We start from the raw sequence: 72,089 nt of genomic DNA, 5'->3' as shown, positions 1-72,089 counted from the left end.
AGGGAGAAATATGAGGGTTTGATTCATAGTCCACTCATTAACAAAATTATATTTCCTTCATCAGGACCAATTTCTGTGCATTCTGCCACAAAAAATCAAGGCAAAAACCAAAGCCACCTCTTTGGTTGTAGCCTCTGTAGCGAAACCATAATCTTAAAAGAACACTTATTCAGAAAGTATCACACACAAAAAAAGAAACTTATCAGAAACATTTCTATGAAGTCGATCATGCAGAAAAAATTCCTTCCTACCCACATCAGGACTGCGTTTAGTAGATTTAAAGCATTTGCAAATCTTTGATTATGTAGATATCCCATTGACTGTATTTTAACTGTGTCCCCAGCCCATGCTAAAACTCTGACCATACCAAATAAGCTTCCCAGTAGAAGCCAAAGAAAACCCCCATAGACAGGAATAAAAACCTGGCAGCCTCAGATTGCATGCATCATCACAGCATCAGCAGCTGCTTCCTCATTCAGATGCAAAACAGTAAATCTAGGAGTGCTGCTGCACACATATCATGTGGTTGGGAGGAAACCGGAAAGAACAGAAGACTTGGCATGAAAAATGAGATGCTGACCAGCAGAAAGTTCCTGCCCACCTAAGAAAGCTTCAGCAGTGTAATAACTGCTTTCCATTCTGAGGAATTTAGGAATGCTTGAGCAGCTCAGCCCACATGAGAATAGCCCATATTCTGTTTGTACTCAAAGCTGTCAACACCACAACACAGCCCCAACCATGCAGCACACTCATTCTCAGTTAGTATGTTTACAGAAACATTCTGATGCAACTCAAGACAGGTGACTGTCAGAATACCTAAAAAGTGTCCTGCAGGTGCTTTTACCTGCAGGCTTTAATTTAAGGAAAGTTGTATCCCCTTTGGGCTCAAAAATCTGGCATAAGGCCACACACCACCTGAGACGCTCAGCTGAGCAGGGGGAATTTTCATTTCTTCTCTCTCTTTGTAGCTACTTAATAAGAGATAAAACATGGTGATCCGTGACAGAGCAGGAGCAAACACACAGGCACAGTTGTGGTATTTCTTGTGTGATGTATTCATGATATTGTGTGAATTGCGAAGCTGATAAACAATTCCATATCTATTGAAATATCAAGTCAAAAAGTTCTCTGTTTTAGGAGCTGATTTTAAAAAAGCAATTCTATTATCTTTCCTGTCGGATGAAGTGTGTCTCCATCAGGCACCTTACTAGCATTCTGACTGCTGCTGAAACAGCCCCGCTCCTATGCTGTGCAAACCAGCCCTGGCGTGTTCTGCCACACCAAGACAAGCTTATAAATGGGGTGTGACTATTGCCAGTGACAGGCACAAGGGCACACTGTACTTCTGATAATATTTTGCTTATGCATTATATCTTTTTCCAGACAGCGTCATTTCTGCAAATGAGAAATGCAGAGACATGCTTTGGATCTCTGAAAGGTGGGCGATGAAGACAAAACGTAAGACCCAGATGAAGAGATAGTTTGTGGTCTACATTCATATTTCCAAAGGGCCCTGATGCTCACCTCTGTCATGGTGAAGGCATTCTTAAATTAATAATGGAAACCAAAAGTATTAGGAAACCCTAATACAATGATATGGTACAGTATCTCTGACACTCAAACAATACATTCATGTGCTTTTGGAAAATTAACTCATCGTAAAACACCGTTTTAAATAGAAATATTATAATTATCTGGTTAACCATGGTAACTTTCAACAATGCTTTAAGTGCATACTAAAGTACTTTGCTGGGTAGAAACGGGTATACTCATCTAATTCAGCAAGGTATTAAGGGCATTTATCTGACTTAGGCACACAAGAGTAGGTCTCAGAGTTAATGCAGAGCATCTGTTTTTATCGCTTAGCCTGTGACTTGTGATGGTCCTTCCTTTGAAGCTTACTACCAATGGAGTAATGGAAACCTTTTCATCCTTTAAAAGAAATCCCTAGAATTGCAGGGAAAACCTGGTAGCCTGTCAGAGCTCCTCCTCTAGAGCAAGGTTTTCCTTTGGTTCATACTTGTGACTGAGTAACATCCAACAGCCTGTGATAGCTGCAACACACAGAACTCTGCCTGGCTACTCCCAATCCAGTATCCCTGCTACCTATCTGCCTCCATAGGGCACCATCCTCCCCTAGGGGGAATCATCTCTTTCTGTGTTACCTCTGGGAAACCCAGGTTACACCAACTTTACAGCTTCATGGAAGTGCTGACAGAAAAATCCCATATATTTTATCATGATTGAAGATACTGAAGTGCTGATTTTTTCCAGTAGAGAGTCACACTGGTTTAATTTTTAACAGATAGGTGACTTTTTAGAGATCTGCACCATTCTGGATGATGGAAGAACAGCCATTTTGGAAAGGCTTTTTCAAAGCCTAAATTCTAGAACACTGTTACAACTTCCCAAAATTTACATTCAGACTTGCACACAGAGTACCAGTTCACAATCCAGACCATGTACTTCTAGTACAGACCAGGCTACAAAGGTCATGCTACAGTTAGTGTCACCAGTCCCCTTCCTGCCCATCCCTTGCAGAACACAAGTAATATAAGTGTTGCTTTGGTTGATAAAACCTCCTGCATGCTGGAAAACTCTCTTGCTTTAGTTCTGCCTGTTCCTCAGTCCCTCCAAAGCACACATTCAGAACAAAACATATTAAAAAAGCCCATGAAGTTATTTCTATAATAAATCCCACCAACAAACCTCCAAGATCTCCGAGTAATATGATGATGATGATATGGCAGGAAGCCTCTGCACAGTGCTAAACTTACAGGCTACGTTTTTTACCCAGATGTATATAAAGCTTAGCATACTACAGTCCTGATAAGATAAAGTTTTAATTCTATTGTTCTTTCATACATTCATATGCCTATTTGGTGTGTGTTATTCCAGTGACATACGTCTTTCCAGATGTTAATGTTTTATCTTGCCTCTTTTTCTAGTTTTTATCTGATCCATTTACACAAAATGTACTATAAATCTTCCCTCACTTCATATAGTATATCATATAAGACACCCTGATAAACATGCAGATACAGATATATGAAGGCTAGTAAATGTAATAGGAGATTTAGTATGCTACTTGTACAGATATGCTATTATTCTTAATCTTGTGATTAATATGGACTAGCACTACTGTACAGATTTATTTTTGACCATATGCTCTTTAATTGTCATTGCTTCCCCCAGTTTACCCCCTTGCACATCTGCAGCATGTGTGGGCTGGTGCTTTCTCCTTTCGCCTCAGCAAGATGGGAGAACAATTTCTCAGCTGGCCACCACAAGGAAGAGAGAATTCCAGCAACCTTGTCTCCAAGGAGCAATTAAAGTAAAATAAAGTTTTTTTAAAACTGAACAAACAGAGGGCGGGAGGGAGGAAACTCACTGTCATTGATGTTCTTCATCTGCCCGAGCTCATATTAGCTGGAATATTGTTTAATTGTGAGCCGCTAATGTGCTGCCTCAAACAGCCAGCTGTTGCTAGAGCAAATGGACCCGGGGAAAAGACTTTCAAGTCCAAGAGCAGATGAGCTTGCAGAGAATGTGAAAAGACTACCACAGCTCTCACAGTGACAAGTCTTACTGATTTAAGAGCCTTTTGACTGTAAAACTTGGCTAAGATATAATTCAGTGGAGACGTTGATTAATTTTGAAAAGATTTACACTACAGTTTTAAATGAAGCCCAAGTTAATTGTCTTCCTACATTACCACAGAACAGTTCCTCTAAGCTATTTTTTCCCCCTTGTGAACTTTAAAACTTTAGTTCAATAATCTTTTTCCTCAGTCCTGAATTAAATATAAGAAAACAAAATATATATTAATGAAGCAATTTTCAAACAAGTTCCAGATTCTTGCAATAGGTACATTTTAAACTTTTTTTTCATCTAAAGAAAAAAAATCTTTTGAAAGGTAAAAAAATTAAACACATTTATGTATTTTCTTCAATTTCCAATTAGTTATAGCATTTATAAAACCTTCCTTAAATGAGACTTCTCTTTGATGAGTGCCGTAATTTTCTATGCAAATCAGATTAATAAATTAAAGAAATTTGCCTGCATATAAATGAGAAAGCAGTCAATTTATGTGCCTAATAATAACTTTAAGCCTTCTCTCTGTGAACTTTGCTAGGATTGTTTTTCATATAGACAGATTTACAAAAAAACGGTCAGCTTAAAAAAAAAATAAAAGCTTTTTATATCTGCCATTAAATTATTTATAAACTTGCTTTACAAAGGATCTTTTTATATGATCCCTAATGGGCAGGGGAAGGAATTGAAGCACAAGTCCCAGCTGTGCATGTATCTACATTGCAGTATGCACAGACACAGATCCCGTGGCTTGTTCGGAAACAAGAAACACTGGGATGAGCAATGTGGCACTACATCCTTGCTGTCTCCAGGCCACATCAGTGAGCTTCAGCATGTTCACCTGGGCTTCACTTTCTCCACCTAGCAGGAGGCTGAGCAACCAAAAATTCAATAAAAAGCCAGTTGGGGTAGGAAGCCATCCTCCCACTCCCTGATATCTTTTCATTCAAATCTTGCAAAAGCAAGTCTAGCAGTCACTTCCTCCAGAAGGGCAAAGATATCTCTATTTCTTCAGAGTTGAAGTGAAACCTTTCCCTCTCACTCTGATCTAAACCAGAGGCAAGCACACAGCATGGATCAGGTTCCAACCTGACAGTCCAGGTACCCACCTGACTCTCAGTGTTGTTGCATCATTGACTTCAAGCAGCCTGAGTCTGTTGACATGACCTGAGAATCTGGTCATATTTCTTTTAAATTTATGAGAAAATCATTTATATTTTTAGTACCTGTAATGAGATGCATTTTTGCTGACTTCTGAAATAAAAACCGTTATGCCTTACAAGCATTTGCTATTAAGATGTTGATTAAATACAAAATGCCTGAAAACAAACAAACCAAACAAGTTAAAAAGCAAAGAAAATAGGAAAGAGAGATAACAACAGTGAACAAGATCCTCACAAGCTATGACTAATTGCAAAGTCCCCATTCAAGGGGATAGGAATTTTGCCTGCCTGAGAGCTCAGATCCCTGACATTCAATTTAGACAAGGGGTCAGGTTAGCTAAAATTACCCTTTTGATTCCAGCACAGACCTCTACCGTGGTCTTATCTGAGTCACTCATAGGCATCCTTAAGAGCCAACAGTGGTGCTACTATAACCATAGTGTTGCCTGTCCTGGTAGGGTGTAAACAGGAATCCAGTGTACTTGTATGCTTAACAACTGGCACAGTAAATCTGCAACCACACTGATGAATAGTTTGCTGCTTCAATAGAAATACCTATTTGCACAAGTATAACTTGCACCTGAGCATCAATTGAAGCTCATGAAGTCTGCATGGGGAAACACAGGTAATGGTTGGATTGGGTGGCACACAACAGGTCCTCCCTGTCTTTTACCCTGATCTCGCTCCCTTCTTTAACTCCTTGCACTAAGATAAATTCATGACAAGCATACATGAGGGTAGATTGTTGTTGCACTTCTTAAATGTTCATTTTACTCAGTTGTAAGTGACAACAATAAGACACAAATACCAGAAGCATCTCTGATGTTTTAGTGGTACCTGATTGTTTGGTTAGGACTCTTCACTGTTTCAAAGATGAGCTGATGGAGATATTCATAGCATGCAGACTACCCAAACCATGAAATAGAAGTATAGATACAGCCTCCCTTATACAAGAATGAATGATGGAGGGGCACAGACAGGCATCACAGGGGACAGTGACAGAAAACTTACTTGATTATTTTAATTTCCTAAACAATGTGAGATCTGAATGGGTCTTTAAACTTCATATGCTTTAGCATTTGTCTGAAGCTATTATCTCGTTCAAAGCTCTCACCTCTGTGCAAGCCAAAGAGACTCTGATACAAAAATAGTGAGATCTAATCAGAGTTTATTGCTTCTGGTATAAGCACTGCTATAGGGGTTTTTTATCTTTTTTATTAGATTTACAAACTTGAGCATCCATATTTGGGATCAAAAGGTGATTCCTGCATCCTGTGAAGAGTGGTAGGCTGGATTTCTCATACAATAAAAAACCTTTTCTTGTAATTTGTTGGAAAAATAGGTGACTTTTCATTACTGAAGCAGGGCAAGATAACTTTTCCTCAGATTATATACGAATTGATAATCTCTTTATCTAGGAGGGGGCAAGTCCCTATACCTGGACCTCTAACTACAGCTTCACTGCAATTGTACAGACTAATCCTATCACTCTCATAGGGGATAGCACTAGGATTGCCTACAGAGAAGAAATCTGAAATTTAGGGAAATGAATATGGTAGCACTAAATCACAAATGCCCCATATCGCTTAATATGCTTTGCCATATGTGACTCAGTCTCTCCTCTGAGAGAGGAGAGCTGCAAACACAGCTCAAATTACTTCAGAAGAACACGTTTTGATTTACATGTGCATAGAAGAACATCAGATTTCCTACTAGATTGGCTCAAAGTGCCAGGACTAGTCAAGGAACCGAGTGATGGGGATCAGCATTCTCACATACAGTACAACAATTTGTCCAAAAAGCCAAAACTGAAACCAAAGCTCAGGTGACTGTAAAACTAGAGTGGTAATTTAAGATATACACCAACACATTTCACTGTGTTGCAACACCAGGCACCCAAATGCCACTGAAATTCTTTAACTGAACTGCTTACACCTTGCACTTGCTCAAACCCACTCATCTATACTTAACCTCTGCTGTGGCTCCCAGGCTTGCCTCACCAACACCGGTTATGAGCCTTTCCAAATCTGCTCAAAGTAGAAGTTGTAGTTATGCAGAAGAAAGTGAGAAGACTGTGTGCCAGAATAACAGTGGTGATTTTTAATTCTGTTTTTTTGACAGAAACCGGTCCCATGGTTCATAGGCAGAAGCAGTGAACAGCAGTGAATATGATATTTATTCATATCAAGTGGAGTGGCACAGAGCCAGAACAAGTTGCTCCACAAGACTTCCTGTTGTCCGTCCTGAGCGATGTACAATGCTGGCTCAAGGCTCCCTCCACTCAGTTGTCCCTCACAGCTCACACTTGTATTTTTGAAGTTTCAGGAATGGGAGGAGAAATCCATTCCTTGGGCTAGCCTTGTTTCTTCTCAACACCTGGCCTTGTTACTAAAGATCAAGTTAATATTTGGGTTAAGCGCTACCAAGTCTGTTTCTAGCCAAGGACCTTTTCTTAGATGCCTGTCCACTGCCTCCTGGACACACTGACTGATCCCTAAGGAGAGTCTGGGGAAAAGGACAGAGACACAAGTGCATTCAGCTCTTGGATGGGTCATTGTTGGTCTTCAAGAGCACATACTCTGGCAGCCTGAAAAGATTTCCAACTGGTTGGACAGAACAGTTCTGAGAGTCACTGTGCTTTACTTAGTGCTATTTACCTGATTGTAAAAAAATATTTTTCTTATAGGGAGATTTTACCCATCATAATTAATTGCACTATTAGTTTTCTTGTCTTTACATCCTCAGACTTGAAGTCATGTTTCTAGAAGAAACAGTTAAAAATTCCTTCAAAGCAATAAAAGTATTACATAAAAAATATGGAAAGCAGATAAGACGGATGTTTAGCTCTTTAGGGTCAGACAGCCACAAAAAGAAGGGAAGAGGGTTTTCTACGAAAATTATATACGGATCAGTTATGTCTGTACATGGAAGACATACTCCTTTGACACTGCTATACTTGTAGTATGCTCAAGTTTAGTTTTCACTTGTGTTGTTTATTTTAAAGGTGTGCTTTGTACTAGGGTTAAGAAAAATACAAATTATCTTTTTTTTTTTTTTTTTTGATTGGAGAACACAAGAATATCCAAGCTTCTGGTAATAGTTAAGGAGCCCAAAACTCTTTGCTGAGATTTTCTAGATGTTACTCGAGGTCCCCAAATTTAGTTTTATTAAATTGTACACAATTACCACTAAGTCACAAGTAACGTGGCACAGGCAAATAGCAACAATATGGCCTAACTTCTGTGTGTTTAGTCTGACTTGAATCACCAAATTGCTCTTTTTCAGTCTTTTCTGCTTACCATGAATAGTCTGTGTTGCTGCCCATCTCCTCCATTTTACAGTCATGATGCATTTATCAAAAATAATTGACATATTAATGTTAACAGCAACAACAGTCATGACAATAATTCACAAGGTTCTCTGTTTGACCTGGGAGGTTTGGACCTGCAAGGCTGATATGCAAAATTTGTTTCTTAATTCCTGCACCCCCTTAAAAGTTATTCATTTAAATAAAGAACTTGACAATAACGAAGTGAAATGGAAACAGAAAATATTGGTTTGGTGGGGGGGTTTTTGTTTGTTTTTGTTCTGGGTTTTTGTTTGGGTTTTTTTTAATCTAAAAACGTAACTCTTTCAGTGAGGGTTTACAGATAACCACCAAGTACCACAAGTTGGCAGTGGCATATCAAGGTAAAATAATGGCAAAATATCTTTACATTGCCATCTGGTGACAGCAAAATGGTTTATTGAAATAGCCAGACAATATGACCTCTGCTCCTGTTGTAGATATACACATATCCATACTGCACAAACAACTATTTAAACAGGACTGTAGTCCCAGCTGAGTGTATCTGCAGGGATAATTTCATTATAGTACACTTTTCAGTCACTACACATCACTTCTCTTTGTGCTCACCCAGTGTCCTTGAAGTGCTAACACTGCCAATTCTTTGGAAGAAAAATGGTCTATTTTTTTATATACACGTATACATAACATATTACATACACCATATATACATATGTATGTATACATGACACGTGTGTATATACATACAAGCCATCCCCTTGTATCCACGAAAATGACGACCAACTGGCACCACAGATACCCCGGGATCAATCCTCCAATATTTCATATGGGAAGCAGAGGCCTGAACTTCTCAGTAGATCTGAGCTTTGCAGTCACCTTAACCCCCAATCCAAGTACAGGCGCAGTAGCCAATTTTAAGCTTAGCTGGCCATGTCAGATGGAGCCGACCACCAGCCTCACTTGTCAGCTGGAAAACTCAACTGCGATGTGTGATATGCCAGCACTCTTTACTATGTGCTCAGCACCACATCCAGGATCCATTTCCAAAAGCCAGCAGGACCAATGGGAAGACATCTTTGGGCACTGGCTCATGTCCTTCGCAAGTCCTTTGTAGTCAGCCTTCCTACCCACATAGGGCAACACCAGCATTAGACACAACAGACATCCCAGTGATTCCTGCATACTCACAGCAGGCCTTCAAGAAATTAAAACCTATCATCTCAGACCAGACAAATAAAAGAATCAAACTTCAGTGATAACACAATTAAGGTTTCTCCAAAGCGGCTGTCATCCCCTAATGCATATTTAGACAAGTAGTGAAAGCCCAGATGCATTATGGGATGATAAAACTCACCTTGGAGGGGCTTAATGCTTAATTAAGAGGACGAACACTGCAATAAATGCACTAATGAGATAAAATCACACTAATTCCTAAATCCTATGGAGCCAAAGTGTCAGTCTGAGTTTTAATTAATAGAGTTCTATATGGGTTTCTCAGAAATAATAATAAAACATTGAAGTAGTAAATCACATCTGAAATTCATCACAAACTTTTTTCAAATCCTACAAATTTTTTATTTAGGATTTCACAGTTTGCCCAGTTCCAAAAACGACTGGCCTTTTTGAGATGTAATTTCATGCTACTGCAGCACATTCCCTTTAAATTATAAAACTATTTTATTGCTAGTTTAGCACAACATTTTATATGAATGCTTACCAACACTTCTTTCTCTCCCCTTCCCGTTCTCTTTCCTAGGTCTGTGAGAGACACTGAATCAGTCCATAGCACTCGAACATTAAGCTACACACAGCCCATAGCTCGCAATATTTCTCCTAGAAATGTGCTAGTTTCATCTTCATCAACCTAACCCCTCCAACCCCATGAAATGATGTTCTCTTTCCAGCCCAAGGGACACACTGAAATCTGCCTTTCTGCTGTGGTCATGATCAAAAGCCTAGCCAAGTCAACAAATCACCTTCCCATCAGCTCCAGTGGATTTGGAATAGACCAACCAGCCATTGGTTCACAAAGGTAGTTTATGGCCACCTCTCCACAGCTCCTTGCCTTATTTGCTGGCAAAGCTGACCATGTAATGTGTAGCTTTCAGCCCTTGTGTATGGTACTCTGTGTAAGGTCAGTTGTCCTGCACTCGCTCTAATATTTTTCCCATAATTTCTCACACAAAGCTTGAATGGTTTCCTCCATTTCATGATGCTCTCAGGAGATCCATGAGGTAGTTATTACCCATGAGCTGAAGGCCCAGCTCATGTTTCTCAGGCAGGGATGATCTATGCCATTAGACATGGACATTTCAAGCTTGGCAGGTGGACCAGGGAGTGCACCGCAGGCAGGCAAGGAGGATGCCAAGGGCTCTGGACCTCCGGTGCCCAATGTCACCTCCATGTCCCTAACATTAGGCTTTGTCCCCCTCTAGTGGGCTATAGACAGAGCTTTACTGTCCCATCGGTGATGACCTGCCTCTGGACCTCTGAAGACCCCTATGGAGGCTTAACCTTGGGAGTCAAAGTTTCCGGGTTCACCACCCACAGATGACTCAAACTCTCAGCACTTGCAAGTCTTCTCTCTTCCAGCTTCTTTTTCACAAAGAAAAAAACCCAATTAACCAAATAAAAAGCCAACCAAAAAAAGAACCCAAACAAAACAAACAAACAACAAAGCCCCAAACAAATACCAATACCCCCAAAGCAAAGGCACATCCCAAAAAATGGCAACCTATAAACTGTTTATGAAGCAGCAATGAAGAAATACTGAAATTATGTCAATGTATACTGCTGGAAGGTACAAGATTATGCCCACATTAAACTTTTATGTATGTATTTATGTATTATACATGCACTACTCAGCAAATCTATATTAATTTGGAAAAGAAATAAATTAATATTAATATACACATTGCACATATTAAGCAGATTATGACACGTTTTTGGTTTATTGGCACACAAAATGTGCAGCACTGCTCATTACTTGATGCCCTGAAATGCATTAAAGGGGCTAGGACTCTATGAACAGCTTGAAGGGGAATACAAACAAGATTTTGTCTCCTAAAGTAAATGCATTGGCAGGTTTCTCCAAATAATTTTCTTATTTTAAAATTATTTTTTAATTCTGGTCTACTGGTACAATTTTCAATACAGCAACTTTGGTTTGGGGTCCAATTCTCTTTCTGAGTATCTAAGAATGCTGAGAAACCTTGCCCTTTTTGTCTTTCATGCATGTAGGTGCAAATGCCTGACTTTTTAGGGCAACTTCTTTGGATAACACCTCTAGCTATTACATAGGCAATTTTTCTGACTATCTTACGTCATTCCACAACCAGTGAGCAGTGAACACTGAGATAGAGTTTAGGGTTATCAGGTGATACAGTTCTTTGCAGCACACCAGGATTGTTCTTTCACCCCTGATTCCCGAGGCCGATATTAACATGCACTGCCAAAAAAATTGGCAGTAGAAACATTAAGCCTTTTTACCTTGGAAACGTAAATTCAAGAATAAAAAGAAGAGTTGGTAAGTGGGACCTATTAACATCATTTCAAGATTAGCAAATGAACCAGAGCCAGCAATCTTTCTACTTAAAAGCTACCTTCAGGACTCGCAAAATTAAGCCTTTTTTTCCTGGTCCTGTTTCACGTTGTTATATACTTGCAATAAAATAGCAACTGGAAACTCCATTTAGGGATTGCATCTACAAGCTGCCAACACAAAATAATCATCCATGTCTCGAAGACGAAGTATTTATGACCTAACAAAATTTGATAAGACTTCCTAACTTCCCTCTTTCATGATGGCAGAGATCCCATGAATGTATGGCATTTCAGAGTGTATCTCACATTTCCACTGCACATCTTCTAGACCTTGGCCCTCTCTCAGGCACACACCAAATCTGAGTCTGTACAGAGAGTTTTCCACCTTGAAGTCTTGGGTTACAGCTCAATGTTTACCCAGGACCACAAATGGTGTGGCCACCTACCAACTCAGCAGGTAACCAGACGAGCACCATCTAGCCAAGTCTGCCCAATCAAAGCACAGAATGGACGAGCTAGAAAGGAGCAGCACTGAGGGAAAAAAGCCCTGTCCCCTCTGGCTGTCTGTCCCTCTGTGGGACATGGCAGCCCTTGCTCCTGGCTGTCAAGGCAAGGCAGACACTTACAGTGTTTGACTTTATCACAGCACAGCCAAATCAAATGCACAGCCACTGCTTCCTCAGATGTCTATATTTCATTTAAACTGGGATAAAGCAAAGAAACTGGAATATTGTCTCATCATGCATTCTAAATCAGCCAGGGTAGAAAATAATGGGGAGTTAATCAGATCACTGAAACTCTAATTCACTTGGTATTGATCGGGCAGATTCCTAATGGGACGGCAGACCAATTTCAAATTACAGTAAGCTGACTTATCCTGGAATACCAATGACCAGCTCCTGAGAGGAGCCTGGACAGTCCATGGGCTCTCCTCCCATTATGGCACATGCTTGACTGAATGCATCAATGTATAATATGATGCGGCATTTGGCTAATTAATAGGAGATTGATGAAAGGTGCAGTTTTGAAAGCAGAAATCTCACTTGAATAAATGTGGGATGAAAGTCCCTGCAGGGATGAGGTACACAGAGCCTTAGAAACAATTACAAAAAAGAAAAAAAGGAAGATGGGAGCTAATGGAAAGTAATGCAATTAAACAAGGCTTTTCATTATAATAATCAGAGGCTTCATCACTGAAATCTAATATATGCTGCATTTAACCCTTCACTGCTTTATTTATAATTTATTTACAAAATGCTTTGAATTATGACCATAGTAAAACAGTCTATCCTGAACTGCAAGAAGAGGGAGCCAGGGAAGAGTTATCTTCATTTACATTGTGCTTCTGCGTCATTAATTCTTCCTCAACAAACTGTTCTTGATCAAATCTTTCTGTCTTTATGCAGTGACAGGACTAAAGAGCTGCAACTGTGGTATTTTTTCCTGCTTGCCAGAGGTACTGGGCTAAAATGGTACCTTAGTTACTCTTCAGAGCAAAGGATGTCTTTGTCGTGTTTGGGATCATATCACAGGAAGCAAGTTGCTTTTAGTTCCTTTCACAAAAATTTGTACACTGAAAATTGTATGCCATTTATTTAGACCTCAAATTATGGTACTTTCTGCCCATTTTTCCTATTGTATTTTAAAACTACATTCTCACTATCATTTAACAAGTATGTTTAAAGACCTCTATGTGCACTGAAGCCTGTGTAGAAGCAGAGTGATACCCAGTAAAGGACTGTCCAAAGCCTTTGGGCTCCATGCTGGCACAGCCCACTGGTTTTTGTTCCAAGACACAGGGTACACTGCTCATGTCATTCAAGTAATTCATTACAGGTAAACAGAAAAAAAATTAATTATAAAAGTAAACAAATTTAGGCATGGGCAGGGGCTCACTCTATGGCTTAAAGTCACTGTTAGATAATCCTACAGCCACAGCAGTGCAGGGACAATTTAGTCTTTATGAGAGCAACTATTTTGTCTGCAGCTTGGAAATGCAAAATATTATGATAAATGCATACAGTGTTTTCAATTACTGCCTCATGTGACTGGAAAATGAACTCTGACTTCTGAAAAATAGAATATATGAACTACTCAGATCGGTAGTTTCAGGTACTTATAAAAAAAATACATGTAAGGTGTGAGTACTTTACTAGTCATTCACTTCCAAAAGTAGCCATGATGTGGGATGATCAATTAGTTCCCTGAGGTACAGTGTGATTTCTACTTTCTGACTGGATGTTTAAAATAATTTTCCAGCCAAGTAGTGCTTTTTCAAAGACGTTCATACAAAAGTTCATTAAACTGTGTGGTGACTCCTAGCAGCCTTCCAATTTTTGCCATGTAACAACCTACCTCTTGTCATGTGCTGCACGAGGTCTGTGTCACCCCTTTGGTGCCTGGGAGTACTTCCAGGAGAAGGATTTGTCCTTCCCTCCTCACCAAAAAGAAAACAGTATCCAAGCTGGAACTGTGCCAGGCCTCTAACACAGAGGAGAATCTGGAGACAGTATGTATTTCCTTCTGGGATGGAATTTAACTCGCTCATCTGCTCTGAGTGCAAAGATGATAGCGTAGATGCAAAAAACATATATATATGTGCAGAGATATACATACAGGTACACCACTTTGAGATGTACCAGCAGAAAGTATTGTAGTTCTTTGTGATGAACGTGATGGTTACAATTATTTTTTTTTATTTTAATCCTAAATTTTCACTTGTTTACAGTCACCTCTAAACTGATAAGGGATGAAATATTTTGTGGCCTGCCCTAATACTAGTAAAATCAAAGGAAAATTCTTTGAGGCTTCTCTGGAACTGAAGTCTGCCTTTAGCTAAAGGAAACCAAAACAAACACCCTTCTGGAGGAGCTTCTGCATCTCCCTTCTTGAAGCTGTGGGGTAGCCCTGTCCTGGTTGATGGGGCACAATAATAGGCTGCCTGTTTTTTTCCTGACCCAGTCATATGATGTGTGTCCAGCTCTCATTCCAGAATGAGTCCAAAAGTACCCTTAATCACCGCCAGGCAAGGCAGCACAGTTGTAATACAAATGTGCTTATTCTCTGAGGCATAAGCACCCAGGAAGGGTAGCAAGTTGGCCACAGGGAGAGGTGCAATGACAGAGCTGAAGGAGCACTGAGATCCCCCAGAGAAAAAAATCACAACTTCTCCACAGCCTTTCAGTTCACATCTGCTGGTTTGGCCGATACCCCTCTCCAACATCCCCTAATCCCAGACCAACCTCCCCTAAGTAGGTGTTAACTAATTGCTAAAATCTGGTCCTTAAAGACCCCTTATGTCTGGGATTGTTTGGAATCCAACTGCCTGTGGTTTTTTTCTGAAAAACTATGTGAGACAGGAAGGCTGGTGCCACAGCACCAACACAAAGGGCAGAGGTCCAGCTGTGCCGCGGCAGATTTCCGGGGAGGCACAGGAAGAAGAGACTGCACAGTCACTTGGGAATATCTCCGATTGCTTTTGGCATCATGTTTGATGCCAGGTTTCCCCAAGCAGAGGAACTGTGAAGCAAAGCTAATGGGGCAGTTGTCCTTAGAGTAGTACGTCGTAATAAATCCATTTGTGGAATCACGAGGCTGGCAAGTCATTAACAAACAGCAGCTTCCACTTAACCTAACACACAACAAGATCTCATACCAAATTACCGTCAACATACTTGCTGTTTACATAAATCCCTTCCCTCGGTGCATTTCCCTTGTCCTTTCAAGCTACCCAAATTAAATCCTCCCTACAGTCCAATGCCAGCAACCAACTGGCAGCTGCTGACTCTAAGGGTACAGCCTCAAGAGAAGAGATGATGAAAATATGCACTTGATCCATCTTGACCTTATCTTCGGTTATGCTGCTATCTGACAACTACCGTGAGCATAAGGTGGAAGACAGCACTCAGAATGCTCCAGGTATGGGAAAGTAAATTGTCATAGTCCTAAAAGCTGTTTTACAGGACAAAACTATTCAGTTCTTAAAGGCAAAAAAATAGAAGGAACATCACTGCTGCACTCACATCCAGCCCTACATAGAGGATTTGTAGTTTTTCCTAAGGGTGAGATTTGACTCTGGTCAAAAAGCCTTCACTCAGAATTCAGGGTTAGAAATTGCCATTTTAAAGAGGTTGATAAAGTTGTTAGCTTTGGATTACTCTCATTTTTTAAAAAAAGCTGTTTACTCATTTCCGCTGTATTTTTAAAGATTTTTATGCAGTATTTCCTTCTCTCTTTCCATCCCCTTTATTATTTGCTGAACTTTACAAGTAATTTATGAATATACATGAAGGCATATGCATTTGGTGACAGTTTTTCAATAAAACATTAGAGAGCTGCATTCAGAACTGCTCAGCAATGGACAAAATGTTTCTACTTGCAGCCAGAGCACCAGGGTGAATGGAACTATGCCAATGCTGACTATTTTTGAAATAACTGACCATTAACGAACCAAGTTTCCAAAAGCTCTGCTCCAAAGAGGTTGAGACATGCAATACTGCTGAAGCCTCTTGCCTAACTAATGTTGGGGTAGAGAAACATCAAGCCATGTACACCAGGAATGTTTCTTTGCCTGGATTCAGACAAACAAATATGTGAGAAGCTTTAAATACATACTCAAGGAGCACAGAGAACATTAAGGGAGATATAAGACACACGTTCCCTTCACAGCTGGTTTCTAATCTCATGGAGTTCTTCACAGAAAATTGGAATCATTTTAGAAGGATTGACAGCGAAGCAAAAAATTGTTAACAATGTAATGTGGCACCTACTTTTGGAGTTCCATTTATTCTGTGCCAGCTCAGTACAGATCATGCATCATCAGTGGCTGTTTCATTATTTGGAGCAGACAATCACAAGACTCAAAATACCCCTGATTTACCAGACAGGATTCAGAAATAGAATAGCAAGATGTGCACACTATTGAGAAGGGTTGTCCTCCAGCTTTTTTGGCAAGATTTGCTCTAAAGGAAGAGCTCCTGCCAAAACAAACATCTCCACCCAGCCCCCAGCAGGAAAACTAGGAAAAAAATCGTTACTGAAGACAGACTTTTCCTACAGGAAGACTGACCTTTTAGTCTGTAATTGATGGGCTACAAGAAAGGTTGAAGAGAATGCCACTGCATTTAGAGGGTTTCACAGCATCCTCATAAACTTAACTGAGGATATTGATTGCTCTGCTCCAGGAAGCCCTGGAGGAGACATGATGTTAGACTTCAGCTGATGCTGACTCTTTTTCATAAAGCTATATACATCAGCTAGAAATTGTTATTCATGGATGTTTTAGCAAGATAGTGGTGTTTTCAAAACTGCACAACCACGGACCTAGCACTTGTCAGTGCTGAACAGAAAAAACACCAAACTATTGCTGTTGGCCATCTGCTGCTCATATTCATGACTAAAAACCAACAAGGAAAAAAAAGGGAATAAACATTTCAGCCTGGGATACAGCATGATTTCCCCCCCCCTTGTCACAAACTAATCTGTGCAGAAGTGGAAGTATTTTAATGTTTTACATTGCCTTGCAAGTACGGACTTTTCAAGTTGCCCTTGAATTAAAAAAATAGATATTTTTCTGGGTGAAGCCTAATGTTGTTTCATATGACCAACCATCCATGAAAACTTTAAAGGTCACAAGTGATATACAGATTATACTTACTGTTATTGTAATTTGAACCAAGAATATTCAAATTCCTTATTTATACTGGGGGAGGGGGAAGACATCAAGAAAGCTTTCCCTCCCATCCTGCCCACCACAGAGTGAGCAGGTGTGGGACTATTATCAGACTAGGGTTTGCCACACCTCAGTGACTGGCCCAGTCACTGGTTTTGCAGGTAGACAACACTGAAACTTTCTCTGCAGGAGGGAAGCAACAGGTCTCCCAAGGGTCTTGAAAACTATCAAAGATCATAGTTTATGCAGACTATACAAAGCCAAGTGAAGCTTTAACAAGCCCTTCTACAAATGAGACATCAGGAGTTCATCACCAAGCTTCCAAAGCACATGCTCATTTGGGTTAGGGAGTTGTTTTTGTGGAAAACTTCATGTTTTATATCCTGTGATGGCACAGCTTTGGTGAGGGGGGATCTCAGGTAATGTTGTACTCTTCCTTGGGTACTTTGGGTGGCCCTCTGAGTTGAGACATACCACATCACTGCCTTTGATCCTGCCTTCCCATGCACCAACTACCCACCTGGTTGATCCTATTCTTATTTCATCCACTGTTTACATGTTGTCTCACTAAAAGGTATTCAGGGAATAACAAACTGACTTAGCTTTCAAACCTCTATAGGGTCTAATGCAATAGCAACTTCTGCTGCAGCATGTGACCAACTTTAGGATTTTTTAAAAAATCCCACTATTTTATCTTAAGAAAAGCAGTGTTGTGCGTTTTCTCTTACCACATGACTGTAGGAACTGTAATGTTTAAGATTCTCAGCTGGAATTTGGGTAAGGGCAAAAATCAACTAAGTGCACCTATCAGGTAAAAAGACAGAGAAAGAAAAGCCATGTCCATTTTCAAGCAATTTTTTGTGACTTCACTTGAAATTTCCCAGCACTTGGCATCCCACCACATCCCCTGCCTCATTTTAAGTCAGTCTGTGCTCATGTTTTCCATCATCTGTCTTCATCTCTCATCTTGATGAAACAAATATGTACACTTGTGACTAAATACTTCAGTGGGACAGATTTCCAAGCTTGAAGTTAACTACCCAAATTTATCTATGCCTCTTGGATCATTTTATGTAAACAGATGATGGAAGAAATATGACTTTCTCCCTTCTTAGGCTGAGCACATTCTACTGAGACAACGGAGCACTGAGTATGCCAGATGTACATCAGTGCAAAAACGCACAAATACATCAATTGCCACTGCCTCCCACTACCTACATCCAGGCACACTTTGTAAGTATCTAAGTATTGATTCCCAGAATTTCTCCAAGGAACGCCAAAAATAATAAACAAAAAATAAATCAAAAGCAAAAGCCTCTTTCCATTATGTATTAAATATCCTTCCATGAAGTTAGAACAAATAGGAGATGTATATAGAGTGCAACGGAGACATAAATCTAGTGTCGTAGTAATCGATTTCTGCCTTGTACTTTTATTTCCAGTAAATAATGATCTTCAGATCTTTCATGGTGGCACTACTGTAAAGTCTGCTAAGGGAACACAGGCAGTGTTTCATCTTTGATATAACCAACAATAATGCCACTCTAAAATCATTACACTCACTTATTTCCTGTAGCACACTGGTAACAACATTTAGCAGGATCAAAGGAAATTTACAGAGGGTATCCCCTCCACTAACCTCCATCCAATCATGGATATGATCAATAACACATTTTGTATTGTTCAGCAGCGTGCAGAAGGTACAGATTTCTGCACAAAATGATGCAGCTGTACATTTCTAGTCACTCTTCAGTTTTCTAAAGATCACTACAAGCAGAAGTCATGCCTGGTTAGGTCAATTATATTTGGAGGCACTTCTTGAATGTAAATTAAAAGCAGAAGAACCTTCCCTAACCAATCTTATTTTCACAAAAATATGCATGATCGTTTGTTGCTAGTGCTGTGCAAAACCCTAGTGTTCTGTTCTGCGTTCAGTCTGAAACAGGCTTTTTGATTTGGTGCATGATCAAATGAGCCTATCAAGTTATAAACTACAAATAAATTAATTAAGCAGCAACCATGGATTACTATTTATATCCTTCAAAAAAACCAAACACCAACACAAAAAGAAGGAGTCAAAAAGAAAAATTAAATTACTTTGAAATCAGTATCATAATCACCACACTTTCCAATAGATCATTAAATACACACATTTCTTGACTTGGCACCAATTGAGAGCAAAATGTCGACCTTAGACACCAACAGGTTAATACAGCAAGTTAAAAGAAAAGTCCTGAACAATTTGCCTGTGATCTCATTGAATACAATCCAGGATAGCTGCTCATCATTCTAGCCACCATAGAGAACAGGTGAGTCCATCTCATCTAGCTCGACATGATAGGAAAAGAAACATTTCTATATAAGCCAGCCCCCTTCAATGGTCAGTAGACCAGTAGAAAACAAGACAAGGCAAGGTTTGTAGGTGGAATAATCTCTCTCATTGACTTTAATATACTCATCTCAGATTCTGATCAGACGAGGAAAAGGCACCTTCTCCCCATCACTGTTACTCTTCCCACTTAAAGCTCTCAATTGCCTAAAAATACTATTTCAAGTTACAAAACTCATTTTGTCAGATCTGAAAAAATACTTGGGGGTTTACAGTGCCAGCATCCAATTCCGGACAGTTAATCTTTAGCTGAACTTATCTCCTAAATAGAGATAATATACTAATAGAGATAATAGACACAATATACTTACTTGGCACCTAATTTGCCAATATTCTACTTCTGCCATTTTGCTTTTTTCATTTTGAGCATTAATTATCAAAACAACATGTAAACAGCTTAGTTTAAAAACTAACCAACTCACACAACAAGGATCAAACAGCTTTTTATACACAGGAGATTAGCTTCACTCAGATGCAGTAGGCTGTTCCAGAGGTACTGTTATCAGAGACATAATCCATCCTCTGGTACAACTAAGGAAATGCAGATATGCATAAAGCCAACTTTGAACACAAAGCACTGGAACAGAGCTGAGCTGTAATATCCAAGTAGCCCACCTGAAGTCCTAGCTACACGTTCTCACCTGTTTAATGTGCTACGACTTTGGTTCCAAGGCAATTTCTCAAAGCAGCCCAGTGTTTTACACTCGTGCACTTTCACAGAAGAGAGGTTTGTCCTTTTCTTCAATTTCTTTGGCCAAAGCAACAGCTGTGGCAGGACAAAATGACAACTCTGGTGACAAGTCAATTTGTTCCTCGAAGTGCTTGTGATTGTAGGAACAGCAACTGGTGACCAGGCACACCCCAAGAAGCCCTACATTAAGAGAGATCAGCTCCCCTCTATTATATTAGTATTATAGTGATGGAGTATTAGTATTGTAGTGATGGAGTTCCACGCCACCTAATAATTCCTTTGACAATAATTGCCACAAACAGAATTGTTTTGTAGACTTCGGAGTTTTCCTCTGAAACACAAGAGACCTCAAGATACGTAGCAATCCTGAGCCAAAAGAATTTAAACATTTCATCTTAAGGAGATGTTCTCAAGTTCCAGGCTAAAACAGTTTATAAAGGTCATAAAAAATTAACTTATCTTGCTGACTGAAGCTTTTTTTAATGCACTCCAAGTTACAAAGGAATCACAGCTGGACCCTTCAGGCCAATGGTATACTATATTTTTCTCACATTAGCAAGGATAGCAAATATCTACATTTGGATTTTGCCACAGCAGTTGGCTCTGATTCATTAGTCTTCATGACTGAATATAAAAGCACAGAGCTAGTTGGGTAGGTATACTTTGTACTTGTTTCACTGAATAACCTTGCAGTTGTTTTCCACAAGAATTTAATAAGAAAATTGCTGAGGCAAAAATCAGAACTTAGGTTTAGTCAAGTTCTTTCTAAGCTCTTAGAAACAGTACTCTGATTCGACATGCTCAAGACCACTTTAAAAAGCTAGAAGGACAATATTTTGTCTGCAAGAAGAGACTTGGTTACAGGGGATGCAATCTAATGAGCTGAACCAGCAGGTGCACTTGCATAGATCTGTTAGATCCCATGTGGTTAAGCTTATGGGGGTGATCTTCTAAAATTCGTTTTACTTTTTTGTGCTTTTCAAGATTCCCAACTTAGAGTAAACATATTAGAGATGACAACCCTAAACTACATCATCATTTGTATGAGAAAATTTGAAAGCAAGTCAGGCCTTCCAAGGATGTCATTAAGGTTGTTCTTTGAAGTAAATTGAATTCTCCCCATTTGTATTAAGAATGAGATCTTTGGTACTTTATGATATTACATTACTGGGTAGAGTGGATAAAATCAGAGTTCTTTCTACAGTACCTTTTTAAGCTGAATTTCCCCCCCACTTTGATTAAAACAGATTCCCATGACCCACATTATTTATTATTATTCAATCCAGACAAGGGTCACCTTTCACATCCTCCCTTCATCACAAAGATGACAGAAATCTGACATGGTCCTAATTTCCAAGTGCACTACAAAACCCTACATCAAGCTTTGCTTTCCTCCAAACAAAGCCTTTAATCTCTGTTTAGGAACAGAGGTCTTGTTGGCCATGAAAAAAGGTGCCACAGAAGATCTCTTGTCAAAGTGGAGACGCCAAACTCTTGCCTTCTGAAACAGTAGTAGAAGAGGAGAGTGAGCTAAAAGGAGGAGCCTGAAAATGTATATGCATGGCCAGCTTCTGGAAGAATTTTAAAGCATTTGATAAGGTTGTTTTTTCAATATGACCATCCCTGTGGCTGTACCCTCCCAGTAATCACAACAGCCATGTCCTTTCTACAAGTCAAAATTTATTCCATGGTCATAATTGCATACAAGACTACCAAAATGTGTAGATCTCTCAATCTCTGAAAGCACATTACAGAGCCAGGTGTCCTCAGATATCACCATTTTTAACTAGATCGTTTGTTTAAACAATCCTAAAGCAACTAAAGTTTTATTTGTTCTTAAGTGGCCCTGTAAGCCATAAAATTTTGGATGTTGTTCAACAATATTTTCTATAAAACAGAGAACCACACTTTTTGGAATAAACAAATAAAGTATTTCAAGGTAACTGCTTGATCTAAATTTTTTTAAATCAAAACATGGACGTACTCTATTGGACCTGATCGTCCTAGTGTCAGCTGGGATAGAGATACTTTTCTTTCTAGTTATGGCTACTGTACCAGCCATAACTGTGTTTGGATTCTGTGTAGGAAGAATAATGTTGATAACTCACTGATGTGTTGGCTGTTGCTGAGCAGTGCTTATCCCAAATCCAAGGACTTTTCAGTTTCCCATGCCCTGCCAGTGAGGAGGTGCACAAGAAGCCAGGAGGGAGCACAGGCAGAACAGCTGACCTGAACTGGCCAAAGGCTCTACCATAGGGTGTCCTGCCCAGTGGGGAATTGGCTGAGGAGGGTTGATCGCTGGTCAGGCACGAGCTGGTCAGCAGGTGGTGAGCAACTGTGTTGTGCGTCACTTGCACTTTCTTGGGTTTTATTCCTCTCTCTTTTTGTTAACTCCATTATATTTTAATTTATTTCATTTATTAAACTGCTCTTATCTCAACCTGCACCATGGGTGGTTGTGAGCAAGCAACTGAGTGGTACTTAGTTGATGGCTGGAGTTAAATCTGACATGTTAGATTAAAAATGTGTTAAATAGTGGCCAGCAGTGATACTTAAGGGAAAAGGGTTATAAGCAGGATGATTATATGCCATATTAGGACTACAAATGGACTACAATCACAGTTTACAAGTGATACGCCCTTTCTAGTTATTCAGTAATGAATTTTCTTCGTGAAGAATTTGACAGGACATTTCCAGGAAGCTTTAAATCTACAAGAAAGGAACTTGTGGACAGATAGAAAATGTAAAAGTTGAAATATTGCTCTTCATATAGACTGATAGTCTATTTTTCTTTTTATCTACATCAAAAATGCTTTGGGATCCCAACCTAAAATGCTGAGTCCCTATGAAGTGAGGCATGACACAAAGACATCATCCAAAGATGCTAAAGCTAGGTAACAGGTCAAGTGTGACGAAGCTGTTACCTGCGTATTTCACAGATGGGGACTGTATGGACATAATTACATAGGAAGTCACCAAAGTTTATACAAAAGGTCTATGGCAGACCTCTGACCTTAGCTGCATTTCAAGTTGAAGCTCTCCAGTGCCTTGCCTGAAAGATTCCACCATCCTCTCCCTGTAGCCATGATAACTAGGCCAAAAAGGCACAGTCATCAGTCTAACAAGATCTTCAACTTGAAAGAGTTCAAGGAAGCCAGTATATAACCCACCTCTTTCTGCCAGGCAAAAGACATGAAGACAGTTCACCGCTACACACTATTATCATATCAATGCCACTCTCAATTCTATAACAGAATGAAGTGACAGGCATTCATTGAGCTTTACTTTCATGATCACTGATTCTACAGCTGTAGCAAGACAAAGATCTCCCTAATGAAAACCAGACTCCATTGCAATGTAACTTCGCATCAATATGAAGGAACATAACTGCCCTTATTTTTTACAGGTCCTGGCATTTGATATCTGAAACCTTTTCATATCATGAATCATCTATTGGTCCAAAGATTAGCCTATGCCCTCATTTTATTCCTCATTGCTCAGGTCACATCCCTCTTGCAGATGCAATCTCTGCCAACTACAGCAACTACTTCAGAAAGGTAAGAACTTAAGGTTAAAATGCTTATAAAAAACCTGAAGATGAAGAGAATGAGCAACTGATATCACCATCCACCTGCTCAAGAATATCTAGTTAACTTTTCAAGTTCCATCATAGATGATGACAATCAAAACAATAAGTTGCCTAGGCTCCAATTCAGCCAAGCACGTAGGCAGGTGCGGAACTTAAAATACACAATTAAAAGCATTCCAATCCATCAAAACACCTAATTTGTACTTAATAGAGGAAAATGAATAAGTCCTATTGACTTCCATAAACATGAGTAAAGGATAATTAAACCAAAGTGAGCTGATGTATCAAGGTCATACCGTGGAATCCCTGACCTTTCAGAATGTTTTCAGCACATTTCACAGTGAAAATGCTCACAGAAGGAAAATGTAGGTGGCTAACAGCAGTGGCACTTTAAGCCTGTATAGTAGCTGCCCAAAAACAGCTTAGGAAACAGTTATTAAAATGCATGGTTGCCCATGGGGCAGCAGGAAAACATCACACACATTACACAAACAATGTTATCCATTGCACAAACTTGGAAAAAGTCAGGCAAAAATCTTCAAGTGATTTGGAAATTCAGTCTTCACTGCATTATCAAGTCTAAAAAGCCTGTTGTCATTTTATAATTCTAAGCATATGCCATACTCTGAGTTGGATCTTACTTTTGTCTTATTCAACTGTTAGTGTCTTAGGCGTATAAAGTTATTTTTATGCTTCTTTAAATAATAATAATAATGATAATAGTAATAATATATTTTATATACCCATAACTCAGATTAACAGTCCTTACTTAAAAGTCATTTAGAGTTCTGTAGGGGTGACATACAATCTTCACAAGTGTCCTGTATGTTTTAAATGAAAGTAACTATTGTTTAAGCCTTGAAAGCAGGTATGCTCCCGGACGCTTATCATTTCAAAGTATAGTTTCAAACAGCATTTTAAAAGTCCTTAGGGACCTTCCAAAACTTAGATCTGGCCGTAAATACATTTTTTCACTCATGAGGCTAAGTCCCGCTCTACAACAGATCTCTTCATCTTTCTAAGGGATCTCATCAGTGATAATTGAGAATAGATTTCAGGCCTCCTAGTGAAATCTGGCCTGATGCTTCTCCTCAACACTTACAGTAGTACTCGTGTTCTGCTTTGCCAGTTTTTTCCAGCAAATAGACTCTCAACACCATGGGCCTTGTCCAGCATTCAGTTTTCAGATCAAAATGTAAGATCTGTATGAACAAATTAGAAGGATCCTACAAAGAAAAAGTCGGTATCAGCTAGTCTGATACAGAATTCTTATTCTGATACAGAATGCTGTAATTGTAATTGAATGCTGTAAGTAAAAATTACCATTTAGCACCATAATAATACAGGAAGAAAGAATTCTAAATACCTGAGATGCATTACATGAGATTTATAAGACTGGGAGAAGTCCAAATGCCCAAGGTTTCCAGAGACAATTTTGACCACAAAGTTTAGCATCCAGACCTTATGTTAGCTGACAAGCCTGCAATTAGCTAGAGTCTAGTCCTTGTTTTATTATTCTGTCTTTAAAATGGGAATTTGCCTTTTCCACTATCAGGGGCCTCCCTCAGTTACCACAGTCTGTCCAACATTTCAAACAATAGCTGCAGTGACATCAACCAGCTCTCTCAGCATCCACAGGCACATCCTATCCCATCTGTTCCCGGAAACTTGTCTACATCAAATATGGTAGCCTGCCTCGCTCCTCTTTGGATCTTAAACTCTACCAATTCATGACACTGCAGCCAGCACAGCCATTGGCTACAATAGCCCCTACCAGGTCTTGGTTATTGTTAAGAAATAGATTCAGAATAGATGCCCTCCTTTGGTGAAGAGGAGTTGAAGAAAATCGAGGTTTGATTTCTTGGTAGTTTGTGACTGATCCAAGAAAACTGTGTGCTGCTTGTTTGGAAACAAAGGCAAAATTAAACAAAAGATTAAGTTGCTAAGAATTATATGCCTACTGTTAAATTATACATTAAATTAGTAATCAAGTGTTAGGTTTTAATGCAGTGGTAGGTTTTTGTCCAAGATAAGATTTCTGCAAAAAGCCTAATTTCTGATGCTAAAGGAAAGTAGGTTTATTAGGTTATTACACATGCTGCCACTTACTATGTAGCCCACAGTTTTCAGTTGGAACTTAGACTGAAACTGGATCACCAGTGGAACTCTAGATTTTCTTGTCGATCTCAAGAGTTATTGCTTGCACTCTCATTATCCCAACCTGGAGTCCTGCAAATCTAGGAGGCAGATCCTTGCCAAGTACAAGCCTGCATTCATGCAAGGAATTCCTGTAAAGTACCCCCAGGCTGCATCTGCTGAGAAAAAGGGATGACCTCCAAGCCTTAACTGAAGTTGGGGGGCTACAGCGAATGCATGAGACCCTCACTTATTCAGGTACACAAAAAAGCCCCATCTCAATCCAGTTGAAACACAAGTCCTATGAAAAGACTTTATTGGTTAACTAGAAACTCAGCATCTCTCCAACAAACTTCAGGCTCACAAAGCAACCAAGATTTCATCAGAGTTTATGAGGAACATTGTTTATGATTCACTGGACTAAAACAACGACCACCATGAAGAACTTAGGAAGAACCATCTGTAATAAATACATGGAAGCACAATACCCAACAGCCTGGCTCCAGGAGAAAGCCCTGCAGGGGAATTTGTATAGTGTTGAACACAAATGCATTTGCATGTTCAAACAATGTATTTATTGCCTTCTAGTCCCTTAACTTTGTTGACCTGGTCCAGGCTCTGAATGCTCACATGGAAGGTGACCTATTTTCAAAAAGGGTACCAAACTACCTAATATTTTTCTTTCTGTTTGCATTTTTATTCCATGATCATCTTTGCTTTGCCTTGTTTCATTACTCCTCTATCCTACTAGCCTCACTGTTTATCTAAGGGAAAACTAAAAACCTCCAACAATTCCATCGCAGCTCCTCACAGACAGTGTATAAATAGCACTGGTGTATACTGGTTTGCCCAAACACGAGAAGGTCAGAAAAAACATTTTCTTTTGAGATGAAAAAAAGGAGGCAAAATCTAAGAATTTTAATAACAGCCTTGACATGAGAGCAACATAATACCAGCCTGAATTACACTTGGTACCAGACTCTCATTGGAAACCCTAGATTGCTTTGTTCCTATCCCTGACATAATATTCAAGACTGGGTTTATATTTGCACGGAATGGGGCTGTTCACTAGAGTCCATGCAAATCAAACACTTGATTTATGCATCATTCCACTGGAGGGTGTAACATTAAATTTAATTTTGTAAGAAAAGCCTGAAGTGCCTCTACGCCTGGGGCTGACATTGTGAACTAGGGAGAAAGGTGCACAAGAATTCATTACTGTTTCCAATATGCGAAATGCAGCATTTGAATGAAACATTTGTCTCTTGTCAAAAGGGAGTAATGTCTGTTCTTTGTAAAAAATATTTCTCCCCCCACTTTGATTTTATCGCCAATTCAGCATATTGGGAGCTGAGGTTACAAGTGTAGTTCAGACTTGCGATGGTGGTGCGATGAATTACACAGTGAAATGAAGAGACATTGCTTGGGTTGAAGTACAGCTACAGAGTAGAGATGATGGTGGGTCTGAATGCTTCCAGATAGCAGCACGTAATTAGAACAATTAAGAATAGTGCTGCTTTTTCCTGAGCTTATTCACTAGTTTCACAGAAAAGTCTTCTGTTGCCTTGATAGACTGTTTTCAGTTACCTAAACCTCCTCCTAGTGTTTAGTTCTGAAAACAAGCTTGAAAACACCAGGCAAAAGTTTTCCAAACTTCATGCCAATGCACATTCAAGTTAAACTTCTCAAACACTATTAAAGGGTTTCCAGTCTGCTTCTCAGCCTAGCCAAAGCATCATCAGATGAGCTTCAGTGAGAACAAGCCTTTCCAGTTAAGCAGCCTTTTTTAGTTGCAGATCATTAGGAAGTGTGTCATCCTCCCGCAAAACCTTCCCATATTTCAAATATGGACAAAACAATACAGAGTTGAAGAGAAAAAGGTTGAAAGCAGAGCAAGAACTTAGCATGGTCAGCACAGAAGTTCTTGCTACACCACGGCATTCTTCGGTGCCACTCTCATCAAGGAGAGCAACAGTAACCCTTCCTTTCCACCCCCATTTTTTCCCCTCCTTTCCTCCCACTCTGCTCTCTAGCAAGCTGAGCTAGGGCATCAGTTGCCCTAGCTGGGCATCACCCAGCCCCGAAAGCAGGAATTGTATTGCTACCAGAAAACCTTAATTCTAGCATCCAGTGGACATCTTTACTACTCCAATAGAAATAATTGGTCACCTTACTGTTTTCTATTTCATCATGCCAGCTGAATAATTTCTTATAAGACTCTTGGTACAGTCTGTATCAAGTGGTATTACACAAAGCCCCTGAGCCATTTATAATCATCTGGTCCAACAGAAGGGAAAGGCAATGGTATAAGGTAAATTAGCCAAGTGCCTTGGCCAGTACTGAGCAGTGCTGGAATTTAATTGTATTTGAATGAAGATTTGTATGGCAATGCAATTCTTATTTGATTTGCACACTCTGCTAAACTCAGAAAAATCATCCCTTGCTGTGTATTCCTAAGCCTCACCTGCTATCCTACAGCTGTAAGTAAGTGCACATAAGAAAATTAGGTTTTCTCTGAAAGAACTGGACACTGGTCCTCTGCTAGAACACAAGTGAGTGCAATGCAGTTTTCACCTTATTTTCCTGAAGTAGGAGGTAAACTTATGTGTAGAAATACCTTTGAAAATTATTGTTATGTGTCATAGCTAAGTAAAACAATATTTGCAAAGTGGTTTGAAAAGTGCATGCAGTTTTGGCACGTTTTCTCTTCTTGAAACAACTACAGAAAAAGGTTTTGAACAGTTTCTTTTCTGTGCTGAAACAATGTTTTGCTCCAAAAATAATTAATATTTAAAGAAGTGAACAAAAATGAAATATTTCAGAGTCACAGGCAGTATTTAACATTTCCCACAGTTCACTGTGGTTTGGTTCTCTGTTTCAGTAAGGGCATTTGGACTCTGGGGTCAAACCCAGAGAATTTTCTGATTTTTCAGTTCAGCTAACAAACCCAAGCTCCTCCACCCACTCACACAGCCCTACAGCCATGACACCCCTGCCCATTCTGTCCTGCAAAATCAGGCTTTCAAGGTCACTCCGGAGCATTCATGTCCCATGAGGCCAAGCTTCTGCATAAGTTGTTCAGCTTGCCAAACCTTGATAGACTCTTGATCTGAAATCTTGAAGCTATTTTCTTTGTTCAGCTAATGAACAGTATGGTGATGAATACACATAAGGCAAAATTGATCCACTTAATTCATCATTTGTACATATGTATGGATTTAAGCCCTTTTAAATGGATTCTGGGATTAAACACCTATGCCTACATTCACGAGCTGTTCAAAAATACCTAAGGGCATTGCGGTAAGTTTTGTACCTTAATTTCTGAAATTAAAAGACTGACCCCACGTTTAGCATTTGCAGTTTTTAAAAAACAAGGTGCATTTTGCCTGCTTGTTAATTACTGCCCATGCAGAGCTTTACTGCAGCTGTATGGCTCTGTTTCCTCTGGTCCCTGCACCCAACCTCATTGTAAGAAGTACAAAAAAAAATAAAGAAAAAGAAAGAATCAAGGCAAGCACGTGTTAGCTACAAACATAAGCCAAAATATTAAGAAAGGAAGAGTAGAATGGCAACCCTTGGGGTGCAAATTTCATTCCTAGCTCTGTGTACCATTAACCCTGATTGTCTTTACAACGGTCCTCAATGTCATATCTTCAAATGGCCTTTCCTGTATCACTGACCTTGCTCAGAAACAGCTTTAAGTCAACTTCAGGCAAAGGAAGTCCTTATACTATTGGAAATGGAATTCAAGAAGAAAGGCCATAACAGGTACCTCAGTTATCTGTCTTTCTGTTTAGAAGACACCGATTTCCACAAATCACTAGTCCCCTGGTGATTTTGAATCTTTCAGTTTACTGAAAAATTTGGATTATTTTCTCCTCTGCTTAAGTTGAAGAATTTAAACTGACCAAACTCTGATTTTGGACTTGTTTTTTTGATTGTCACAGCTCTGGAGAAACCGACTGAAACTAGCCCAGTCTCAGTCAGGTTTCAGACTGAGACACATCATACCAGTTGCTTCTATGAGAACAAAAAATGATTTGGTAGTACCATATAGGGCCAGGTCAGACATTGAAAGAACTCATGATTTTCAACATTTGCTACTCACAGAGTGACATTAATAGATCAGAAATTGCCTTGTCTTTGTCACTTCAGTAAACTGTTTCTCTCTCCTAACTAGAATCGTTATGAGAGAGTTTTAAAGCCATTTTTCCTTACAATTTACAGCATTAATAGTCGTGCAAAGCAAAAGCTTGGACACCTGTTCCCCTTCTAGGAAGCCAAATAGCTACTGTGTTAACAGCAGGTCAACATCAAACCTTGCAGTTTGTTTCTCAACCAACACAGGATATTCAAGCATCTGGAGGAGATGCACATGACAGACAAGTTGAACCCACATCAAATGATTCCCGAGTTATTTATTTATATGTTCCACAAAGGCAACAGACATGACTACCATCTGAAGCATACTTAATTGAGGAAAATGTTTTGATTTTAAACAGCATGAGTGAGAAAATCTAACATAGTTTTGGTAAATTGCTACTAGAGCTATTTTCTCCCATACTACTATTTGTTCAGTTTCACATAGCAACTTTCTCCCCTGTGATCCAGGTCTGTGTTTCTGTTCCCTGCTAAAAATTTTGCCTGCCATGGCTTGTTCTTCCTGCCAGGTCACTAGTAGTGTAAATGTGTCAGAGACAAGAATCAACCCCAACGATCCCGCTGGAAACTCGTTCACTGCTCAGGAATGAGCAGCTGCCCAGAAGTAGCTTCTGAGACTTAATCATACCAGTGTTTCAAGCAATACCAAGTGCTGCACTAACTTTGCATCATCCTAGTTTCTCCCTAGTCTCACAGTAAGTATACATTTCAAGATTACTATCAAACAAGTCCTCAGTCAATTCTTGTACAGCTCTTGAAAAACAAATTATCAGAGCTTTGAGACCCCCTACCCTACCACTGCAGAAGCATCCACCTCAATGTTGCTCTTTGACAACATTTACACTGCTGGAATGGAAAGCCAGATCAACATCACACGATGACCATCTGACCTTTACTGCAAATACAGAATAGAGACTTTGCCTGATAAGGTTGACTTTCTTATCTCTGGTTTTATTCTCCCTCCAGCAACAGACCAATACTATTCCTGAGATATCTTTCATTCCTATCATAATTAAAAAGATGTGTTTACTAACCTCAAGTGTGCCAGTCACATGTTTCTCCTTGCACCTTTTTGCTTCTATGCCAAATTTCTATTATCCTTATCTTCTGATTTGTATTAATTACCACCAGCTTTCCTCTTTCTTCCATGTGATGTCCATGTTTTTCTAACTGCTTTCAAGGTCCTTTTCTAAACCAGGCTAATTTCTCAGTTAGGATGCTGCCCTTCCTCTCCCAAATTGCTGATGAGGAGAGAGTTGACAACTCAGTAAAGGGCCATTAAGAAGTTTAATAGTTTAAGGTTTTTTCCTCACATGCCTTTCAAGTTTGCCACTGGGCTATGGAGTTTAGACCCAGCAGGTTTAGATACTCTTGCCACATACCTGTCATGCACTAGTCAAGCTCCATTTTACCCTTGGGTAAGAGCCATAAGGAGCTGAAAGTAGAAATTCCCAGTAAGCAACAGCACAAGGAAAAAGTCTCCTGGTTTCTAGCTGAAATCAGTTCACAGTTTATATCTATGAGTTTGTGCTGACAGTAGCCTCTTTTGCAGAAATTTACTCTCCTGACAGATTTATAGGAAACAATGATATCACCTCTGAATACTGCTAGGCTAAGCAAGCCATGTTCTTTCAGTTCTGGGATGATAGTCAGATCAGTCCTTTAATTATTTCCAGGTGTCTTTTTTGCACTTGATTCACTGAGAGTTCATCTTTTCTGCACTATATCTGAACAGTATTGTGTGCCCTGCTTGATGTCTCCCCAATGCCCATCACCTCAGCCCTCCACAAATTGATATCTATCTTGGCTAGAGCAATATTTATTTTTCCTAGAGCCGTCTCACCTTAGTTATCCCAGAGCCATCCATTCTATCATTCATTCCCCTCCTTTATTGTCAGCCATCCACAAATCATATTTTCTCATCTTATTATAGGTGAACTCGATATACAAGGCACTAGGTACATTTTGTGCTCTTGTAGAGCCATCTGTTGTTGTTTTTTTAATTCCAAAATTCAGTACCTTCCTCTTCTGCTTTGTGATATCCCAGTTCTTCTGCTAACTCCCACATTCTTCTGTCTTTAGCACAAGTGAATGTGCTTAAAATGTCACTGATGAAAATTTGAGCAAGAGCCATCAAAGACCAATCCTAGATGAAAAAAACCTTTAGCAACCTTCCTCCAGGCTTTGTGGCTGCCCTGCCTTTCATCAGTGGCACATAACTGCTTCTTTAGACCCTTTGCACTTCGATCAACCCTGTTGCTGTCTGTCTTCACTAATAATTTCTCATATGGGAAGCCTGTTGGACATCCTGCATCTGCTAAATAGTGAACCTGTCCTATTAAAAACAGGTGCCAGCTTAGTCTGTCACAAATTGTCTTTAATAAATAAATAATCAGCTTTGATCCCATTCAGGATTTTCATGCCATCTTCAATTACTTTTATATCAACTGCTTAGACTGTTGTAATTGAGGACAATGTAATTTAAGCTGCCTACAACAAAGCAGAAAACACAGACATTACATCTACTGCTATCCAGTAATTCAGTACTAAGGCAGAAAAATAACCAAGTCACCTTTACCTAATCAACTATTTCCTATCAGAATAAAGTCAAACATATGATTGTCTCACCCTCAGTGAGTTGACTGGGAACTATACCTCCATGCTCACTTAGAAATGGCATCAATATCTTACCACTTCATGGCTTATTTCAATACATGAAATAACCAACAACATTATTCCCACTGGAACTTCTTGTAAGAATGAGGCTTTAAAGGAGTTGTTGATTTTGTGTGATTCTTGTGTCTCCTCTTTATCTATGTATTTTATCTATATATGCCCTATAATGATATTTGAATCATCTACTCTCTAACTAAAATATCTCAAATAGGAGGAAAGGAGGAAGATAGAGATGCATAATGCAAGATACCAATCTTCCTGTTCTTTGCCTGATACTTGCAAAGATACTGTTCAAAACAGATATAGATACTCATAAAACTATTCTAGGAATTATGGTTTTCAAAATATACAAGCAATACAGGACTAAGAGGAATTAGCAGCAGGGTAAGACAGAATGAGGAGCAATATCATCACCTACCAAGATAACACATGGGTTTTGGTTAGATTTTTGGCTCTTGATCAAACCCAAAAAAGTTCAGAAACTGAAGCATGACAAACTCATGCTATGGATGAAATCTGCATTTTTAGCAGCAAGACCAAGTACGTCTAAAACCACTCCCTTTTAAACAGAAGAGTGCCATGTTCTTAAATGAAAGTTGGGTTGTTTTAAGAAGAGAAACTGCAAAGCAACACAACCACCTTGGGCTTGATGTAGGAATTACGAGTGTGCCTGAAGTGAAGGCCACACTCTTGCACCACCAAAGGCTTTAGGTTTTCACTTTAGTTGTTTGGTTTGATCAAATGCCTCTTGAATGAAAAAAAAAAGTGAGAATTTTCTTTTCTAGATCTCTCACTTGCAACAGCCCCTTACTGATTATTTTTTGTAGCTGATAGACTAGCCACGCTAGACTAGTAGTAAACACAGTTTATCAAAACAGGACATCAAAAGCCACTAACAATCCTAAGAAAACTGTTGGTTCCCAAGACAAGAAAAAGGAAGAGGTATTAAACAACAAAAGTCTAAGGATTACGTAGAGCACTAGTGAAAATTGACTCCCCTCCAAGTTTTTCATTTGCCAGCTCTTCACAAATGGAGTTGGAGCCATGGTTTTTATTTTTACTGAAGACAGCAGCACAAAACAAATCTATCCAGAAAGGCAGTAACAATGCCAACCATATACGCCAGATCTCTCTATAGTGCTTTATTTACAAGACCACAGTAGAAGAAAAAGAACAACCACAGCCTGATACATGTACACATGAGAACTTCCTGTTGTATTCTGAACTAAACATTTAGTAAGTTTACCTTGCACAACTTTGCAGTCTACATTCAAGTTCTCATCATATCACTAAGACAGTGGGGAACTTGAGCTCTTATATTCACAATCTTCACTTTGATTTTTTTCAGCAGTGGAGATGATGACCAACTGTATCATCCAAGAATTTATTCAGTTTTGTACCACTAAGGATTTGCAAAGTACATATGATCTCAGTATATTTTATTTTTTTATTGCTATGTGATTGCATAAGCAAAGACAGTCTCACACCTAAAAATGCCTAAGCAATCAAGGTCAAAATTGAGTACACTACAGCACCCTCTGCCTTATGAGAGACATCTTTCAAGTGCCTGTCTCTCGCACAGGTTTAAGACAGACCCTTAAATTTCCATTACCAGAGTTTTCTCCCTCATCACTCTCTATCCCAAGAATTCACTGCATTTACACTGGTCAGTAATGCACCAGAGCTCATTATATGAATATTGATTTCAATAAGAAAATCAATAGGCATGAGGTAGCAGCATTTCCCAAATGTTTTCAAAATTACTATAATTGAGACTTGGTTTTCACTCTTGTGCAGGAATCGTTGATATCCAAATTTCTGCTTATGATTTCCATGCCCCATTTGGGCACTTGTGCAGCTTTTTAGGGTCTGTGCTTGCTTCCTTATGAAGTCTACCACAAATCATGTCTCCTTTTGGTAAGAAGGTGCATCCTGTGAGAAGTGCCCATGTAAGTCCCACTAACTCTACTTACTGGTAGAGGAAAAGCAGTAATACTTGAATGTACTTGAAACATTTATTAGGCTATTTGAGTTCTCCTTCACAAGACACTCATATATTAAAGTAGATGCAAAGCCTGATATTAATTTTGAACCACATTTCATGGAAATAAGATCCTTTGGAAAACAAAACAAAACAAAAAAATCAGGTTTTTTAAGCTGGACTTAAGTCCAGCTGCAGCTCCAAATCTTAAATATGTGGTCATCCAGAGCCTCATGGGGAAACAGGTATGGAGAGTAAGATCTTTCTGAAATTTTCCAGCATGCCAACATATTACTATTCTGAGATAGAAGGTATCCCATTCAGAACAGTCACATTTTCTTTAGCAGTGTTAGGAACGGACAAAAGCTAAATACCCATTTCAATACTTTGATTGCAGTATAGAAACTTGTATTTCACCCTCTTTTTATCACCATGCACATGTCATTTAGCCTGGGTTTGAGCAGAAGGAGGCAGTTAATCTCTGTGCTTCCAAGTTTGTTAAAAATGCACATAGATTTACATATTGGAACTCTGAAACATTTCAACTCCTTAACAAATAAAGAATCATTGAGCAAAAAAAGCAAGAAAAGGATGTGCATGCTTATTAAAGCTTCCATCCCTCACAGCCCTTCACACATGATAAAGTCCAGGATCTATGTGTAAGATTTTAATGAAGAAAATATTGTTGAAAACACAAAGCTTTTAGCAACCCAGAGGCTCCATGCTCTCTCCTCTAAGGAAATGGTATGGAAGCTGAAGGCACTCAGCATTTTGCTGGATCAAGGCTCCAGTATACACCAAAATACTGCGCTCCTGCGATACTTGAAAACATTGAACATGTTTCTATGAGGACTACCAAATGGTGGCAAAGCAGTTAATACCAATTTTTTGAGGGAAAACTCAGTCATTTTTTTATTCATTTACTCCCCCTGTAGATCCGTATGTAGGACATTTCCCAAAGACTTTTTCAATTTAACGAGAACGTGATATTTGAGGACTAAATTGTGAGGGACCAGCGTTGCTCCAGTGAAGATTCAAGTGAAGGACATAGGTTAAAGAAAAACTGCTCCACTGGTTATTTATACTTACTACCTGCTCTGATAAGCACTGACAGGATGAGTCCTTGGAAGATGTTTTACACATTTTCTTATTCCAACCTATCCAACATGCTGGATCCCCCTAGGAACACCCAATGTGTTAAGAGGAAAGGCTCAACATTCACACTGTCTCAGGATGATGAACTAAATCACTACCTGGTTTCTAAATCACTACCCACACCTACAAGGGGATGGGTTAGGCAAACTCTGCCTGAATCATACTTAGTTCAGCTTTGTGTAGGAGCTGAGTAAGGAAGTGATATGGCAGCTTCATAGGTCCTAATATTTTTTACAACAAGCAACATTTTTCCCAGTGTGCAAGTGGCTCATGAGGACAAAGCAGTGGCAAAGACTTGTGCCCAAATCTTGAGACTGCGTGACAAGAAAAGTGAATTAGTCCAAACAGAACCTCTGTCATTTACAAAGCTGCATTTTTCCAATGTTCAAGTTTTTTCATCTATATTGTGGACATAGTCTCATTTATAAATATGCTTCAGCTAATGACACTATCAATTTTTCCTAACCGCAAATCATCTGAAACCTTAGGTCCCACACTGACTTTCTGTGTAAAGGCTGAGCTTCTTCACTACTGTAAAGTTGCTGGAAATTAAGGTGCCCTATGAAGGATTTGAATCCTGTTCAATAATGGAATTCAATGCAGTATTAGCAATCTCACTGGTCCTTTACACTGTAAATATACTGGTATACTGCTGCAAAACCAGCAATTTTGTCTATTGAACTCTTACCCTTGAACCAAATTATAATGAACACAGGCATTATGCCCACAGACCCAGCCTGCAAACAACAGGAACATTAAGCTAACTCTTTGAGATTTATGACAGACCTATCTGCCTTCTACATGCATTTTATAGGCATTTGCAATAAATTAACTAGTGAAGGCCAGCTCAGTGGCACAGAGACAGTATCATGCATAGCCAAGTAGCAGAACTGGGTATATTACAGGACTGGTCATGGTTCAGTGAAATGATAAGGGCTGGAGCTTCAACTGCACAACTAGCCAGGAGTGGGGCAACCATATATCACGGGGCAGCAACATCTGCTGGGTGCTCTCTGACTACGTTGATAATGCCGTCAAAGATACTTCTTTCACGAGCAGCCTCAGGAAATAAAGATGAGGAGCAATGCTAGAATCCTACATTACTAAGTACAGTGACGTTATTCCCCCAAAGATCACTTTGTCTGGGCAAGGTTAAATGATTCAATTTAGAATTTGAAGCTTTTGTTCCAATTTTGATAATTTCAAGGTTGGGAAACAAAGTAATACTTACTCAATTCAAGGGATAATAAATATTTGGTTTGTAGGAAGGAAAGACTATTGAGTTTTGAGTCATGCTATAGCCTAAAGGTTTTTCCTTTTGAGCTCAACCCAAAAATAGAGCTCCTAGGACAAATCTTGAATTGTTAAGACATGAAAATCCCAGCAAAAAAAAATTTTGTCCAATTATCTAGGGCTACAGGAATTAATCCACTTAGGTTTTGTGTCTATTTCCTCTGTAATCTTGACAATTGAATGTAGTGTGTGTTATTTCTACTTTACAACCATAGCTAGGAGTTCTGCTCTTGCAGGAACACCACGTAGCTTCATCATGATCTCCTAGGCCAACAGCACGGCAGCAATTTTGTGGGGAGAAAGGATGACTAGGACGAGGTTCAATGTTGAAGTAATTAAATGAAGTAATATGGTTTTGTTCACTGTGGAACAACTGTACTCTGAAATTGTCATTACAATGGTCTGCTACACATTACACAAACCTTCTATTTTCAGCCTTTCCGCTTTCCCTTATTCCTCCAGATTATTTTTTTAATCCCCTTGCATTGGCCTCCAGAGCCTATTTGGAGCAATATTGTGAAGCAAATGACCAGACATAATGACTTTCCAAGGTCCTTGTGATTCCTTATTAACATTCAGTTAGCATAAGTCCTGACTTTATTATTGACTACATTGAATACACAATACACTGACCTCTGCCATCTGCAACTAAATCTCTTCCTGCAGATCTATCAAAGTGATTTCATACACAGAGGAAGTAGAAGAAAACAAAGCAGTAGCTACTTATCTTTTTTTGTTCTGAGAAACTTTAACACTCTGTGGGAAAGACTGCTTCCCCTCATGGTGTTTTCCATTAGTATTCCATGCTTTTATTGCTGTTGCTAAACAGTGAAGTGTTATCTCAAAAATTCAGGGAAGAGCAGAAGTACCATACAAAATCTCTCATTTTTAATTTAATCTTGGTAGAAGCAAAGCAGTGACTGAGAAACTCAGCAAAACTTTGTTTTAAACACGTCTTCAAGTTGCTTGTGGAAAAAAGTGTTTAAGTTACTGAAATATTGAACCATTTTCAGATACCAAGCAAAAGCCACAACAAATTGCATGACAACAAATAATATCTATTCCACAAAATATCCAGGGAAATTTTTTTCTACTTCTAATGCTCATAAGGTATTTTTTTTTATTCCTAAGGGCAAGTTCGTGCACAAAGAACATCACTTTAAGGAGTAAACAAGGTCATTTCTGTGGTAAATTCATGTGCAAAGCATGTTTAAGCCATGTTAAAGAACTTGTTATGAACCGCAGGTAAGCATTTCATATCACTAAATGCAGTAAAAACCTTAAGCTTAAGCAGCTGAGAACTCAGAAAAGACATCAGAGAGCCAGAAGTGCACGCTCCAAAAGTTTTCCAGTGCAGAGCTACCAAGGGTACTTTGCTGAAATTTTATGAAGACACAGAATTTGGCTACGTTTTTGCCAGAAAAGCTGGGGAAATACGTTCTCACATATGCACTAATCTGAAAGGTTAATCCTCTATTTTGAGGAAGTCAGAAGTCAACCCACTCTGCTTGCTTGGTTCACAAGCAATCCCCTCCAAGACCTACAAAATCAGGTACAGTGGATGTCCAGGCCTCATCTCTACTATCACCTAATCAGGTAGCTAAGCCTTCTCCTTGAAGAGCTCATGTTCAAGTGAATGCACATCTTTGCTTCCAGGTGACACATGGATCTCAGGAATGAGGTCCTGTTCTCCCCAGGCTTCGTAGAAACTTAGAAAAAGAAAAATAAAAAAATCCTTTACAAATCTCCATTAACTACCCTAGAGGGGAAACTTGTATTTCATTGACTGTAGTTCATGCAAATAGGATCGGAGGAATTAACATATTGGAAGGAGCTGACATTTGTCCTGATATATTGAATCGTTAGCATGACAGAATCACTTAAGCTGGATCCACTAACATCAGGTTTCCTCTCATTATTGACCCCTGCAGAGTAGGCCTGACAAGTGGAACTGCTGCAAAGTTCATTAATAATGTGAAATAAATCAATTGTTCGGGAAATACTGAAAACGGATGACACTGAACTCAGACTTTTTGCAAATTCAGCACATACCAGTTTCCATCAAGGACACTAGTTATAACAACGTCCTTTTCTGACCTATATTCAGGAGCTATGCTTTACTCCTAGGCAAGCTCACAGAGATACTGGGAATGGTGCCATTACTGGAGTAATGCCCTTCACTAGAAAATGAAAGCAATATTACCCTATAGACAGCGACACAGATAGCTGTAGACATTTTAGCTTACTGATTGACACCCTCAGTGTAAACTAGGGGCAGGACACACATTCCATTGCCAGGCCTTATTTTCATCTGAAGGTGCAGGGAAATACACCTTCTAACTGACTGGCCAGGTTGTTTTCTCTAACATGGGCACTGCCCAAGCTAACAAACACACTCTTTGCCTTATAACCTTCATATATGCTCAAATAAAAGTTATAAGAAATAGACATATTGAAGAGAAAGCTGAAAATCAAGTTCCCTTGCTTGTGTGACTACCAGAATTTAGAGGGCCAAATGCTGTGACATTTCCTACCCTCAAGCGAAAAATGCAAAGCAAGTAATTGATTTGATTAATGCTGCTTTTTGTGGCTCACAAAATGCCCATGAACAGATTGAGATTTTCATTAATATATTCATGGTTCAAGTTTAGTCCAGTTTTGGATAATTTTTTCAACCACTTTATGGAGATCTTTAATTTATTCTGCAAGAACACAAGCTGGTAGGAAATATTTGACACATGGTAATTAAAGCAGAATGCATCTGAAAAAAGCTATTTGTGCATGTCACGTGGCATTACTCAGCCTTCAATAAGGTGAGTTTAACTCAGGCAAAGTAGCAGAGTACAGAAAAATCTAAGTTATGTGAGATCCTGATTGGATGCTGTTGCAGTACAGAGTCGGAAAACAATAAGAGCTTGAGAACTCAAGCTTGTTCCTTTCATTGCAAATGCAGACTTACTAAAAAAAACCTAATTCCTCAGAACAAGTTCAGGTATTTTGGGGTAATTATAACAAATTTTTCTATAGCACATTTATGATCAGTCTTAAAATCACTGAAATTTTTGCATAAGATTCAGCTGTGGATCTTTTCAGAAGAGGAGTCAATAACAACAATCTTGTAAAATTTACTATGTAAGGACTGAAAAACTCGATCATACGTAGCCATGAAAGAATTGTTGTTAAATTCTATTTTAAAAATTACTTTTCCCAGTTATGCATGATGACAAATCAAGGCTATGGCCAAAACCTGTCCACCAACTAAATTTTTAGGTTTAGGATTAGATTGCATTCCTTTCCACATTCTGAGCTTCTGCAGAGCTTGGAACATATGCTAAGCTGAGCTAGTACAATTCCTCTGCACAAGCTGGAACAAAAGAAATGTGTGCAAAATATTTAAAAGTGCGTCTTAAAGTGCAATATAAACTCTCTTTTCAGAAATCCAAGTTTTAATTTAAATCATTCAGACTCCAAATAGTGTGTGCAGTGGACTTGCATCGACTAAGGAATCAGCATACTGGTGATCACATTTTCAAGATTACACTGGGCTCTTGGGAAGCTCTGTTCACTTTTTTTTTTTTTTAAGAGCTGATCTTTTGCAAAGATTAGTCCCTGCAAACTGCTGCATCAGGAAGAGAGTTGCCAGCAGGTCAAGAGATGTAACTCCCCTTGACTCAGCCTCTGCGAGAGGCATCTCAAGTGTCGGGTTCAGTGCTGGGCTCCCAGTATAAAACATATATCCACTTACTGCAGTGAGCCCAGCAAAGGCTCACAGGGGTGATGAAAGGACAGCTCACATGAAGAGAATCTGAGAACTGGAACTGTTCAGCTGGGAAGGGGGAAAGGGTGTGAAGCCAGGCTGCTCTGAGTGGTGCCCAGCAACTGGACAAGAGGCAACTATTACTAATGAAATAGAAGCAAATTTCTTATTAAGGCAAGAAAAATCTTTTTAAACACAAGGGTAGTTAATAGTGTAAACACCTTGCTCAGAGCACTGGTGAAGTCTCCACCCATGCAGATACTGAAAACCCAACTGGATGTTGTCTTAAGCAAGCTGTTCTTCTCTTACCCTGCTTGAGCAGGGGTTGGAGTGACCATTTCTAGAGGTGCCTGCCAGTCTCAACCACTCCGATTTCATGTTAGCAAATACGGCTCCTCAAAGCCCATAACAAAGTTATTACATATCCTTTCCTATTTTTTTATACTTGACTTCCAGTTTTTCACTTCCTTTCTTCCCATCCGGTTTAGGTCTTTTTGCCCCATCTTTTCCTAGTCTTTCCATTTCTCACAAATAGAAACAGATCTTTCAGCTCATAAAGTTAAAACTCAGCTTCTATGCACAGGAGTATTGTCATAGATTTAAGAAGAGCTAATTTGCTTATCCATCATGACACTGTCCTGCATGGTTACACAAGTCTTGTAAATCTTCAGTCATATTCTTGTTCTAAACTCCAAGTGTGGCAAATGTTAGCATTAGGAGAATTTGTGAATCAAGAGCTGAAGCCACGGCTTTAATACAGCTGACATTAACTCACATCATTCTAATGCAAAGCTGAAAGTTGCATACGAACATCTACAGTTGCCTCCCGTGCAAATATAGCAAAGTACTCTCAAAACACAAATTTAAAAGGCACAATACTTTTTTAGTTGAAAAAAATTGAGTCATTAGGAAGTCATCTCTCCTGTGCCCAAGGTCACGCAAGCTGTTGATAGCAATACAACCCAGGAGAAACCTGACTTCCCTAATCACCATATATAAAAAACCTTCTTGCCCTCACACCCTCCAGTTCTTTGGCATACTATCGCTATTTGGAGTCTGCAAACAGGCCTGGAATCACATCATGACTGATGATTGTGCTGGTAAACTAAAGAGTAGCGAAAATGTTCTTTCGTGTACAACAGTTACTGCTCTTGGCTTTTTCTTCTAAAATCTTACACTTGCCGAGGTTTAAATTATTGATCCTGTTATTCCTGTGCTAGCATTTTAATTTAGCATCCCCAAAAATGACAATTATGATACTGTCATGACTGTTGTGGTCTCTGTCATGGCCTCTCAGTCAGATTCTTTTCATTGGTTCATCATTCTTTACTCTATCGATTACTTCCGTCAACATCTTTCCTCCAGCTTGTACAGACCTGATGAGAACAGGTAGAACAAACACTGCAATGCAGAGTCAGCTGTTTGCTTGCAGATTTGAAAGGCAAAGCATTCCAGGAAGGTACATTGAGTGTTCAGCCAAGTGTATGAGCTTTTTCAATATATAACATACAGAACACCCAATTATCTTACATCCTTTATGATGAGCAGGACAGGAATGTGCAGCTAAAACTCATCTCTTATTGCCCTCCTGGTACTTTGATACTACATGCTGTGCTTCAGGAATTTAAGATTTGCATGTCTTTGTCACACACTGCTTCCTGAAACTTATATTTTAGAAAATAAAGACTTGAACTCCATGTTCATTGTGCATGAGTATTTCAGTGACACGGGAAGGTAAGGCACATATGGGGGTTGAATTGGGCCCTCTGCATTTCTCTCTTCTGACACATCCTGTATGACAAAGGTCCAAATCTGTTTCACTTTTCTTTCTTCTCCATTTGGCCACTACTGAGATGTAGATCTATAAACTATGTCACTTTTCCTAGGTATGTGGTTTTACACAAATTCCCAAGTCAAACTGAACCATCACTAGTGTTCATAGGATTATACCATTGATTTATTACCAAATTACACACTTTTTCTGATAAGGCTATCTTCTTGCCATACCAAAGCCTGGAGTAACTATCTGAAATGTTCTTTAAAACTCAAAAATAAGTGTTTCAAAAGTCATTTGCATACTGTGCTTTCAATCTCCTTATTTTGAAAACATCACTGCAATTTATTCCATTAGTAAACAATTTAGGAGATAGACTTTTCCTTGCACCTAGAATTTAACACATGCAGCTGAAGCTCTCTGTTGAGCAATGCACCACCTTTTACTTCAGAAAAACTACCCGACTGTGCCAGCAACTTGCCCTTTCAGAAGCAGAGGAATTTGCTCTTGCTTTTTTGTTTCATACAATTTGAACCACTATAATGCCCTTTTTGCTAGTCTCCCTGAACACACAATTAACAGACTACAGCCGGTACCAAATGCTGCTGCTGGGATTCTGACTGGTACCAGACGGAGTAAGTGTGTAATTCTACTTCTGTCTCCATCATCCACTGCTTGCCAGTCAAATTTCACATTAGCTTCAAGGTGCTCTCCTTGACCTATACAGCCCTTTAAAACCTTCAATCATGCTTTCTCACTGATGTGATGGTCTTTTATTTCGTTTCATGCTGCTCTCCTGTAGTGCAGTGGTAGCTAAGGGTTCATGTACCACAGAAGTGAGTATGATGAAGAGTCTGAATAGATTATAAGGGGACAACAGCAAAAGAAAATGTTTTCCTCTTTATTAAAATATTTTAAAAGATAGTTTAAAAAAGGATTTTCTATTAAAACTATGAAAAGCAACACAAAAGTTTGAGTATTGCAGACTTTGACAGATAATCTTTAGTGTGCCCCACATCCTTAAATGACGACAAACTAAAAATAAATAAATAATTTTCTAACTTAAGCTGCATTATTAATATTTATAAAAAATGCAATCTGCTCTGGACTGACTGTATTTTGATTTCATGTGGATTTCTTTTTATTGTTGAAGCATTTATACCAAAAAGTGAAAGCACATTATACAATACTGGAGTACTACTTTCTGCACACAACTCTTTCACTTTGAGTCCCTGCTTAAATGCCTCAGGGATGCTGCTGTCCAGCATGTGCCCAGGCAGGAGATTCATCCTTTCCCTTTTTAATCGATTGAATTTACCGCTTGAATTTATCTCTTGAATCAGTAGGACACATGGAGAAGTTAAAAAACCCCACATAGATATCTCAAAACCAGCTGACACATTTTGTCAACAGTGGAAATAGATAGATGTTGAGATTTTGCATGTAGAAGTTGAGATTTTGTATGGTCTTTGGAGCCTCCAGCTATCCAGGGTGTATCAGTTCATCAATGTCAATGTACAACATGATGCTGACAACAGTTACATGTCAAAGGCTACATGAAAAGCTCAGGATTGCTTTAGCAGAAAGCAACACAGTCATATCACAGCAGCATCTCGTTCTGTCCAAAACTGAATCTGTCCCTCAGTCAGGACTCCTTGGTTCTGACTCTGAGAAGAGACTACCTCTCCAACAAATATACAACACGTGCACCAGGTGAAGAGAAAACAGGAGAAGATACGAAAAGACTAAGGGAAACATTAAGCCACCAGGATCTCATTTCAACTAAAATAAACTCTTGTCTCACCATACCTCCTCAGCACTAGTGGAAGTAGCTGTCTATCTAGTAACCAGCTTATTTCCCCAATAAACTGCAATCGTCTTTCTTCCACAGCTTGTGGAACTGAGGCTCAGACAAGGCCCCATATCAAAAGAACAGTACCAATGGAAACCAGACTCAGCACTTTGCATCATAAGCTGCTTGTTAACTGAGTAGGCCATGTTGCCTTTCCTCACCTCTTACAAATATGTTGTGTGTGTACAATTACAATCAGCAAATATTGTGCCCAAAGTATCTCAGCTATGAGAGAACAGGGGCAAGAACGCTAGGCAACGCTACCAGTGGCTTCTGTTGACTCAGGAAGACTTTTTAAAGGTAGTCTACTTAACTAGAATCCACAGTGGTGTAGAAGTTGCCAAGTTCAGTGGGGATAAAGCATCCTAGCATAAGGGCTTTCAGGGGTTTTGAGGCTTCCCTGCAGCTACAGTTTGCAAACTGAGCCAGTTTTATTGAACAATCAAATAAACTCCTGTCAGCTTTGGTAAAGATTTGTGCTCAGTTATGGACCTTAGAAATTGGCCTGAGTTGGTTGGGTTTTTTCAATCATGTTATGCAGACAAAACAGCTGCCACAATTGTAACAGCTGTCAGAGTGTTTCAGCAACAGAAGACAATGAGAACAACCTGGCCTGGGTTAGGGCTAGAGCTCCAGACACTCAGTGACTACCTGCTGCTTACACAAAAATTATAGTGGCAACCATCCCTGACCTACTCGCTAACAGGGATGAGAGCATTTGCCAGGTCCAGAACGGCATAAAGCACCAACAGTAATCTGCACATGAGCATAACTCCCTGCAGGTCCCCTTCAAAAGCGGTTAAATAAACACTCCTTATCTCATCTTTTCTGTACCATTAAATTAGCCAATGTAGTTCATTATGCTACTATAGAAATGGAAATGAGTTTTGCTAACTAGCTTTACTATAACCCACAGAGTCCATCTCATATACTAGAAGGTGCAGTTTGCTGTCATTTTGCCCTCACTCTATTTTTTAACTAGTAAACTGGTATTTTTAAGTTCGTTAGTAGAGTCAGTTTTTGTTCACAATGACAACCAACATTTCAGAAGTAGCAAGAGAAAAGAGGTAACCCTGACTTGTTACTGCATAAAACCACCAGTGCAACGTAGTATGCAGAGAACAGCATGGTAGAGGACTGACCAAGAAAATCCAACTAAATGCCAGAACAGAACTTTGTAGGAAGTAGAGAAACACAGAAGGAAAAAAGTATGAATATGGTCCAGAAGATCTTCTGTGCAGTGTTGGGCCAAACAGCTCCCTGCAGCATCCCTCACATAGAATCTTCTCAAAGCTGCTGAAAATGTCTTAACTCCTTTGGAATTAGCTCCATCAAGACTCCCATGACAGATAGGGTGCTGTCACATGGCAGGTCCAGCATCCTGTTTCTGCTTACAGCAGTTAGAAACATGTCAAGGAGCAGACAAAGCAGAGATGGCAAAACAGGTAGTTTCAGTTGACCAGGTCAAATATTTTCTCCAGTTATCTAAAGCAAATTTCACAGCTACAGAACAATTAATTCCATTTTATGTCAATGTGAAGGAAACTTTAAATTGTCCCAAGGCTACAAACACAGAAATGGAGACATTAAGGTTTAGGCATGAGCCTGGACCAAGTACTGCTGGAAAATGGTACACAAAAATAAGCAGGCATTGTATTTGAAAGCAAAAGGTTGTGTGCTGAGAAACTGGTGTTAAAGCATCCAAGAAAGCCTTTATTTCATGTCCAGGTAAACATACCAGTGAATATAGCCAACAGTACCCTCAAAGAGCTGCAATGAGGATGCGCAGCTTTATAAAATCAGGACAATCAGAATTAGCATGGAAATAAATCTAGTGTCTACAGACTGAATTGTCTCCTGTGCTTCATTATCTCATTGTAGCTATGAGCCTTTCTACTCATTTCACCACAAGCATCCCCTCAACCTGTACCTTTACCTTGCCTTTATGCTTCTATTTACAACTGCATCTTCTTTTAACCTTCCTTCAGAAAAGTTTACTTTTCACACACAGGTGGCTCTCTGCCTATCTTTATCTCGCAGATTTTATTATCAGTAAAACTCAAAAAGACAAATTCATCCTTTGTGCTGATGCAATTGACTTGTCATCTACTTTTACAGCTAATTAGCTCTTTAGTAGATGATGGTGGATGTCAGAGGTCATCTGATAGCTGATCTTGCTAAACTGACCGTAAATATTTCTTTCCAATTGTACATGATTGCCTCTTACTGCTACATTCTCTCTCAAATTAACATGGCACATTTAACCTACTTATTCAGAAGGAAGAGTATTAAGCCTGGATTAAAAAAATTACAGTTTCATAAGGTACTAGCACTCAGAACCAAATCTTTCACTGAAGACCTGACCTAGAAGGTGAGGATGCCGGTGATATCTAATTAGACCCTGGTAACAGTGGTCCTGAGCCATGTTTTCTCTTGACATTTACAGCTTTCAGTTTCGATATCTATGGACTATGTATAGTGCATTACACATATTAAATGTATGTTGTTAATCAGTAAGCATCTATGCCCAGGGGATACGCACAGGACATGGTACAAAATTAAAAGTCTCAACCTCAAAAGGTGTACAAAATAATTAATTGGTAGAACTTCCCTGGGAAGCAACTAACAAGAAACAGTGAGAAACAACCCCCTTTCACTGCATGCCAGCTTGGGAAAAATGAATTTAACACTGCTGTTCAACTGAACAATTTATTTACACTTGCCGTGCCTAGGTAGAAATGGATATGGAAGATGAGATTCAGAGGCACCAACTCCTGGCTACCAGTCCTGGCTCAGTCAGACTTCAATATCATCCCAGACTTCAGCAGATACACTCGTCTCGTATTTGATGTTTAAATGACAAGGTTTCTTGTCTTCATAAACAGTTACTTTTACAACAAGATTACACACACATATAAACTATACCTAACATCCCAGCAGAAAATATTGTTCATCTCCGTATACAAAGTCTTTTCTGTTGCACAGCAAGAAAAAAAAAAATCACTTGATACTTACCAGTAAAACAAAGGACAGAGTTTTATTGCCATTTAAAAAAAAATGATCCCTTTTTCAGGACATCAGAAATTTCATAAGGCTGAAGTCATTGAATCTAAAGAACCTAAACATGCACATGATTTTAGGAAAAAAATCTAAACAAAGGAAAATAAAATATTTAACTAGTAAAATGGACCGAAGCAGTAACGATAGTTTTCACCCAAGAAGTTTCCCACGTTTTTTCCTTACTATATTTCAGCAATACCCAGCAAGGATGTAGAAAATATTTTGTTTAGGGCCCTAAATTTGGCACCTACAGCAGGGTTTCACTGCCTCTTCCCCCTGAGAGCAGACTCATCCATTCACCTTCATTTCACTCATATGCATTTTTCCAGGATTAAACACAAAGGCTGTATGTGCTATGTAGCAAAAACAGGTCCTTGAGTAAGGGGAATTATGCTTTTCAACACCTGTTTGTGAGCTCTCAGCACAACTCCAAGAGGTGGCTCTGGTATTTTGGCAGCTGAGGGCTCCCAAGGATGCCTTGTCACCAGCAATAGCTTTGCCTCCTGATAAACTTTCTTATATATACATGTCTTTAACAGCAGCACCAGAGGGGTTTCTACACACCAACAAGCACTACCGGGGAGCTATTGGTGCAGCACTGCTGGGAGGCACAAGCGAGCACCCTCAGGCTACCCCTGAACAGCACAAGGGGACAAGGCAAGACCAGGGAGCCCCTCGAGGCAGCAGGAGCCCCTGAGGGCCAGAGAGGCTGCTCAGGGTGGGCAAGGCTTGCTCACACAGGTTATTACAGCACAGCACGACCACGCAGCACCATCACAGCTGCATCTTGCTGTGAGAGACTCCTCACCCCAGCCCAATCAAGAGGAGCTATGAGCATAAAGAGCAGGGGATGGTACTGTGACTCCACAAGCTGTGCTGAGCAGCAGCTTTCATTTAATCAAATGTTATCTCCAGAAACCACAGCTGCAGCTGAGGCCTCTAAGAAACACAGGTTCTCCTGGGAGCCCTTTCCCATGCTTCAATGAGAACATCAGAATATTTGCCTGGGTGACATGCCAGCAGTTTGGATTTGTACCTGGCATCTCAGCAAGTGAAAAGCCTGAGCCTGCAGGGTGAGGGAGAAGGACCTGCACTACCAACTACCCAGCTCTCCCTGATCATCAGGAGCTCCCCCCTAGAAACCTCTCCTATGTACACTGCTTGGATAGTTTTAGTCTAATAAAAAGCAGGTTCAAGAGAACACAATGGGTGAAAAAAAATGCAAAATTACAGTCATACATGCAAAAGACAGAGGAGAGGACATGTGTAAGACACACTGCATGAGCTGCTGTTTCTACCAGTTTGAGGGAGCCAGGCCCTGTTTTGTGTCACTGGATGATACCTACACAAAAAACCCAAACCACAACATATCTTTTCAAGCCTTTCTTGGGCCTTAACTAAATAGAGAAACTAAAAAATAGTTATATTTCCTATTACAATTGATTATGAACCTTGTTTCTACAGTGCTTAGTAAAAAGTATCTTATTTTTCCATAAACAGAAAACGAAAAGACAGTTTGTCTTGCATTTTTAGCTTGTCTAGAGCCTCAGCAAATATTTACTGCTCCATCGCTGACCAAAATGACTGCCAGGATTCCAACACAGAAGTTTAAGGACATAATAAAAAATAAATTCTTTACATTATTAATAGACAACTGTCTACTTTCCTAAACCTGTATTCAAAACATCTTGTCTTTGATCAAAGGGAGCACTTCACACTGACCATACCCTATGCAGCCTAAAACAAGCCATGCAATTTCTCCATGGCACAGCATGCACTCAGAAGCTGGGGTGCTCCTGTTCTTTTCCTGTGATTCGACTTTAGATAAACTGCCTTACTTCAGGGGCCATCACTTCCAACTCGCCTGGCCAAGAGAATTATGCTGCTAGCCATCTAATTTTAAGGTGCATTTCATATTTAACTGAAAACACTACTATTTTTCTTGTTGTTGTTATTGTGTGGGAGGAGAGTGGGAATTATAGATTATCTTACACAATGCTGCCCCATTTGTCAGCTGTGGTCAAATAGTGGGCACAATTCTGAACAGTCAATGATAACTTTTCTCTTAATTTGATGCTCCAGCTGCAGGGGAACATGTCGATGTGAATGGGAAAAGGACAGCTAATTTTTCAAGAATAGTTTGGTAACATAGTAATATTTTGGTAACTCGCTCATACTAGCAATGTATTGCTGGTTCACAGTTAAATAGCTTTGGAAAACCTGTTAACAAGGATAAATTACTAAAATTTAAATATTTATAAAGTATAGGAGATTTGGTTTTGTCACTTACCAGAAGAACAAGCTTAAGTACAAATTTTTAGCTTCAAACACCATGCAGCCAGAACATCCACTGTTTTATACAAGTATTTCTTTAATATTAGATATTTCTGGCATTCACAGCTGCCTTCAGTGGCAGTAGCTTGAAAATCATTTTGCTATTCTTTCTGTATTAAGAAATCAATGCCCTTTTTTTATCATTTATCTATCCAAAGATCCTCCTAATTTATTATCAGTTCATTAATGTACTGCCTACTACCTTTCAAGATCATTAAAGAAGTTAAATAATATCTTAAACCTTCTTCCTCAGCATTTTGTTCCTTAGAGCTGTATTGTATATATGTGATTAAATTCACCTTACTCTTTCAAGTCTGATCACCCCTCATCTCTCCTTGGTTTTTTTAAGGGGAAAAGATTTGAACTACCAACCTTATAATTTTAAGTATTTTCTGAAAATTTCTTTCTAAAATTTCTTTCTTTAAATTTCTGCCATTCTTTCTAGAGACCAGTCATCCTGTATTCATCAAGCCCTATGTCTTCTCCTCCTTTCAAGCAGAAAGAGGCCACAAGATATTTCTAAGACTCCACCAGGATGGATGCCAGAGCCTCTCCAGACTAAGTTCCCTGGTTACTTTTGTGTTCTGCTTCAGTAGCCATCTGAGCAAAAACAGGGCCCAGTAAATAGAATCATCTCTCCACAGAAGGGACGCAGCTGTCTTCCCTCATCTGCACTGGATCCTGTGTGTTTCAGTCACCTGTATCCCCTATGCTCAGCCACAGGCATGCGTCCTCCACTGGAGGAGCTACCTCAGAGATGCTCCCTCTGTGTTGCTCCCCTCTGTCAGCTGAACCAAGGGATCTTTTTCTCTAGTTCAGGGTGGTGATTAACACGTGATGCACTGGCTTCTCCTCACACACATTTGTGACAATGCTGTATAATCACTGTTTCAGGATTTTTTTTTTTTTTGGTGATACAGAACACCAGTTTTGAGCTGTGCTGATGCCCAAGTCATTTCTGCTTTTTCCACATTCCTGAGGCTGTGTTTTCAAGCTGAGTTTGTCATTCATAAACAGGATGATTTCTATGTGTAATCCTAAACCCAAGAAAGCTTCTCACTTTGTGTCAGCAGGACTTTCATTCAGGCAAGAGATGGAGGCCCTTGCCTTAAATTAGGAATTACTTCAATGATGAATGATATGCCAATTCCATCAGCTATGGATATTATTAGTTTATCACTAATAAACTACAGCAGTATGACTGTCACATCTGACTAAGAAGATGTTTCATCTAATTTGATTTACACACCACAGATCTAACTTCTTCCATTTTTTTTCCAGTCATTCAATGCACTTCAGAACTGTTTGCAGACAGTCCATCCCAACTCGCCAGTAGAGTCTATTATAAAAGACTAGGCTATTTTCTGACATTTCTCAGAATAAAGCTGCAATTTAATGCCAAACACAAGATTAAATGCTCAGCTCCAAGAATCAGGTTCAGCCAGTGATCAAAGGAGAGTGCTTTAATGAATGAGATGCAATAAAGCCAAAGAACACCTTCCCAAGAGCTGGCTGCTGCCAGGACAGAATGCCAGTTTGTTGAACAATACAAATGCCCTGTTCTCATTTCTACCCTGTAACACACAATCTGTTTTTACTAATTCTCCCTATCCTGCATGCCAGACAGCACGAAAAAAGACAAAGTTATGTTCTGACAAACAAACCTCAGCAATCCTCGGCTCTAACTCGCAGGCTACTTAGAAAAGATGAGAGGTAACAATTGTAAAGCACCTCAGGTCAAGGTGAAGGCTAAGAGAAATCACTCAGCTGGAAGGGACTTGGTTTCAGACTAGGTAAAACAACTGTTGTTGATACATATAGTTGGATGGCAGTGTTAGTTATGTTAGAGATAACTGTCCCATTGAGATGACTTGGACTTTTCCTATATTTGCTAATGGTGGGGTAGAGTAACATTTACAGAGGGTATCTCCTGTGCTAGGGACTATTTCTGTATCAGTTGAGATAAGTGCCAAGGCATCAACTTCAGTAACACAGAGTAAGGCAGAAGCCAAAACTTATTGAGAGATAAAGCAAGCGATAAACAGCCATGGCAGAGGGCTGACTCTACAAGCAGGTATTAAAAAACTCACTCTGAGCTAAAAGAAATACTGTATTTAATATCAGTTACTACTTCAATTAAATGAGGTCAGTGATCACACAATATAAGTCAAGATGCCAAACTATGTCACTTCCTATAGTGCTCTCCAACTTTTTTTTTAAACAATACTTGGCTAGACAAAACTACATCATTAACTAATTGGTATGATGTATTCCTTTAACTCTCAAGCTTCTGTGCTTGGCAGAGTACTCATAGCATTACAGACACTCATAACAGGAGTAATTGGATCTAAATTTGATCTAAATACAGAGATTTATAACTGAATTGAAAACCTTATCAATGGTGGATTTGTGAACTGTGATTTTTTTTTTAAGGTAAGCAAGCCTTATTTTCACATTTCAGGTACATCATTCACACACACTTCAGTTATAGTACTTTATACAAACTAAGGACTCCAATGAGGAACAGCTCTTCATTGCATACTGAAGACTGGCAAGCACATACTTCTGCATGGGAATTGTCCAAGGAAGGGGTTGCAATGCAGTCATTGCAAATATTTCACTGTTCTTCCAAGAGTCACCTGTTACTCAGCTACCCTAACACACTCAAACCAATCAATCTCACCTCACAGCAATGAGGACTGGCTCCATCAGCCTGTCTGCCAGGAGTGCCATGCCTAGTGTTTGCCTTTTCCCTTCAAGGAGTAGTTTGCTCTTAAGGAAGAGGACATCATCCTTCTGTGTGCATCTTGGTGCAAATATCTGAAGTTTTAAACTGTTTCCAGCATCACAGGGTATTTTTCGTGTCAGCCTCTTATGAATTCTTCAACAATAGGTCATCTATCGATGAGGCACACATTGCTTGTTCTCGGTTTCATATACAGCAGTTACACTAAAAAGAGACAAAGGCTTCTAAAGGCAGATTTTCCATCATCTGCCTTTTCCCCAGCTCGCTGATGCCTAGCATCAAACTTGAAATTCTGGCCTGCTTGCTCCACATCTGCTGTGCCTTGATTCTGAAAGTCAGGGATGGCACAGAAAAGATCAACAGAGGTATGATGGAAGGAGAGCAGCTATGAACATTAGATTGTTTTTAGTACTGTGTAACCAAATATTTGGGGGCTAAACCAGTGTGATTTGACTGAGAGTCTGGGCAGTGCTGCCGAAACATCAGCTCCTAGAAATAGCAGGCAAGATGTTTCGAGACACTGATGGGTACAAGGAAAACAGTAGAGCAAACAGTTTGTCTGTTTAGGGTTAATTTAATTCCTTCATAACTGCTTAATATGACCATTTTTGTCCAGCTATCAAAGTCACACAATAAAAGCCCCTGCTTTGAGCTGCAGTGCTGTCTAGGTGTTGCTAGAAAGCCTCCTTTATTTATTTTGGGTTTTTCTGTTTTTTTAAGCAGCATACTAGAACGAGTTATGCTTTCTTCATGTCACAGGCCTCCTGGGCTGATTTTGTACACACAGAAAAAGAAGCTTCTGGCATTTTTCACATTTCAACCAGCAGTGGCTTGGCTGCATTATCAAAGCAGGGCTGGCAGATACACAGAACAGAGCATCCAAGACCCACCACAGACGCTGCCTGCACAGATGAACTAATAGCGCAGATACCGCTGGGCCACAGCAAGGAGGCCAGGGGAAAAATAAAAACCAATGGAGACGGGGCTAGGCCATGGCTGTAAAGAATCTGCTTTTCTTAGCAGGTGCTTTAAGCTCCAACATCTGCTGACCATATAAATCAAAGAAGCCTCTACAACCATTTACGCAAATGAATGACGTGAACATATAAATACACCGTAAGGTTTTTTCCCTATTACTATTCTTGGCATTGAACCCATATAGAATGTTCAGCAATTTTTTGCCAACTAGAAAGGTAAGCTTATGATAAGAAAAATACTGAATCAACTGATGTGTTGCTTGTGGAGGAATTCTTAGAGATTTTTTGAATAAAGGCTCTTGAAAAAAAAAAAAAAAAGAGGAGTACCTCAGGTATTTTAGGATAGGGCTCCTTCCTACTTTTAGCTCTATTGTTTATTCAGCTCCTAGAACTGAGTCCTGATTTTATTCAAATGAAATGTTACCAACTTCATTTAAAAGAGGATTTTGCTTCTGTTAATCATGGAACTCATTAAAAAGAAAGCAAAGCTTTCAAAATCCTCAGAAGATCTCCAGCTGAACTTCAGCAACTATCAACTGTCACGTGGTTGTGTTATTTGTCACCTAATTAAAAACTTCAAGCAAGTCTTTATAAAATTGATTTTCTATTCTACAGCTACTCACTTATCCCCCTCTATCACAGCAGATGAGCTCGCACCTTGTGGAGCTTCCCCTTTTTCCACACCCTTACAGAATACCTTGTTGTGGTTTGGAAGATCTCACACTTTAATCACTGCCCTGGCAAAAAAAGCGTCAGCTGAATTTGTACATGTTTCTGTAATACAAAAAAAAAAAAATATTTCGTTCCGAGGAACTTAATTATGTGAAAGCCATAACTACGCTAAAAAACTGTTCATTGATAATGTTGAATAATGATTACTTTGCAGCATCCTCATTTCCTCCCTGTCCTCTCTGTAATTTTGGGGTGGCAGTCACACAGCTTGTGTACACCATGCAGCCTTTCTGCTGACAAGGCTTGAGGCAAAGCACTTTCTAGTTGTCTCTGGCACAAAAAGCTGGAGTGGCTGCTTTATCTCTGGCACAAAATATGTCTTGCCCCATCTGATATTCACAAAGCCAGAACACAATCCCTATTTTCTGCTGGGCTTGTTTCTCTGAGACATAAGGCTTTGTAGACTGTATGTCTGAACCAAAAGGCAGCAGTGAGCTATTCAATCAAGCTTCACGTTCAGTCCAAAAGCTCCTCCAAGCTCACAGCCTGCCTGCTGTTCCCTCATACTGTTAGTCCCACTGAGCAACAGCTTCTGAGGCTGACACTGAGAACCTGGTCTGGTCCTGCTGCTCACCCCAGCCAAAGTAGATGGGCAAAATTAGTATGGAGAGAGGAAGGAGAAGGGGTCATCCTTTGTACCACACACCTACTTCCACTGGTGCTCACACAGCAGTATTTCAAGACAAGGGGAACCTGATTTTTCATCCTACCAGCACCACAGCAAACTATGAAGATTCCCCCCTAGCCCCCGGAAAAAAAAAATCAGTCTGCCAAAATGGAATATCAACTGTAGAAGAACTAAGTTTCACTGACTGCTTGTTTTAGCTGTGCATACAAGTGACATCCTACAGGCCCTTTCCAATGCAGACAGTTCCAGATGTCCTGTCTCTGTCACTCCAGTCTCAGAGGATATACAGTAGACAAGCAGTTCCACTAGTATCCCAGTGACTCCATCATGTGGAGAGGTTCTTATCAGTTGGTCAGCCCCATGATTTGGCCTCATATTTGGTAGGCACTTTTGTTTTTCTAGTGTATCCTCACACTCCTTTCCAAAATATACAGAGATCAGGCATCTAAATTCCAAAGACCATATAGGAAGGCTGCTCTCTTTTAGCACTGTCATAAGAACAGGCACCATGTGCATTTTAGCTGATTCCAAAAGAATTTCTGTTCCTTGATGAAGATTTTACATAATGTGGAAAGTCATTCATTGCAAAGTGTTACTCACGCCGAGCTGCTTCTACCTACAGCAATTACCTCTCTTTACAGGAACACTCAGACAGACACATGCCCTGCAAGTACAACAATCATCTTCCAAAGAAAGCGTTTCCAGTGCAAAAGACGTGGTAAACAGGGGTCTCCTACTCCATGCTATCACTGGATGCTAGAACTGCTACTACAGAGAGATATACCCATGGCTTGGCACTGAGTGCCTCCTCCTCTTGAGTGGGAAACTGCACAGATGACAGGCAGGGTCTGTAGCTCAAGATCTAGAGTCCACAATACTTTCTGGCCTGTTTTGCAGACAGAAAAATCAGACATCAATTTTCATCAGTGTGTTTTCAAATTAATAGCTTAATACATTGGAGCTAGTTAAACTCAAAGTGTCGAATGTTTTCCTTGTATCCTGTCACTGATGAGATACAATCTGTACAGTCACTTGGAATGCCAAAGAAATGGAATGCTGCAGAAGATGCTCTGTTATGCTGTCAAGAGTAATGGCTGAGTATTGAAAAACAACTGCACGCAGCCATCTACTCACAGAAGAGATATTATAGACAGATACAATCATGTTTATTAAAGCTCATCCATCCTAAGCAGTGCAACATATCACTTGGTCACAAGAGAACAGGTGCTGAGCATTTTAATAAAAAGAATTAAGACTTCTAAGAATGGAGGCCAAAGTTAAGAATGTTCATGGACCTCAAAAAAACAAAACAACAAACCACTTGTCACTGTAGAAAATACAGGCTAGTCTAGAATGCACCCTCATAATGAGTGTGAACAAAAGGTATATTTAAACAAAGGAAAAACCTGAACCCCCTAAGAGCAGTAAAAACATGCCATAGAAAATACACTAACAGAGAAAAATTTTATCAGACTTCATTTGCTTTCCCAGCTTTGAGCTCTCCTACACAGGGTGCTTTTACTCTTACCTTATTTACTCATTCTAATACTGCAAGTCATCTGAAAAAAAATCAATGAGTACATTCGAAGAATAAAGTAAATACTGAAAAATAATGAGAGTCTATGCCTAAAAGATTTATTCCTTTTGTCTTAGTCAGACTTCACCAAAATATCATCGAACCAAAAAATTATAATAATGATTGATATTGAATCATTATTGCCGTGGATTTAACATAGGCCATTTTGCAATATATCAGAGGAAAAAGTAGTGTAAGAAGACTGTAGAACAGCGGTAAGTATTTAAATGGTACGTGATAGCTTTATAAAACAAGTGATGGGTCTGGGAAAAAAGTAAATCCTTGCAGAAACTAATAAGCTCCCGTCTGCACAGTGGAGTTCACAAAATGGCAATACTGTGTCATTAGGCTGGCACGACAGCTGAATCACTAATACACCACCAGCAGAGCATGTGCAGAATGAAATCCATGGAGTCATGGATTGCTGCTTCATGTTTAGGTGTGCTGAAAGGGTTTTGGCCCTTGCACAGGGCAAGGATGGCCATGCTAGACCGGAGCATACTTGAAGTGACAAAACACACATTCCAACAGGCTCACGTGGCTTGGCATCTCCAAATGAGTTACAAATGTGCATTTCATGTTCAAAGCTTCTCTGCACCTCCACCATAAAGAAGTGAATAATGCTGCATGAATTTAGGAGGAGGTGTCCTCAGAGCAAGGAAGAAAGCAACTACCTGTGTACCAAAGATACAAACTCTCTTCCATTTTCACATGTTGGTGATGCTCAGATTCTTGGCAATTCCCTGAGTGCTTAGAGGAGGGGGCAGGAAACCTGTACTGACATGAGAGGCAAACTCCATGTCTGTAGCCTCTCTGCAACAACTGTGATCACTTTTACCACCAGCTTTCTTCTACCCATCCTGGGATCTCTTTCTCTGTTATCTGAGTATTTATTTGCCCTGCCAGGTTTGAGGTATGGCAAGAGCCTCCCCTGGCTGCTCCTCAGATTTCAGCACAGAGCAAGTTCAAACCCCAAGTGCTGCATGTGTTTCCAATCTCTTACACACCGCACTGAGCAGCATGAACACCACTAGGACAGGCAACTGCTCCTGAGCTCCCAAAACTAGCCATGATTCTCACACAGGATCTATCACTGGAGCCAAAGCAATAGCAAGACTATGCCTGTGCATTACATAGGCTGCTGTCCAGGAGTAATATGCTTCGGGCCTTAGTCTGATGTAATAAAACCCCAAATACTAGCAAAACAAATACTTAACACTAGCAAAGTGCCTGTACTATCAAAGTCCTGAGCAAACAATGGCTAACAGAGACACTGCCTCCAAAACAAAAAAGGTCAGATTACACATTGAAAGGTTAGAACATAAGAGTATGCTCCAGCAATTTTGAAGGTAAACTGATTTAGGAATATCAACACAAAATGCAGCCTTTACTCTGAAGGAAAAACTACTTCTTTGTGAATAAAACAAGTGCAACTCATCAGTTTAAAGGGGAAAATATGTCTCAGGTCAAATACAGATGATAAAAATAAAAGTTCAAAAAGTTCCAAAAATAGTTACATACAGAAACACACATACTAGGCAGCCTTCTGCTAGCATAAAACAGTGTAAAATTAGAACACATTTATCTAACTGAAATGGAATTATACTTTCCCTCCTCAAACCAGCCTAGTTAACAAGAGCAGCTAGGATACAATTCCTCACTACTGAAAAAGTCTGCAGCAGATCAAACAGGGTCCCAACCTGTCCCCAGCAGTTCAGGTTCAGATATAAAGCATACAGTCACCTGTATGCTTGCAAGGCTTCACAAGACATTATAACAAGGATCTAGATGCAGATGCAGCCTATAAGTACTTTGTGGACAGGTGTCCTTAAGACCCTTTTCTACTGTGGTTAATGCAAAACCAGTTTGCGAAATTTAGCACCCAACCTTAAATAGCCATTTGGAGCTATAGTTGGTTTGGTTAAAGGACAAAAGAATCCCTCAGCTACTGACTACACCAGATCTGTGGCACATTTTATTAATAGATTTTTGAGCATTCCTTAGAAGCATTGCTGAACTCTTCTGTACACATACTCTAGTATGATACTTAGTCTAACATTTCTTATGCAAAAGGGCTAGCAGTGCTCAAAATAATGTACTGATTTCTGTAAATCAACTGTGCAAACGTTCAACTTTAATTAAATTATATCTATAAACATGAAGGGAAGAAAGCTTCCCTGATGGAGCCCAAGCATGATATTTTATCAGCTAAATAAATCAGTGCATTGCCTACCTTGCATAAAACTGAGATCTTCAAGCTTAGCACATATGACACTGTTATGGGTACTCATTTGGCAAGATCTGCCTGGGCAATGCATCCAAAGCCCTGCACTTGTGAGTGAGGCAGTCAGTCCAAACCTACAGCACATGCCATCCGCACATGCTTTCAAGGTCTGGAAGTTGCAAGGGTTACCATGTAAACACTGCTAAGGTACTGTTGAGGTTCTCCAAAGCCTAAGCACATTCAGAACAAATTTAGGGAAAAAAGTCCAGCTCCAGTCCTTTGCTTCAGAACATAAACAGGAACAAATGGTCTCTCAGCAACGGAAGCCTGTCACACAAAGCATCTCCATAACAGTCCGTGACAGTGCCTATCACAGTGCCATGTATAGCATAGTGTGACACTGTGGGGTCACCAGTTAGGAGACAGCCACTTCTACGTAGAAAGCACCTACATCACCACCAGAAAAAGAGGCAATGGAATTTTTAAACACTCATGAGAAACATGACCATTTCTTAAGAGGTCGTATCAGTGGATGTTAAAGTATTCTGCCTACCTCACCTCGCGACATACCCAGAAGGTCTGCTCAGATCTGGATTCAATTCATAAGAAGTTTTGCCAATGTCTTGCCATATGGACACAGTTGGTTTCTCCTGCCTCATGAAGTTTACAATATGAGTTGATATAGAAAGAAGTCTCCAGAGACAAAGGTGGAGAGGTAAAATCCTGCTGAAAAAAATTAAAATGGACAGAAAACCCATCAAAACAAGCTGCCTGAGCAGAGTTAATTTAGTTAAAAGGTATCAAGGCCACACTATTAGCTACAGCTCATTACTACAGCATGAAAGCATGTTGTTTTGCCATCAGTTTCCTCTTCCTGACACTGTTTGCTTGAATGACCTTGGTCAAGTCACTTAATACTTGTTCACAAGCTTCCTATTCCTTAATTATTGATATTGGCCTTCTCCTATATCTACTGGACTTTTTAAGGATACAATCTTCTTAGAAAAACAGGTACGCCTGATCATGCTAGTCCTAGAAGTCCTAGATTTTGCTCAGGTTCACTAGTCTTTAACACAGTTTTTAATAGTGCATCAAGACCAAATATTACCCTAGGTCTCTCCCTCACTCATCCCCTAGTAATATAACTAAGTACTTAGCTTAGTTGAAATACAAGATTAAGAAAAAGAAACTACCCCAAGTTTAAGTTTTTCTTAGACTGATCAAACAAAAGGAGGAACTTTGGATAGCTTAGGGACGAAACCCAAAATATAAAATGATACTCAAGAAAATTGAAGATAAATTACAAGGTTTCCATTTATACATGTCAGGAAAAAAAAATAATCTCCATAGGGTAAAAATGAATGCATATAATTCTCGTCAATTCTTGGCTGGATCAAAGAGGCATACAGGGTAGCAAGGCAGGGAGAACTGTCTGGCAGCCATGACTAGTGTCTATACCGTCCTCACAGTCTGCAGATCTCAGACATCACATTTATGAAGACCTGGGGTGCCTACTTTACTACTAGTGCCCTTGGACAAATGCTACCCACTTCTTACCTTTGAACCCATCTCTCTCCCCCTCTTCATCTGGGGCCTGCAAGGGAGCATGTCTGCTCATTCACAGCTATAGCCCTTTGAAGTGCCATTGATATTCAAACCTTGTGGAGCCTTCTGAATCGCAATGGCACCCTCAAACACAACTCAGTCCACACTACAAATAAACTTGCTCTAGTGAACCTGCTAGTTGCTTCAGTGTGCTAATGTCAGCCTACCTCCGAAAAAAGGGCTCAGCAGCATAGGCATTGCAAAGGAAAATAAAATCCTCAGCATGGAGCCCTGGAGAAGAAAAACAGTGAGATATTTAAACCTAACCCTTTCTTTTTAAACACTTGGGTGTTCTTTATAGAGGGAATTTCCCCCTCCCCCGCTCCCCACCAGAAGCGTCCAAAGTGTTACTCAATTTATTTACAGAGCTTTGATGTGAGCCTCCAAATTTTTAGTTCAGCTTTTAAGAATGTGAGGGTCAACTGATTTTCTTTCTGGGGAAATTAGGCTGAATTTTATAGCATCATTTATTCCGAACAAGGAAACACATAGAGGAATCCTACTTTAATTCTACAGCAGTGTTTAAAATTTGAGTTTAAAATCACTGAGTTTAACTATCCTGCACCAACACGCATACCTTCACTGATCATTTTTACATGCAGAACATATTCAACCACTGCAAATGGGCAGCATTACAAGATCTGTTTGCTCTCAGTGGTCCAAAAGAAAATGGCATTCCTCCCGAACAGAAGTTGAGATCCTCACTTTCTAGTGGGAGACAAATGCCTGTGCAAAAATAGCAAGTCAAGAAATAACTGGAGTCCTTGAAAAAAGTCAAGCTTGACTTTCAAGGTTTGCCCTCAGAGGCAATGTCTCCTGCTGAGAGGCCACCGCTGCAACTGAAACCACGCTGATCTGAGCAGGTTTTCCACACACAGGTAGGGCTCCTTCTACATGATGGATTCCCCTCCTTCAGGTAACAGTAATTGCTCTGAACTGCATCAAGCACATGCTCATAGCCCCTGGCATTTCCATTTATTTATTTTGATTTACTGACTTCATTGGCTGGTGCCAGAGCCGGTTTTCCTTATGGCTACAGCAGCCTCTCAAGTATGAAGTCTTTCAGTGAGAGAACAAATTTAATGGCATGTTGAGTGCTCATTTGTAAAAGCAATCTTAGTCTCATTAAAACTTTCAGCAGTTATATCATCCAGAAAGCTCATAGCAATCATGACAACAAATTGTCTAATAGGAACACCAAGAGGATCCCACATAGCTGAGATGGACAGATTCTGGCTAAGATTAGGGACAAAGAAAAAAGACTCTGCATCTACTGGGATTTGAGAGAACAAATGTCTCTGACCCTGGAGTCAGATGAACCATTAAAATACAGCTACAAATCTAGGAGCTGACTCTGCAGAAAATTCCTGACTTCAAATCTTCCTTCCTGTTGGGAAGCATTGGAGACGGTTAAACACAACAGGCTTTGTAAAACATATCAACATAGCATGGGGGAGTGCTGCCTAGAACCATTTCATATTCCCCCATACCTCATCTCAGAGCTCATGCCTGCAGAAGCATCCCACACACAGCTCTGTGCCAGACTCCCCTTCCTCCAAAAACCTGTAAGCAAAAGGGAACTGATGGAGTTCATGCCCTTGGATGCTGAGGTCTCACTTGAAGCACATTCAGCAATACAATGCCTGTATTTCTTTAGCGGACCACAGGCAAATACGTACACAGAACAATCCTTTATATTGCAAGCACATGTATGATGTGCACAAATCTAAGGTCAACTACTCCTGAACCGGAAAACAGAGAAGTATTGCCTTCTCTGCCAGCTCACCTTGAGCAAGCATTGCCCTAGAGATGAGGTGGCTTGGACGTTATCAGCAATAAAACCAGTTATGCAAAGAGTTCACTCCTGCACCTTCCTTCAAATTCTCCATTCGTTTTCAATCAAGCAGCACTGAAACTGGTCATCAGATTAGTTCCTGCCCTGCTCTCTGGATGGGACACAGACACTGAGCAGGTCATTAAGAGGTTCACTATAACCAACAGAGTCCCATATGCCTTACAAGCAGCTTGCTGCATTAAACTGAACTCACCTCTGACATTTAGGTTACCTTTGCATACTAAAGAAGCAATCAGTTACACCAAATGAGGGCTACACGGGGACAAAACTGTTCTTACAATATTAGAGCATTTTCTTACTCAACTCACTCAACAGAAAAACAATATCCACTTCAAGCTGTGAAAAGGACATCAAGCTGGTCCCTGCCCCAGCAAACATGTGCTCAAGCAGCATTAAAATAATCAAGTAATACAGTTTTAACTATGACGTGGTTTCAGTGCATCTGGTATCCCACTGGTTAGAACTGAAGCTGCAACAACATGAGCCAACACTTTCAGATGTCTTTATCTATACTTAGTTAAGTATGAAAGTGAGCTCACTCAAAGGGCCCGAGGTCACTCTGCATTTGTTCTAGGCACAGTAAAATACATTCAGATACTTGGCTTAGAGACAACAGCTAAGCTGCATAACTTCTCTTCTACTTACTTCTGAGAGAAGAGAAAACAGAATTCCTGAAACTTAAATACGGATAACTTTTGGGTTTAGAATTCCCAACATTCTGTCTATGAAGTACAATATTTTGTTTGATAAATATTTGATACTTACATAGTTTCTAAAATTTGTACATTTTACATATATGAAATTCTTCCATGTAACACCACTGTGAATCACTGACAGATACAGAAAATTAAAATGACAGCAATACTTGTATATTTATACACCAGGTAGCATCACATTAAAAGTCAGTTTAGCACCCTAATCCACACCACTCTATCAGTGTGTGTATATATAGAAATATACATGTAAGTAATTAATACACACTCACACACATTTTGCTATATGTATTTCTAACATTACAAATAGTTATCCATCTCACACCTGTTCCTGAGAAAGAATTTTAAGCCTTGAAAACTGCAAACCCCTTTGTGTGTACTTACTAAGTCAGAGAATGTGTCGTACATTCACCAAGTTTCCCTGCGAAGCAGAGTAGAGAGTAATCAGCTAAGCTCTTTATTGTAGCCTGGACAATCTAGAAATACAGGTTTATACAGAGAAGTAAGCAGTTCAATTGCCTGAAAATGCACCTATATTTTCTCTTACTATGCTTAAGAGGAAGCATTATCTCCTGTACCAAACCATGACATCTTTTAGATGTCTTGCACTTAGTACAAAAAAACCCCTGATGTACTTTTGGCTTTGGATGCAATTACCATACAAGCCTTCAATTAAAAGAGACCCTAACCTCATACACAGTGTTCTCCAGCTACCAGAGAAACTTCAAGAGCTTGATCTTCTCATGTTTAGGTACACTTGTGAATTCTTAGCTTCAGTATTAGAGTTGATTCAAAAGCTCAATTATTCTATGCAAGATCTAAGGATATTTGTTCTTTAATTCCTTTGAAGTTAGTAGATGCAATGTTGGATTTTTTTTGCACAACTTTAATAGTGACCTATCGTTTCTGCCAGCTTATGAACAAAACTTCACCATAGTCAAAAAGGCTGAAGACCATATTCCCTTGTACAGCTTAAAATGTGTAGGAAATAGTGATAAATAATAAAGCAAATGTAAAATTAATTCTTCTGGTAAATATTTCTGTTATGACGGGACCTGGGCAAATAGTTAACATGACTGTTAATGAAAAGTTTCTGTTAAAAATTGGAAAGATGTTAAAAAAGCAGTCTTATTTGTTCGCTTGAGAAACACGTAGTAAGCTGGACAATCTACACAGGATGAGTTAATGAAGTAAACAAGTATATTCTTCAGAAGCACCAAACTTCTCAGAGGGTGACAAAAAGCACAGAGCTTTCCTGAAGGCACTTCACAGCAGGAAGACAGCTTTTATGGTATATCACTTTTATGGACATCCTCCTGGACACAGTTCTCAATGTAAGAGTTTTGCCATGGACATCAGCAGAACCAGGTTAATCTCCTTAAAACCCAAGGTCCTTTCAAATTAAGTCTCATTAAGAGGAGAAAAACACTACCACCTGTTGTGTTTGCTTGCAAACAACAAGAAAAACAACAAAACAAGCCAAGGAACAGCAAATACAGCTGCAGTTAGACATAAGCACGTGCCTAAATTGTGCATGTCTAAGTATTTCCTCTTAATGTGCTTTTCAGAACACACTGGTAAGCTTCACAGTTTCAAATAAGTCACACTGATGTCATTTACTATTTGTTTTTATTTTCACATTGCCACTAATCCAGTAAGGGCTTTTGAGGCCCTGATCCCACAGAGATTTAAGCATGTGCTTGACTTGAAGCACTCAAACTTTCTCACTGACTTTTGGTGAATTATACTCAGTGATGTAAATATGTTAGTTGGCTGTTACATGGGAAAGCAATAAAGACAAATTCATTAATATTTGTCTACAGCAGTGACAGTTGTCACAAAGAACAACATCAGGAAATTATTAAATGGATATTTATTGCAAGGTTTACATAACCCCTGGCATTGAGCCAACACTACAGGAAGAAATAGCATAGAGTTCTTTCACACTTTATGCATGGTTCCTTCTGTGCACTGAAGCTGGTAGTATCTGGAAGAAATAAACATGTCTTTTTATAATTGAAACCCATAACAAAATGTGCATACACAGATATACATACACACATTCAGAGCGTATGTGATTTAGAAGGCTAGGTTACCTTGAATATGGTATTTCTGAACTTCTGAGAGCTTCACTTTGGACCTTGCATTATTGCTTGGATTAAAAAGCTTTGGGGTTTGCTTGTTTTAACTTCCCACCTCTGCTGTCTATAAGGTTATACATTTACCACTGTAAAGCAAGTGTATTTGCAGTAAACCATGTGCAGTTACCTAAGTCTTCAACCTTGCTTCAGCATTAAATCATCCAGAAAAGTAATTTATTGCTTCATATATTCCAACACCATGAACAATATCCATTAAATCTCCATCTCATATAGTGACCACATAGGTTTGTGCTTGGATTGCAGTCTTATATTACAGCCTCTGCAAGACACTGGATTACGCTCTCCCTGCCAATATGAGACTCGTTACAGCATCCTGTAGCACCCAGATTCCCAAGAAGTGCTATGTATTCCCATCTGTGAGAAAACAGTCTCTAGTTTAAGTATTTCTCTGTGGTAAGGTGTAAACATTGAGCCCCAGTCAGTACTTGTTCTGGGAACAGAGGAACCGCCAAATTGTTCCTTCAAAATGACAACATAACCGTCTCAGAAGTTGCAATAACATCTCAGTGCTAAATCCCATATGGAACATGAATTGAAAGTCTCATAAATGTACCACATAAAATCAATTACAATGTCAGAAGCATTTAACTTGTTTTTTTCCCCTGAGCCTGTACATCTTGTTGAAATAAGAGCTTTTCAGTCCACTTTTAGCCAAATCTGAGTCTAATGGATATTGCTTTTTAAGACACTAAAATCACTTTTATTTCTTTCTCTGACCGTGTAGAGCAGGCTCTCATTAATGTACTGTGATTATTTTTTAGACTTTCTTCCTCCAAAACCATTGGAAACACCAATTCAGCAATTCCAGCCTTTGGTGCCTACAGTGCAGAAAGGATTTACAATAAGAAATTATTATTACATGCTCAGTGAGATAATTTTTGGCCAGTGCTTAGAAAAATCTGCCAAGCAATCTGCCACTACCAGTGGCTTAAAAAGGTTAGCAAAACTAGTTTCTATTTCTGCAGAGGCTTCCACAAGATTTATTGTACCTTTTTACCTAGAGTTTGACTCTCCAATTAGACAGGCCAACAAAACTCTAGGAAAAAAGCCATCATGCAACAGGTATTCCGAGGAAATTTCTTCATGGGCAAATGCAGCAGGTTGAGAGTAAGGGTGTCCCATCTTCCCAAAAAGAGGTCATAAATCTCAGCTTAGGTGACTACCACGTTGGGCATTTCAGGCAGCTTTTTCAACCTTGGAGGTTTGGGCAACCTGCCAGTAATGAAGATGTATTAATGCTTAATGCAGCTTAATGTAATAGGTGTCATGTTCATAATTTACAGAAGCTCTTTCTAAAGCATTAAATTCATTTATACTCCTTAAAAGCTACTCAATCCTCAGGGCTAAGTTAGTTTGGTTGGTGGGAGGTGGCTCTTTTTTAGGATCAAATGATATATAAATTGTTAACATATCCAAACTCATCCATTAGTGCGTGTGAAAGCAATAAATGTGCCAAAGCAGCAATAACATGATCGAGGAAAGTCACTGTGGTCATCAGGGCTGAAAGGGTTTCATTTATGGCACCAAAGAGAATGAAGGCTGTAAAATAAACCTTGGGAGCCCTGGTGACCAGAAGGTTTGCCTTATTACATTAAAGTAAAAAACATCATCTTTTGTTTCATAAATGGTTATGTATTATAACATCAATTTCATCATCACTTCTGTCACGATACTCTCCCCAGATTTAGAAATTCATATACAGTGCAAACAATACAAGAGTGGAGCACCCAAATGTGACACCGATCGCCTGGGCCTTTGCACAGGAACTCAGCGACACCCTGAAAGGTTTTGCAGCCACCCAACAGGGCGGCATGAGATTGGCAGTTTGAGACCTGGTAAGGTCTGGGATGTGCTTGTTTGACAGCAGAGTTCTCGCTGGTGTAAGGAAAGGTTTGTGCTGCCTCCAGACTGAGGCCTGAGTGGCCACAACACATTTCCCACTCAGGACCTTCTCTGACAGATTCCATATCTCAGAGTCTGCCTCCCTCAGAGGAATGCATTGCTGGCTACAGCAGGCACAGAGCATCTCAGAGCATGGAGAGGCACAGGGCAAGAAGGATTTCTTGTTTTCTGTGTGTCACTAACACAAGGCAGGCCCTGACAGTGGAGATGTCTATGTGCTGCTAACAGTGATCCAGACTCTATAGTTATCAAAACAGACCAAATCTTCCCTTGGTGACAGCTGAAGCTTAGTCCAATTTTGAACCAGTGACAAAACACCTCTGGGAACCCAGGATTTGACATTTTAGATCACTAAAGAGCTGTAAAATCCATACTTGCAATACTGTAGCTACAGTCCCCCTAGCGTCAGAAATCTCAGCAACTCACCATATCCTAAATTACAGCACTACTTATGTCCTGATGCAACTGTAGGTCATGCTGTAGAACTTATTAGCATTGCAAATCGAAAGCTTGAAACGGTTTTGCTTTTTTCTTTCCAAAATGTTTCCAAAAACCAGCTCCCAAACTGTGTTCCTGCTAAGCTAGAGATGTCTAGCTGGGGTCAGACAAGTTGGTCTGTAGTCCTGCTGAGAGCTGAGTTTGGCCAGAGGCACACATGCTGAGAGGACTCCACAGAAGACTACCACCTGCTCTTTGTCCACCTTGTCCTCAAGGAAGAACAAGTGTTCCCTAAAGAAGAGGGGTGACCACCAGACAACAGGGAGCTGGTCAGAGACCTCACCAGATGCCCAGTAGCAGAGCACTGGCCTTCCTCTGTTGTTGTTTGCCTGGTTTTTAATCTGTGTTTCCCACCACAACTAAGGGCTGCCTGTGGGAATCTGAATTGACACCAGGCTAAATTTCTAAGTGGGTGCCTATACATGTGTAACAGGTACAAGACAGAGCCAAAGCTGTGCCTCCATTTGCACCACTGCGAGATCAGAGTGTGTGTCTAACAACCTGTAATTAAGTCATGTCATGTAGCCAGATTCGACTTGGAGAAAAATGCCTACAGTAATTGCATTTAGTTCATCTTGTAGCATGGTCCCCATCATAACTGCTAATTCAATTGTACGTTCATTCTGCCAGCTCCTTGCCATTAAGCACACATTTAATTACTTCAATAAAGGATTAATATGCAGCACACAAAAGAAAGGACATCATGCCTTGCCAAAGCACACAGCTGCCCCACCATTTAGTGAGGAGATAAAGAAAGAATATCATTGGGCAGTATAATCCTGTTACAAATACATCATTATTAGATGAACATTCGGGACTTTTATTTTTGTGCTTGTTATTCACCACTCAGCATACATATCTTTCCTTGGCACCAGAAAGAGTCATAATGTGCAAGTGACAGCTCTGCCATTGTTGTCCCAGTGATGGCACTGCTGGCCCCCCTCCTCACTCCCCCACAAGCTTGTAAGGTTGCTCTTATCTCGTCTCCAGGCGAGGGCTTACAGCAGCTACATTACAACATCCTGAGATAAGGGGCCCTGCTTGACATTATTCCTGTCTGTGCTGCAAACAACTGACAAGCATGGCAAGTATAAAAAAGAGTGAGAGCAACAAAGGCGGCTGCCCCCCCCAGCTCCCCCCTCCCACCTCAGAAGACAGCTCATCAATTCTCCAGGATGTACACAATCATTATTGTAGGGGAAACAAAGACCAGTGTCAATTGTGCAGTGTTATAAAGCAGTCCCTCAAATTAAAACCATGTACCTAACTGCATCTGATGGCAGAAGCTATTTAGCAGTGATATTTTACGGAAAGGCAATGAAAAGCAATAACTGCTTTATTTAATGTATCTGTTCAATCCAGCTGCCTTGGATGGGCCTTAATAGAAGTTGTCGATCAATGTCAGTGCCTTTGAAATAACTGCAGCAGACTGCAATAAACATGAAGGAAAGATAACTAAAGCTACTGATCAGCCTCTTGTTACCTTCCTGCACCCAGAGATTTGTCATTTGTTTGTACTGCTTATAATAGCTGGGGGTGGATGATTATCACAGGAGCATGGGGCTCTGAGAGTGTGAAGGGAGGAGTGAAGCCAGTTGGGGAGAGGCACCGTCCAAAAAAATTCACCTGGGATACCATGAATTTGGATGCTGCATCAGATCTGTTCTCTTGCTGTTTCAGTTCAGGACAGCTACTCCCTCACACTTCTCTGGTCCACAGAGGAACTTGAAAAACAAAGTGTTGGGGACAGCCCATCTCTTTGCCTGCCCATGACTACTGTCTAGCATTCCTACAATAATTAACAGAAACACTTATTTACATATCCAAACATGCTTGAGCTGGTGATGTAGAAGCAGGTGTCTTTTAGGGAATGAACTTACCCAAGTCAAGCCAACCAGATGCTTGTGAAAGCAGCAGCAGAGTCTGATTTGTTCAAGTTGGGAAAGCAATTCGTAATCCAACCCTCAGCTCCCCTGCTGAACCAGACATCTTATCCTTGGCATTGTGCAGCAGCTACTCCTGAGGGATGAACAGACAGCCAAAAACCCACAGCCTTTTGCACAAAGCAGCTTTCGATGGCAACAGCAGGGAGCTGAGCATATCCCATTTGTCCAAAAGCAGATCAGTCTAAGCAAAAGTAAAGACTCCAGTAGGGTAAAGGCATACATGCTTCTCCTCAGCACTTCCAGTACATGATTGCAACAGGAGTCAGAGATTAGGAAGGGGCCAATACAAGAGCTTAATTCAGCAATGCAATAGAGGCAACTGCCGACTTTCAGCTGATCTGGTCAACCCATTCACCTTGGGTTTGAATGACTCTTTAAACAAGATTTGATTATCTAGTTTTCTCAGCAATATCTTAAAGTTGCATGTTGGCAGCTTTCAGAGCAACAAGAGTTGTTGTCATTTTAGCTCTAGAGTCTCAACAGGCTGACTGTTATTTGTTTTGCTTCAAGGAGGATGGGTAGAGCTCAACAGAGACCTGTAAAAATTCAGAAAAATACAAAAATATTCTTCCCACTTTTTTCAGTCTATCGATTTTGCTCAAAGACTGTTAGAATCTCCCTCAATATACTGATATCTTAGTCCTGGAAATTTCATCTGCTGGCCTCCAAGGAACAGCAGGTAAAAATTTTATATTACCAGGGAGTCTGTGACCAGCATCCCAGTATTTCAGTTAAAATACTGCCAACCTATGGAAGAGTATCAGCAGAATCCAGGCTTCAATACTTGCACTACTGCACTAGGCATTTCTCCTTTTCCCTCTGGTACCCAAGTACTATTAGGACAAAGCCTAAACTGAACTTCCATTAACTACAGGTAAAGGTTTGTTTTGGGTTGGCTTTTATAAAGATAAAATCATCTTCCGGAGTTTTTCTTGGCAGTTTTGTAACTTTTTAGGGAACAGATCCTCTTTTCATCTCATCTTTTCATTACACGGCCCTCACCTATGCAAATGGATTCTGAGAGCTTGGAAAATATGATCAAATGCATACTATCACTTTTGCTTTATAGGCAGAGAACAGAAACCGAGCAGTAAATTGACTCCTCCAAGGGCATACACGAGCTGCAGCAAAAGCAGACAACTCCTGCATGTCAGAATCAATACACCCAGCCCAGAAACAGCCCATGAGGCCCTAGTGGTGTAGCAGAACTCACTGGCCTGGCATCCAGCTGCACAGTCCAGAGCACTTAATTGCAACCATCACTTAGAGGGCAGCCTTTCATGCACAGGTAGCTCACTTCCCACTACACCTTAAACTGTTTGGACACAGAGCAACATCTCCACACAATTCCACAGCAAAACGTGACTTAAGGGAGAAGGCAGCAAGGACAGAGTTCTGCTGACAGCTTGAGAGACAACAAATGTTTTAATGTCTTAATTTGGTTATTGCGTCTGCGGTATGCCCTTGCTAGTTCCCTCTCAGCAGGGTGCCCTTTCCTTTCAGCTTGGTGATGTTACTTTCTAACCCATATTTTTTCATAACATATGCTTCATTTGTAATATGGCACTTCACAGCTTTTAAAAGAATATTTTTTCTTGCACTTGGCTCTACATATGTGAAAAAGAAATAAATGTGTAGTGAGAAGACAGATGCGGACTCATATCTATCTCAGTTGTCTAGATGAAAGCCTGCTCTGAATTTGAGCAGCAAACCATGCAATTAATAGCTCTATCCATTTTCAGTGTAAATTCAGTCTTCCCTGAGAAAACCAGAAAGGCCATTAGACTAGAAATCATTACTATCCAACTCATAGCACTTGTAATATAGAAATCTAAGCCATTTCACAGTCTCAACATCTATAATACAAACATCCAAAATCTGTATCAAGAAGAAAGCACAAAAAAACCCATTACTTGTGGCATAATTGAATGCCCTGGACAAATACTCAGTGTCCAAATATTATTGTTTTAAGCAGAAAGGGTCTGACCCTGGCATTTATTTTTAAGGTGTAGGGATCACACTACCATTTCTGCCTTTGCAAGGGCTCCTGCAGCAGGTGGAAAGTTATCGGGATTACTCAAGTGGCCTGGCCCCAAACTTGTTTTAGCTGGATCCTCTCAGGTCCCAAGGGACATGATCACAGAATTACAGAGTATGCTGACTTGGAAGGGATCTGCAAGGATCATCAAGTCCAGCTCTTAGCCCTGCACAGAACCATCCCCAAGAATCACACTACATGCCCAAGAGCATTGTCCAAATGCTTCTTGAACTCTGTCAGGCTTGGTGTTTTGACCACTTCCTTGGGGAGCCTGTCCCAGTGCCCAACCACCCTCTGGGGGAAGAACCTTTTCTTGATATCCAACCTAAACCTCCTCTGACACCACTTCAGACCACTCCCT

This window comes from Neopelma chrysocephalum, unplaced genomic scaffold, assembly GCF_003984885.1.
Source record: "Neopelma chrysocephalum unplaced genomic scaffold, ASM398488v2 Primary Assembly neopelma1_88, whole genome shotgun sequence".
NCBI lineage: Eukaryota > Metazoa > Chordata > Aves > Passeriformes > Pipridae > Neopelma > Neopelma chrysocephalum.
This window is presented reverse-complemented; position numbering follows the sequence as displayed.